General features: G+C 29.6%; 6 protein-coding genes and 1 pseudogene across 6 annotated transcripts; 5 read left to right on the plus strand and 2 right to left on the minus strand.

Annotated features, from left to right (window-relative positions):
• Positions 1–17716: 17716 nt before the first annotated feature.
• On the plus strand, positions 17717–21294 carry LOC124826326 (uncharacterized). The gene is made up of 6 exons (XM_088096738.1): positions 17717–18184; positions 19640–20221; positions 20304–20360; positions 20517–20666; positions 20882–21015; positions 21102–21294. Exons 1-6 carry the CDS (start codon positions 17868–17870, stop codon positions 21200–21202), a joined length of 1341 nt encoding a protein of 446 aa, XP_087952864.1. The 5' UTR covers positions 17717–17867; the 3' UTR covers positions 21203–21294.
• A 1157-nt stretch (positions 21295–22451) lies between these two features.
• LOC148194666 (epoxide hydrolase 2 pseudogene) lies at positions 22452–22757 on the plus strand (annotated as a pseudogene).
• LOC148194665 (epoxide hydrolase 1-like) lies at positions 22452–23734 on the plus strand. Its single transcript, XM_088096740.1, has 3 exons — positions 22452–22916; positions 23028–23272; positions 23380–23734. The coding sequence occupies exons 1-3, from the start codon at positions 22785–22787 to the stop codon at positions 23642–23644; spliced, it is 642 nt and encodes a 213-aa protein (XP_087952866.1). The 5' UTR covers positions 22452–22784; the 3' UTR covers positions 23645–23734.
• A 3622-nt stretch (positions 23735–27356) lies between these two features.
• LOC148194667 (uncharacterized) lies at positions 27357–37156 on the plus strand. Its single transcript, XM_088096737.1, has 16 exons — positions 27357–27829; positions 28030–28205; positions 29584–29749; positions 29933–29985; positions 30102–30245; positions 30370–30474; positions 30573–30698; positions 30902–31102; positions 31531–31637; positions 31740–31902; positions 32048–32113; positions 33421–33514; positions 33990–34102; positions 34485–34555; positions 35931–36081; positions 36381–37156. The coding sequence occupies exons 1-16, from the start codon at positions 27517–27519 to the stop codon at positions 36813–36815; spliced, it is 2484 nt and encodes an 827-aa protein (XP_087952863.1). The 5' UTR covers positions 27357–27516; the 3' UTR covers positions 36816–37156.
• Positions 37157–39537: 2381 nt separating this feature from the next.
• LOC124835225 (uncharacterized) lies at positions 39538–41804 on the minus strand. Its single transcript, XM_047310130.2, has 6 exons — positions 41469–41804; positions 41142–41169; positions 40496–40726; positions 40267–40330; positions 40132–40191; positions 39538–39916 (listed from the first exon to the last, which is right to left on the minus strand). Exons 1-6 carry the CDS (start codon positions 41588–41590, stop codon positions 39861–39863), a joined length of 561 nt encoding a protein of 186 aa, XP_047166086.1. The 5' UTR covers positions 41591–41804; the 3' UTR covers positions 39538–39860.
• Positions 41805–42934: 1130 nt separating this feature from the next.
• Positions 42935–48002, minus strand: LOC124835224 (MLO-like protein 6). Its single transcript, XM_047310129.2, has 15 exons — positions 47734–48002; positions 47589–47646; positions 47299–47459; positions 47039–47161; positions 46763–46823; positions 45816–45904; positions 45570–45644; positions 45389–45483; positions 45247–45296; positions 44906–44946; positions 44639–44812; positions 44501–44536; positions 43817–43890; positions 43618–43678; positions 42935–43506 (listed from the first exon to the last, which is right to left on the minus strand). The coding sequence occupies exons 1-15, from the start codon at positions 47854–47856 to the stop codon at positions 43063–43065; spliced, it is 1665 nt and encodes a 554-aa protein (XP_047166085.2). The 5' UTR covers positions 47857–48002; the 3' UTR covers positions 42935–43062.
• A 5655-nt stretch (positions 48003–53657) lies between these two features.
• LOC148194668 (aminodeoxychorismate synthase, chloroplastic-like) lies at positions 53658–55999 on the plus strand. The gene is made up of 3 exons (XM_088096739.1): positions 53658–53801; positions 54497–55114; positions 55260–55999. The coding sequence occupies exons 1-3, from the start codon at positions 53710–53712 to the stop codon at positions 55738–55740; spliced, it is 1191 nt and encodes a 396-aa protein (XP_087952865.1). The 5' UTR covers positions 53658–53709; the 3' UTR covers positions 55741–55999.
• The last annotated feature ends 16090 nt before the right edge of the window (positions 56000–72089 follow it).

Below are 72089 nucleotides of genomic sequence, written 5' to 3' on the forward strand. Positions count from 1 at the left end.
TTTGACTGAAAAATAAGTGAGATTGTGGTCAAAATCTCTCCCAAACCATTTAGGAAAAAAAAAGCATTAAAGTTTGAAGAAAAAGGTTGAGTTTTTGTTTGATGTTTGGTGTATGTGGGTATTAAATGTGTGGATGATTGAAGAGATAATTGAGTGTGATGATTTATAGAATGTGCAATTGAGTAGTGACAGGGTTGTGGGCTTGACCATGCATACATTTGAAGTGAAATGATTGTGGAAAGAAATGATGGGAGAAGACTTTATAGTGAATGTAATGATTTAATCTGATAAAACATTTTTTGTGTCTAAAGTGAGAGGGAATGGTACTTGCAGAGGTCTGCACCTCTTGTGTTCTTGGAACACTGTTTCAAAAGCTATATACCCTTCTTTGATTGCGTGGTGGGCTAGGGTTTCAGGACCATTTCTTTTCTTTTTCCTCCTCTTCTCAACCTACATCATCTTTACCATAATTATAACATTTTTCACAATCTCACAATAATTCTTATTACATCTTAAAAAATAATTTTAACTCTAATTTTTATAAAATAAATTTATAAAGGTCAAGTTTATACTCATTCATATATTATATATTATAAATTCATGTAAAATTACAACATATCATTTCCAGATATATACATATTAAATCTGAGATATTAATAGATAATTTAATAATAATTTGATAAAATTGACATAATATGATTAATAAATACCAAATCTTATTAAGATATGAAAATGAGATCTCCACTGTTACATATTACTACGTTATTTACTTCTTCATATTCAGAAAATAAAATAAAATTTCATGTTGGGAAAATTAATTTTGAATGTGATTATATTTTTCTTTATTAATACAAGCAAAGGGAATTTTCATCTCTTATTCTACCCAATTAATTTAGTTAAATACTCTTTAAATCAATTTTGTTATTTTAAATTACTCTGATTACTTAGTTAAAACTCATTAGCAAATATAATTTTCACTTCAAACTAAATATAGTTAAAGGTGGTCTAAACTAAATTAAGTACACCTCGAATCTCAAGGCTAGAAGCTTTTTGTTTTGCTACAAAAGCTAGTTTAAAAATATCAATATAACACAAGTTGTATAGTTACATCATGTAAGTTGTGTATTAATAGAAATATTATATTTTTGTCATAAGTAACTTTAAATTGTTAAAAGTTGTAGAGATTGTTTATGGTTCATAAATTTTTATGTTAACTTTTTAAAGATAAATTAATTCAACTTCTAACATAAACTTATACCTAAACTAATTTGTAAAACTTTTTTATTAGTTCTTTAACATATAGTTTTTAATTGATGCAAAATTTAATTTTATAATTAAAAAATAGTTTTATTTTTTCTCACATAAGTATTTATAAATAAGTCTCTCCTCCAAATAAATCATATATGACTATCTTTTTTTCAGATATATTACTTAACATTTGTATATTATAGTTTGAACACTTCTTTTAATAAATACTTAAAGAAGAATAAGAAGTAGAAAAAATAAAATTCATTTTTTCATGAACTAAAATTAAAAAAATATTTACAAATGAATGTATGTATAAAGCAATTTAAATTTATGGAAAAATTAATATAGTTTTACTTTAATTTTTTTCCTCTCCTAAGTATTTGTGGGGGAGTTTGTTTAAATATGCACATAATATAATGTTAAAGAGAGGAAAGATATATGTAAATTAAATCACTTGTCAATTAAAAGTGTCATTAAAACAAAAAATAGTGAACGAGTTAAAATAGAATAAATTGTTTATAATGATGTTTAAATTTAACAAGGCACTGAAAGATCAATGGCTTTGTTAGGTAACTATGGAAAAGGTTATTTCTACCATGTCAGGTCATCTGTAGTAGGGTTTTGGAACTCTCTCCAAGACTCCAATAACTGCTTCTGCAACCAACAAGGACAATTATTATCTTAATTTAAAGTGCATGTTTGGTTATCTCAAAAAGAATACAACAGGAATAAATGAATATTCGGTTGCGTGCTTAGAAACGAAAGTTCATTTGAAAAAAAAAAAAAGAGTTTTCGTACTTTTTATATATATAAAAATGTATGTATGTGTATAAATGTATATTTATATCTGAAATGTTTAAATATATTTGAAATGTTTAAATATATTTCAATAAGTGTTGTAGAATGTTGATTATTATATAGTTGAACACGCTTTCCTAAATCATCGAAGAAAAATATTTTCGAAAACCATAAAAATATTATCAATTCTTTTGTATTTTTAGAACTTGTTTGAGAGTTGGAATATTGAAATAATCAGATAATTGTATATTATTACAATGATTATTTGTTAATAATGTCATATATCCGTTAATTAACAGTTAGTCGCAAAAGTTTATTCAGAAATTAAGACATTTATTCGTAGTTTTGTTTGTAAATATTTATTGATAAATAATTATAAGTAATTTGTTTGTCAGTAAAATGTGTGATAGATTTTTTTTTCTGTTTCATTTTTTTTTCGATAGTCCAAGTTATTTTCATTATTTGGAGCTCACCCTCTCTCTATTTATCTTCCTCCTCTTCCACTCCTTTGTTGATTTTGAACACTTATGTGTTTTTAATTAATTATTTTAACAAAGAATTGATTAAATGTAAGAATAAAAATTAAAAACATCCTTCTACATATTATTATCTAGATAATTAGGTGAATGAATTATGTTTAATTTTACTGTATGATTTCATTTAATGAATTTATATAATGAACATGTTTGAAGATTTATAGAATCAATTAAGTTACCATATGTTATCATGCATGTTTAATATTCCATCGAATAATAAACTAAATGATAGTAATGCAGAAAATATTTGTTTTCAAGTAAATATGTCTTAACTTCAAATAATTTAAATCACAAAAAGGAAAATATTTATCCTAATAAAAACGAAAAAAATTCATACATAAGTATCTTAAAAAACTGAAAGTATGAATCTTATTAAAATATTTAATAAAGTAATACTGATATTTTGATACTCAACAAATTTTTATATATACTTTACATTCATTATTTTACTCTTTATTTTCTTTCTTTCTTTACAAATACAAAAACTAGTTATTTTAATGATCAAAATACTTTTAAAAGTAAGTTGTCAAGTTATGTATCTAATATATTCTAAATAAAATTCAAACGCCCTTCACATTTACTTAAATACTAAAGATACATACATATATATTGAAAAATAAACAAATTTTATGAAACTTAACAAAAGATGGTGGATAAAAAATAATGTAGATAAATATTCCACTTGTATGTTATTATAATAGATTATAGTTAAATAATTTTAAATATTTTTATATTTTAATTACTATTATGGAAAAGATGATTTATCATATATTTTTAACCTAATCTAACTTATTATGATATAAAAACATTAAATTACAATAAAATAAAATAGCTATCATAATATGATACTTTAGTATATATATTTGTAGACTAAACTAGTCCTACTAATTAACACATATATTAAAGCAACTCATAACAGTGTTAAAATTGCTGTAAGAGACTCAAATTCCACAAATTTCCAACACATGGATTTACGTGTCAAATAGTACTACTTTAATTATCATATTTTTGTTTTGTCCAATCTAATAATCTTATCTGATTTATGGTTCATCATTATGCGACTTTCTCATAAACCTTTTTTCAATTCGACGACTATAAAACAGTAACACGTTCTGTAATCGCCAATTAACTAAATAAAATATTATAATTTTCCCTCCAATAATATAAAGATAAAGAACCAATATTTTAAGTATTTTTTCATTAGTATTTTCTGTGAAACACCAGAAAAAAAATTATAAGAAATTTAAGAGGTTTCGAATAAGTGAGTTTAAGAAGTTTTTTTAAAAGTTTTCTGCATTCTTTAAAAGAAAAAAAGATATTAGTTTTAATAATAATAAAAGTTGAGGAATTATTGGCAAAAGTCAAAGTTGATTTGTTGGTCTAAAAAGGCAAGAGGCATGACCCATGAATACAAAGCCAAATTACAAGTCATTACATGGGAAATAAAAAGCAAAACTTTTATAGGAAATGAAATAAAGTAATAAGATATGGTTGAACGATATTGATGACTTTCGTTAATTAATTAAATTAATATTACGTGAGAGATATTATTGAGTAGCTTATGTATCTCTCATAATGTGACTTGAGATTAAGATATGCACATGAATGATAAAATAAATAGATTAAAAGAAGGGGCAAATTGTTCCTTTTGATTGTGTTTTCTCCTTTATGGGGCATGGTGCTTAGTGCTTAGTCAGTTTTTTGTCCCCGCCATGTTGGATCACTATTTATCACACACTTTTCTAACTGAAACCCTATCAAAATAAATAAACAATTAATCCCCACCCTACAACTTACTATTATTTTCCCACAAAATTTTATATTCTATGATCATTTGATTAGGAATAAAATCAAATTATATTATATCAACCAGTGTAAATCTCTTTCCATCTTATGTGTAGTTGATTATGTAAAATTGTAAATTAAAGCTAATTTTTTAATATACAATTAAAATATATCCTAATGTCGGTTGGGCATATCAAAGGTTTAAACACGATTTTATTTGATTTTATTTTTAAATGATGTAAGATTTTCAACAAGTTATTTTCTCATTATCGTATTATTTATAAATATTCAGTTTCATACTCAGGTATATTAAAAATCTTATATGAATTATATATAAAATTGATAAAATTATAACATATGAATAGATATAAATTTTATTTTACAAAATTTTGTAAAATATAATTAGATTTACGATCAACTACCTAATAATAACATTATCATAAAATATTCTTTTATTTTATTCTTTTAATTCCAAAATTGTAAATACATTGTATTACTCGTTTATTTATTTACAAACCATTTAAAACTGAAATAGTAAAATTATAAATATTTACATCATTAGTTACTATCTTAAAAATTAAAAAATACAAAGGTTTATCAACAAGTAATACTAATCAGACGAAATAAATTAATAATGTAAAGTTTGGCAAACGAATGCATTTCAGTAAGCTCTCTAAGACCTCACGATCTTTTACGATAGGATCCAAAACATCAAATGAACAAAATAAGTAATCAATGATTTTTTAATCTAAATATTAGATTAATTCTCACTGAACAACAATAAATCTCTTTATATTTAAGTTTAATTTCCATATACTTATTTTTTCTACACATACATTTAGTATGATTTTATCATTATACTGCATTAATGATATGATGTGATAACATGGTTATTCCAATTACATGTCTATAAAGTAGACTCAGATTCAATCATATTTGGACTTCACGTTTTAAAAATAGGTATCAGGTTTTTAATAATTTATGATCGATACACGTTTTACAATCTAGTTAGTATATATACTTTTATGTCTTATTAATTTACTATAGTACAACTATATATCCAATATATTGTATATAACATTTTCAATATATTAAAGATTATTTGAGTCAATCTATTAAAAAGAATTAAGGATTATTTGAGTCAATCTATTAAAAAGAATTGAGAGTCTGAAATAAGATCAATTTATAATATATAACTAAATGTAAATCTTATTTTATAACTTAATTTTTTAAGGTTAAATTAGACTTAAAATCAAATTTTTAAGATGATATCAGAATCATGAATTTAAGCTTATCATATCTAGACTTGTTATTTGGTTTATTCTATCACCCATAATTAAGATATTTAAAAGTGTACTATAAGGATGTTTTTTTTTTCTTAATTTTATATTTTGATAACAGTAAGAGGTGAGACGATGGTGACAATTTTCGGGAACAATCTGCATAGAAGAATTCAATTATGAAAAAGAAATATAGAAGTATTACAACTCAATAAAAATTAAAGGAATAATTTTTTTTTCTAAAATCATTATTTTAATATTAATATATATAGATTCTTACTCATTAATTATTAAAATTATTTATATTGAGATTTTTCTGAAAAGATGGATAAAAGAGATTTAACGCTTGTAAAGAACTATTGACTTTAAAATAGAGACTACCACCAATAAATTTTTTCTTCGATTTTTTTTAAACATTTTTTACTACAACATTATTAACACAACACTTTTGAAATAATATTTAATGTTATATCTTTCTTGTTTTTATTTAATACTTTCAATTCATATTCATAACTAACATTTTAAACTTCGTTTTAAGTAAATTAATTATATTTTAGACAAGTCAAATCTTTTAATTAGTCTTGATCTAAAAAAAATATAAGCCCTATAAGCTAAAAAAAAGGCTAAGGACTTTTTAAAAGAAAAAGTTGGACTTCATGAAAAAAAAATGTTAGAAATGTGTAGTATAGTGTGAAAGATAAAAGATGTAATTAAAGCTTTGTTGACCATAGGTGTTAGAAATCTTCCATTGAACATAATAAACAAGTGATTAAGTTTTAAAACTCTTTTATCACTCAATAGATAGTCTTATATATTCAACCATTTTTATGTTAGTTTTAATAATATACAACCGGATAAGAAAATGTCTCTTGCCATTTTTTACAAGCAGTTTAAACTTTTAAAATGTAATAACACTACAAAAACAATTATTTAAAAATAGATTGCTGATTTTTGGATTAATTATTTTTAAAAAGTTATATTTAGAATATGATAAAAAATAAATAAAATTTGAGTTCAGTGATCTCGGAAAAGACAATGAATTAAAAATACATTAACAATAAAACAAATTTTGAATGTAGATCTTCCTCATTTGGTATGCATGCGTTAGGTTTTAGGGATTAAAGGATTTTAAAACTGTACAATATGCAGCAATTTTTGAACAGAAATAGCCAAACCTGTTCAATGAATATGTTGCACTGTATGTTTATAAATACATATAGTCTCATGACTGACAAAATCTGACTTCAAAAGTGCTAGCTAGCTAGTAGAGAGCACGTTGTGTATCCTACATATTATTGGTTATAAGATCGGCTCTAAATTAATTTAATTTCAGAATTGTGGGTTCTCACATAAAACCAAAACTGATTTCAAAAAGAACATAGTGGCATTAGCCTTAGAAGTATTGAAAGGATAGGTACAGAACTAGCTTTGAAATTTTGAAAGTTACACAATTAATTAATACACTTCAACATATAGAAATTCAACCAGTAACTATACAGTTTAGTGGTAAAATATATGTAAGCTGAGCCACAGCTGTCTGTTGTGTTAAGTAATTTTTTTAATAGTGAAGGAATCATTAAGTTATATACTATAAGGGGATAGAAAGAAAGCATAGCATTATGTTTTTTTGTAGATGTAAGAACAACAGAAAAGTTAAATTCCATGGACAATATATTATTGGTAGCACAGGCCAGAGGGGAGAACATGACACTGGGGACAATAAGGAGGAGAAGAACAAGACAAACACAGAGACTCGTAAAATTTTATATGTATGTCTGAGATACTAATAATTAATTAAGTAATGAATGTGCTGATGTGCATGTTTCAGTGAAAAGTACAGATATTAAATGTAAAACACTTGGAGGATTAACAGCACCCATTTGGATCTTTGAATGCAGCAAGTAAAGGGTAAGATTTAATAATGGTGTGAGTGGTGTGTGAAGAAGAAGATGAGAGTGAAAAAGGGAAGAAGAGCAGTTAGTTGGTGTTTGGAGTGTGTGAGAATTAATGGAGTGGTTCTAGAAAAAAGGTGGGGAATTAGCTAAGGTAGGCCTGGATTTGGTATGTAGAAATTGGCAAAGGATTGAGAAGGGAAAGAGAAAAACAGGCATTAAAAATGGTAAGAGATGGGAAGGTAGATAGATAGCTAGCTTTATCGTGTAGAGTGTTGGAAGGAACAAGTGTGGGAATCCTGGTGTCAGATTTTATTGGACCCTCTTCCCTCTCTTGGTTTTGTGCACTCATCAGTACTGCCTCTGCCTCCAATTGCAGTCTTCTTTCTGTGTTCTTATGCTTCTCTTTCTCTCTCTCTCTTTCTGTTTGTATGCAAGTGTCTCTCACGGTTAGATTCTAATTCATCACACTCCTCTATATTTTCTGCAACCCCTTTTCATCATTTTATCATATCCCTTCTGTACATGAATTAATCATCATCCAAACAAACATGTCTTCTTTACTTTCAATCCACTGTTTAATCCAACCAAAGTTTTGTTAGTATTGTATTTCGTTTGAAGTACCCATGCTACAATTCTATTGTAAAGACAAATTTGAAGTTCATTATTTGTCTGCAAGTATATGTAACTCTCTCTGTCTCTCTCTATATATTATATAAGTTTGGCTCCTTTATTTATGTTAAAGAAAACTTTCTCTGCTCCAATATTTAGCTAATGCCTCGAAGAACACGCAAACACTCTCAAACACACTGCTATTGGTTTTGGTATGTGGATGGTGAGAGTACTGCAGACAAGCATGTGCTGTGACTGAGCAGGCATGTAGAGAGAGAGAAAAAAGAAATGAGTTTAACCAAGAAGAGTAGAATTTGTTTTGTTGGTGTGCGATTGGTGATTATTCTTGGATTTAACACAAGCAAACACGCATGTTATAGTAGTTATTATTGTTTGTTCCCTGCCCATAACGGCATCTATAATTAATCTGTTTTTCATTCTTGTGCTCCCCTTTTGAGGAGAAATGAAATGTTGGTTTGGTGTAACATTCCTTTATTTTTCTTTTTTCAGCAGTTTCAAAACAAAATATTCAAACACTGATAAAACATATCCTTCTGATGTGTATCATACTAGTAGGTTTTTGTTATGTGTCTCACACGTGAGAATGTTTTTTACAACATTTTTATTTGTATTTTTGTTCATTTGTCTGTCTGTGTCTGTAACATACAGCTAGCTTCTAGCTAGCTTAACAGTTGTACAAAATATAAATTTTGGAAGTTCTATTGTGGGGTATCCCTCTCCAGACTTTGCTACCAAATTATTTAAGATCTGTGTAAGAATTTGAACATGGAGAAATTCTTATATATTATATATATACATTCTTATGATGATCCCATGACATTTTTAAGGTTATTTTTATAAATTTATAAAACTTTATATTATTACCAGATGATACTAGAAATTTGGAACTTAAAAGACAAGTTTAATCATGTTTTATATTAAATAATCTCGACAGATATTATTGGAGTCTATTAATAGAATACCTTTGTTCCTGATTTTCTTACTGAATGTGACTTTATTGCATTATTAGGAAATATTAGAGGGTAGGGGTAAGTAAGTTTGAAGCTTGGCAGGTCAAATACTTCTATATATAGGCTATTGTGTTCTTTTCTTTTTGTTGATTTTTAAATTAGATTTTCTCAGAAAAAAAAAGTAATCTAGTGAGTGATTTTCTTCACTTTTGCTTACAATTTTGTACCACATGGTGTTTATAATCTACAAAGAGATTTATCTTCTTTTCTTTTATTTATTTTTTTAAAAAAAGTGTATCACCTCGTATTTTTGAGTAAAAAAAAAAGTTGATGTAACATCTCAAAAATACAGTGTAAAACCATATAGAGAATAATCACATTTTAACGATACTATTGATCAGTTCAACGCTCAGCTAAAATGCAATCACGGCCGAACGACCTTACATAACATCAGGGAATTAAAAACTAACGCTAGCTACTACTAGACCGAACGTTTGCCAAAATAAACTAATACCGCACGGTCTTTACAAAAGATAAAGCCAATACCAGACCGAACGCTCTCAAGGTTCGGCCTTCACTTCCGTTGCGTCTTCCAATACTTCTTCCAACAGCTCTTCTCCTTCTGCTCACATCCACACGGATGATCATTACAACAGGACAACGACAGAACGCACAACACAGACAAAAAGATAAACAGGGTAAGCTTATGTAATTTAATTTATTCAATCACAACATACAATATTCATAACAAAACCAACAATGACCACATCATAATTCATACGTCCATGCATGCAAATAACGACCACATAACTCTGACTGTCCGGACTGTATGAATCCTGTGTAGCTACGACGTTCGTGCACCCGGGTGATGTAGTAACTGGGATACCATCAACAACTGCCACCCAAGGTTGATCCGTTCCGTCCAAGTTAACCTTATGGACTAGGACCTCCTGCCATTCCCACACGTGACTTACTCCTCTCTACATGAGAACGAGTAATCATGGAATATCAAGATGAACTGTCAACTTAGCGTGCCCACATTCATACTTTACCATTTCAATATTTATTCATTAGATATTCCTCCTCGGAACACTCTTTCATATTCATACTCATTTCATCTACATCATATTCCATCATCTTTCATTTTCAAAACCTCAAATCGAACCAATTTGAATACAGATCCCATAGGATACCAAATACCGTTAATCTTCAACCCCGAACGAGACCGAACACTTGGAGTGAGACCGAGAGGTCTCCAGTTCCAAAACAGATCAAAACCGAGAGAGTTACTATCGGGGTTGAGAAAGAGACCGATTACAATACTATTTCTCAAAGACTAATAGAATCGAATGTTATTTACAAGGTGAGCCAATTTAATGAACTAACTCATGAGAGTTTAGACCGAACGCCAATAAGCTTAGGCCGAGTACTAAGACTCTAGGCCAAACACCATAGAAATTGATACTGTAGGACATCGAATAATAATAAGTGATGGAATTATATGAAGAAACCGAACGCTATAAATACTTAGCTTACTTATGAGTTTAACATCAAGGAGAACGAGTGCTAGTTGAAGACCGAGCACTGTAGAGACCAAACGCTATTGGTTTTGGCCGAATGCTCTTATTTAAAAATTAAATTACAGAATCAAGGTCGAGCGCTTGGTTTAAGACCAAGCACCACTTAGTACGAGCACTTGGTGTAAGACCGAGCACTACTTAGTACGAGCGCTTGGTGTAAGACTGAGCACTACTAAACTTATAGAATAAAGGCTTGATAAATATACGATACCATTTAACTAGTGTTCAAGAATGAACGAAATATACAAATACATATAGATATACTGAAGTTTATATAACCAAAATGAAAACGCTCGGTCCTCAATTGGAATTCTCTCCAAATGACAGAATCCACTTCCAACCGAGTCCACAAGAAAACCGAACGGTCAATGACCTTCAGTGACGAACATCAATTTTCACATAGAAATACAAACTTAGAATTCATACTCTTATTAATACATTCCTCAGCATTTATCTTCATACATTCATACAGCCAAAACATAGTAACAATCATACTTCATATTTCATCCAACAATCAAACAAGCATGCCAGCATTCAAAAACGAGAATAAAAATCAAATTATATAAGCTTCTCTTATCTCTAAGCGTGATCGAACGTTCACAATTTGAACCGAATGGCTCACCACCAATTTCTTAGAAGACTACGATCACGATTTACGAAACTAACCAAATGAAAGACCAGAAAGGCGTTCAGAAATGGGTTATGGAACACATGTAACTGGAAACTGAGTTTGCATGTACAGAAAAACCACTCGGCTGAGAGAGATGAACTTACCAGTCCAGAATCCAAAACTGATCGGTTCAAACGAACGCCCTCGACGCCGGGAGTGTTCAAACGGTGCCTGAGAGGTGATCGAAAGAAGAAATGGTTAAGATTTCTTAGAGAGAAGAATGAAATTTTAGAGAGAAGGAGGAGAAAAGAGTTTTCAGCAGGATAGGGAAGAAGAAAGGCATGCGGAGAAGTGGCACGACATTTGAAATTTTGCCTTAAATACTGTCGTCGCCCAAAACGAACGGTTACTTCCTTGCAACCACATGTTCTCCACTAATTGAGACGCTCACTCACTTCTTGGCACATGGATCCCACTACTTGGGGTTTTGAGTGCGTTTTTAATGGGATATGACAGTTTATGCATATTTTTATTTTTTATGAATATAATTAAATTCAATTTTAATCCTTAAAAAAATTCTGTTCTTGAAATCATAAATTTTAGTGTATATTTTTTAAAAGAATATTTTAAAAGAAATATATTTGAGGCATGTCATGTTAGCAATCATGAAAGAGAAAATTTATCCGTTATCATATATAAATATTGTGATGTGATTTTATAGTTTGATTTTGAGTTAAATGTAACCCTAAATGTGAACTCTTAGAATAAAGATTCATATTTTATAAATTATAAATAAAAGATGAGGTTGAACTTCCATTTGTTTATTTTGCTATTTTTTTTCCTACATGTTCTCATAATAATCAACTACAAAAAAAATGTTTTACTTTTACCTGAACAAACAATTATCTGGGAATTCAAAACTTGCAACACTAGATTGACTTTCTGTGTACAAAATTGTGATTTATACCAAAAATAACAAATGAAATTGAAAGAATGTAAATGATATGGGAGGGTGTGCAAGAAATGGATGGTGAAATAAATAGGTTAGCTAAATGAAGGATACACAGCATGCAAGCAAATCCAATGGACAAGGTAGACAACATTAAAGTGGAAATGTGGTTACAACTTAGAAATAGAAACATGACATTGGCAATTAAGTGCATGTTTGGATGTAAATTTGTTAAAAAAAGGTAGATTTGAAAAGCAGTTCTAAACATGCCTTAAGTGGGATGTGTGTGGAAAAAATGAAAGTTGTAAGAAGCAGTTGTGTAATGACAGAAGTCAAAGAAAAAAACAGAAGATTTTGGAGTGGTGGGAGCAACTATAAACTTTTTCATTTCATTCAAAACTCCACCCAAATGTGGAGAGGCCCAAGCACAGGAAAAAAAAGAGACATAATCATAACGACGAGAGGGTTACTCTCTACACTACCACACTTTGCTCCCTGCACCACTACATTTTTTTTAAATTTCAAAACTATCCTTTATATTTTAAAATATCCTACACCATCACCTCTTTTCTTCAACGATGTTAACATTTGTTGACGAAAAAATTCTTCAACGGAAATGCCACATCCGTTTAATAGATTTTTATAGAGTATTTTATTTATTATTTAAATAATATTATATAAATTAAATTAATAATAATTATTTTATTAAATAAAATAAAAATTAATTTATAAATAATTAAGTAATAATTTAAAAAAAATAATATTTATATATTAATTATTATTAAATTATTACTTTTAATTAATCAATTTGGGACTTAAATGACAATAAATGACACTCCTTACCCCAATCAGATAAAACAAGAAGAGAGTTTAAAAGATAGAAAACCATATTTTCTATAATACAACTTAAGAAGAATAAAAAATAAATAAAAAAACATAACCTTAATCCTGATGACTAGAAAATTAAGTAACTAAGGAAGGGAAGAGAATAAGAGATCTTAACTTATAGTCTTCTTCCTCTCCAACAAAATTTAGGTGAAAACGTTAGCCTATTTATGAAATACGAACTTAAATTTAACTAAAAGAAATATTCATTTGCTATTGCATATATACATAGATTACAAAAGAGAGAGAAGGAAAGAGTAAAACAAATATGGTCATGTTTATCCTTACATTAAAGTGTTGACCTCATAAATAATAATAATAAAAATAATAATAATATTAATAATAATGATAAAAAAGGAGTAAGAAAAAATTGTCTCTATGACTTAATGTTTTGAGAGATGAATTTGTATTGAGTTGAGTGTAGTCAATTGCAGTGTTCAGAGAGAAAAGAGACGAGTTTGTTGGTATACAAAGTGATGTGTGGTGGACATAGACTGAGGCATCATCCATCATGCGTCATGCATGATGTATCATCCATCATGCGTCATGCATGATGCATCATCCATCATCCATCATCCATGGAAGTAGCATTGGCATATGGTGGTCTGCGAATGGGGGGCCAATGCCTGCCATTAACGTTTCTTCTTGCAATGATGCATCTACTTTGGTGGATAATGCATTGATATTCATATTATCTGTATCAAACACCTTGCATACAAAACTCACACTATAATATTATCTTCACAGTGTAAATGTAATAATATTCCTTTCACATTCTTCAATCATTGTTGTGTTGAGGACCAAAACAAACTCTCTGAACAACGTCACATATATGTATGTAAGAATGTCTGAACCAACTTTATCTTATACCTCTTCTTTTCCATCCAAATTCTCGTTCATACATATATGTCGGTTTTTCTGTCCTTATGTATCTGTATCCTGCTACACGGATGTTAACTACTCCTTTAGAAATTCTTTCGCATAATAATTTACCAAAAATTAATAATTAAGTATAATGTATCATACGTGTCTCAAAATAATGTATTAGTGCAAAATAATAATAATAAATATATAAACAAAACGTATATTTACCTTTAATTTTTTTAAGGAATTAAAGTATTGAATAAAAATAACAAGGAATATTTCACTTTCAATCTTGCTCATTTTATCAACAATAGCAGCTATAGTTAGATTCTTTAATTATGGCGTTGAAATTTAGTATTTAACATGCATGGAGAAAGACTTTATAGAAAACACCAATTTTTATTATTTATAATATATATATGTTCCTTTATAAATTACTCTAAAATATAATTGTTTTATCTATATATGACACAAATGGTTACTCTTTTTATAAGTTTTTCAATCGATTTTTATTGTTTTATATTTTTTTTATCAAATAAACAGAAAATAATAATTTAAATTATATTTTAAGAAACTCATTTCTTTTATAATCTTTTAATTCTAATATATAATAATAATTCAAGTTATTTTAAAAAAATAAAAAGTGAATAATACATCTGTTTTCACCAGTATTTTTAAAGAGAATAGTTTTATCGTAGAAGAAATTTTACGGTAAAAGTAATTAAAATAGGTTTGAGTAATGGAACTGATAAATTTGAAAGACAAACATTTCTCCTCCTCGAGAATAATTTCTTATGTTGAATCAATTTTCCATATTTTGTACTACTTTATTACAGGGTTATCGTTTTGTTGTTTTTTCTTCTATCTTTCATTAATTATGAATTAATACACTTTTTGGGATGTGAAAATACATTTGAGAAAGTCTACTCCAAAATAAATGAAACATGTGAAAAGTAATTACGAGGTGTAGAAAGTTGGAACTAATACGAGTTTCTTTAAAATAAAACAGATATCAAAACTTACATTTTTCTTTTCTTTACTATTATAAAATTGTTGAACATATTTTATTTAGTCTGAAATGGACTTTTCCAAATATAAAAGTACATTCCTGGAAGTCCATTTGAAAATGAATACAGGTTATTTAAGAATTTTATTTTATGATGTTTAAAGAAAGTTACCCTTAAACTTATATAGTCAGGCCCAATTTAAACTCTTCATAGAGATTCTACATGTGACACCTCTTTTTCTCTCTTGGCACTCCCCTTCCAGATTTTTTTTTCACCAGAATTACTCTTCATCAAAAGACTATTCCCTTAATACAGTTCAGCAAAAACTCCAAAAAACAATGGAAGATAAAAATCAGGTGTAGGAAATGACGATGGAGGAGATTAAAGTTGCTTTACATCAGCTGTTGCTCAACTCTTCCAACACTCATGGAACAGTTTTTGATTGTCCAATGGCAAAATTGTTCAAATTGCAACAGACTGGGTCTGTATCAGACTACTATATGAAATTCACTTCGTTGGCAAATAGGTCTGAAGGATTGAATGAAGAGGCTATTCTAAATTGTTTTATTATTGGGTTACTGCTTTTAGAACCCATCAAGGTGGTATGAATGGCTCGTAATTCCATTTGGCTTATCAAATGCGCCAGCCACCTTCCAGTGCTCAATGATTCAGATTTTTAATGGTTTTTGAGGAAATTTGTGTTAGTTTTTTTTATGACATTAGTGTAAAGCACTAATTGGAAGGACCATTTGCATCACTTGGAGATAGTTCTGAATATCTTAAAAATGAATCAGCTGTTTACTAAATTCTCAAAATGCACTTTTGGGGTTCACCAATTATGTTATTTGGGCCATACATTGTAAGCAAATGGAGTGGCAATGGACACTGAAAAATTAGAAGCAGTCACCAAGTCGTCTAACTCAACTCCACAAAATCAGTTTTAGGCTGAAGTTTGCACCCACTTATAAACTAAAAATTGGTTTTATCTCTAGTCGATGTGGAACTTCCAACAATAAGTATCTCTCTCCATACACCATGATCCTCCTTACCTAGTCTCCATTTCCATTTAATTAAAAGGCTTTGTTAAAGTTTTTAATATCTCTTATGTCCAACTCCTTTCCTTCTTTGATTTACACATATCCTAACCTAAGCTATATTGTTATCCTCATATCTCCATTCCCAAAGAAAGTTCCTTCTTATTGTTTAATTTCAGCCTAAGTTAAAATCATAAGAAAGTCAAATGTATAATGCTATTATAAGTTTTATAACCTTTTTTTAAGATATTTTGTATAATAATTTTAAGAGTTATTATTATTTGAAACATGATTTCAAATAACAGTATTACAATATAAATTATTTATTATAAATTTCAAATTCAATTTGAAGGTTTAAATTGATTATTTGTTATAAAATTAATATAAAATGCTTCATACAATATGTATTTTTAAATATTAAAATTAAACTTAATACCATTTTTTTTTTATTTTGTTTAATGTGAGACTCAATTTTTTTAGTGGTTAATGTGGTTCTAATTTTCGTAATTTATGTTTAATTTGGTCATTTTTATGACGTCATCTAAATAACTAAGGAGAGATGAATATTATGAGTGACATGTTACTTTGTGATTTTTTAAAATTTAAAAAAATGTTATTTATTAGTTTTTTTAGTTTTTTTCTTAATTTAAAAAAGTTATCCACGTGTCAAGATAATGAATGTTAATGTCAAGTCAGTATCAATATCATGTGTCAATGTTAGTGCCACGTGTCAGTATTTTGTATTCAATTTAGTCCCAATTTTGTTAGTTTTGTTAATTTTATTCAAATTAATCCCAATTTGATAAAATTTGAGCTAATATACAATGAGTCATATAAATAAATGCATATGGTGGTGAAGGTATATGAATATTTCTCATATAAAAAGGCATGACTTTAGTTCCTCTAAAGTGATATATTCTTTAACTATGTCTAGGAAATTAACAAAAATCTCAAACGAAAAGGAAAAACTTATTTTAATTTATGAATGTGAACCATATCATGCTCAGATCTCAGATACCATTTTATTGGGAACCAAAAATCAATAAATTCACTACCGGAAACATATTAAAACCTAAATAGTCTAGTGGACACAAAACTATACCATACGAGGAAACGTAGAGAAATTAAAAGAAATAAAGATAATTATATATAAACGTTAACACATATAAGAACGAACATACTAACTATAGAAACATAATACTCACTCAAACATGAAAGAAAGAACTAATACATACCTTCATAAACTAATCTTATAATTAGAATCTAATTTCTTAAAAAGATATATATCCATTTATATATTTATTATCACCAATATTTTGAACACATAAATAAAGTGCACATCACATCATGATAAGTCAAACTTCAAGTAATTAATTAAAAATAAGAATAATTATGATAATCAATTCGATAAAAAAAATATAAAGATGCATCCATAATGATTTTTTAATTTAAAATATCCCTGGCTTTTTTTAATAAAAGTGAAGTTACAGTAACATGCATGCAGTTGACAACTACACCAAGATGTGTTATTGTTCCTTGTATTATACTTAACCAAAACTATTCCTTCATTGAAACGAAAAGTGCCACAACCATATAATACCAACATGACCCTCCTTCTTTCATCGTATCATCTTCATCTCACTCTCTCTTCACCGAAGATGCAGATCTCAACACGTGCTCATTTGCTTCTCTTCTTCTTCTTCTTCTTGAACTCTCTTGTTCACTCATCACCCTCTGTTCAAGGTCATATGACGTGACGTGTCAATGCATATGTTTAATTCTCGTCTTCTCAACCCTAAATTCCAAGCTCTCATTCATGTTTTGTGTTTCCACTATTTTAGATTTCCAGCCACTACCACCACCACCCACCTCTGGCGGTGATTACGATTACGAGCCTCACCTATCGCCACCGGCGCTTCCGCCTGTGCCTGCTGCTGCTGGTGATAGCGATCCTCTCTCCGGCGAGTCCGTTCCCACGTCGCCGGCGGTGATTGGGAAGCGGCATCATGGATCTCCAGAAGCTCCGGTGAAGGACAACGGCGGCGTGTGGTGGTGTTCGGTGAGGGAGGAAGTGGAGGAGTGTAGATTCTTTGTGAGTGTGATTAACCAACTAACGGGCTACTCATGGAAATGGTTAACTCTCACAAAAACTATATTCTCTTTACTTGTGGATTTAATTTTCTTGCTCACTACTGTTAAAAGGTTTTTAAATTGTGGACTAAAATTAAAATTCAAGTTATGTATTGTTTTTAAAGTAATTAGTATAAGACTTAACAAATTTCTTATATATATAGTAATCTCTAATTAGTTGGTTGATATTGTAAAAATTCTTTACGATACATTTAAATTATGTTTTCTTTTTATTAACTAATAAATACAGATATAATTAGAAAGTAGTTTAAGAGGATAAGATTTCCATTAGTTTACAATGTAGATTTCTTTCGTGGTATGTAAAAAAATGAAAATAGTTTATGCTATACTATATATGTGTCCTTTTAAGTAAAGATTACAAATTATAAATTAAAAAATAGAATGAGAGAAAAAAAAAGTTTTAAATTGTAAACGTGTGTAATTAGATAAACATGTAGATTTTTACAAGTAAAATAATAAATTCATATAAAATTAAAATAAAAAATAATCTAAACTATATATGAGAAATGACGTTTGAGCCAACAACTATCCTATATCTCGTTTTTATCTGGTCACCAAAACATAAAGATAGGATCTTTTTGTAGTTAATTTGTACAAGTCAGTCATAGAAGAAAAATACTAATATATAAGTGCAATAGAGCTTCTTATTATGATACTTATTAATATATTATTATTAATTATTTTAAATGTGTGTATATATTAAAAGAGTTGTAAGAGAATATTATTAACTTTTGTTATAAAAATTCTGAAGAGGCAAGACTTTTTAATCCTTATTCAGAAAGACATTATCTTTCTACCGTAATTTTTCTCTAACTTATTTTCAAAGACTAGGTGTGTAACTAATCCAACCTGTAAGTAAAAACAGTATCAAGTTAAATTTTATATCTTACACGCGCTGATTTTGTGAATTTTATAAATGAATTTTTATTATTTCTTATTTTCATGATATTTTTAATTAATATTTCCATTTATTTGATTCGTAATTTTGACTATTTTATATTTCACTAGTGGATGTTTTATTATTAATATTTTTTTATTTCTTTCTCTTTATTTCATTAGATAATATAATTTTTATTAACCAGTTTTAGATGGATACATTACAGTGTCAAAAACATTGAGTATCTACCCATCACAGAACATAATAAACTTAGAAACCTTTTTTTCATAGTTTATACTTTAAAAGAAAAATAATTTTTGATCTTCACCTAGCAAAATTGACTGTTATTGACAATTTTCCTTTTTAAAAATTTAGCTGATTTTTACTACAATTTTAGTTGCAAGTGCTTATTTTCTTCGATGGAAACTTGAAGTTGATGGGTACACTCAAAAAAGACTTTTAGTTTGGTCCTACGTCGGATTCTAGCAAATGGATAATTGAAAAAGGAATATGCAACATTTCCAGTGATACGACTCTTATTTCTTATATGTCCTCCTTAGTGTCCAAAGAGAAAAAGCCCAAGAGTGCATGGTTTCGATTCAGAAAGGAGAAGCAGATTTGGTGAACTTAGAAGCAGGGCTTGCTTATACTGCATTCATCAACCACTCAATGAAAGCCATAGCCAGTGAGATGTACTGTGACCATTCCAAAACCTATGAAGCAGTAGTAGTAGTAAACAGAAGGGCATGTGAGAGCAAAGAAAAGATCAGTTTAATGGATTTCAAAGGCCACAAGTCTTGTCATGGAGGTTACTCCACAGCAGTTGGATGGAACTACCCCATCAATTACATTAAAAATTTAATTAACAGTGCAGAACAAGATGGCAGGAAAATTGTAACTAATTTTTTCTCTGCTATCTGTGCTCCATCAGAGGTTGAAGGTCTTGATATATGCAGTGCATGCAGCAAAGAGAATGAAACCTGCTCTGAAAGGGGTAAATACTCTGGTCATTCAGGAGCTTTTAGGTGCCTAGTAGAGGAATTGGGAGACATTGCTTTTGTCAAGAGTGATACTGTATTGCTCTATTCAATGGAGGGGCCTCATACCCAATTATGGTCAACAAAGTCTGTTAGGGACTTCATGTAAGTATCTTCCCATATGCATGTTTTACATTATACGTGACAGAGAAAATGTGTGTCAAAACATTCGATTGATTAACTGCAGGTATCTTTGTCCGCAAGGAGGGTGCAGAGAAATCAATGGCTATCCTGGAGATTGTTCGTAAGTTATTAACACTCGGTTCATGAGTTGCCTATAAATCCTTGCTTTGATAATGTCAACTTTAGTTTTACCTGCATATTCTATGAGAAAATATGGATTCCAGATAAAGCTTCAAGATACACTATACTCAAGTGAGTTTTCCTGATTCATAACCAGATTTGGAGCCGTTCCTGCAGATGTGATAATGGCTCATAACTCGATGCCCAACAAGAAGAGAGAGCATATTTTGGAAACATTAACGAATACTAGTTTGGCGGATGCTCTTCATGCCCCCAACAATGTTCGCGGCCACTTATTTAGTCCAAGGTAAAATAGAATATCTTGTCATAAGAACTTCTTTTGCTGGATGATTAGTACTGTGGTCCCAGCAGGTTTTAGTATTACAGTGTTATACCATGTGAGTTAAACTTGACTTAAAAGTGAAATCCCAAAAGGTTCCTATATGTAGATATCTGGATGAAAACAGTACCTAAGTACAATGATAAAAGGACTGTCTCAAAAATTCAACCCTTTCTATGCAGTACCCAAGGACTAGCCATGATTGAAAAGATCACAAGGCTATATCTGGGGAAATCAGCTTCAATCTCACAGAGCATACAAAAATTGAATTCCCCAGAAACCGGAGCCAACTCATATGAAGCAGATAACGGTTCTGGTAAAGTCTAATTTCAGAATCCATTTGGAGTAATAAATCCTAGATCTATTGCTGCACTAACTTTATTCCAACATATGCCTTAACAGAAGAATCTTCTTCGTCTTCTTACATTTGCTGTTCACAAGTAATGACTATGCTCGTACTCCTGATGTCACTGCTGATACTTGGAATACTCACTCCAAAATAGAACAAAAATTGGTATTATTCTATTCATATGCATTACAAATTACTGCAGGTACTATTTTTTTTTTTTGTGGTAACATTGACAAAAAACTAGCATGACGAGCTCCGAAAAAACAAAAAAGACATGGTTTTATATTTAATTCCTTTACTGTATCTGTAGGTTTCAATAACGAAAAGTAGTACTGTTCACTGAATTCTTACCTTGATATTGGAATTGAGAAAATTTGCCAATTTCAAATGAAAACTATTAACTTTTTCCCATTTAAGTTTATCACCTTGTTCATCGCCAACCCATATGTACAGATATTTGAAAGCATACTGTGGTCTGAAAACCTCAGAATCAATCTAAACCAGTTTTTTACAGTTTAATCAATCTAATGAAGCTTTATACACGAGGTACATAGCAATATATACATATATACGAAAAGTATGAGTAAGAGGAATGTCACCAGTGCTCCATAATTGAGAAAAATGCCCAGGTCCTACAGACAATGTCAGACATGAGCATTGAATTAATAGGACTATATAAATCATAATGCTTAATCATTTTTCTGATTCGCCACTTCTGCAAGTGTGAAATTAATGAGAGCAGATGCTTGTGCGTCTGTTCTGTCCCTGAAAGCAATGGAGATCGAAGATGGAGAGTTCTTAAATTCAATAGAGTAATATGTAAGATAATTTCAACTGTCACTGCCGATAAAAAAATAAAAAATCTCAACAGTCACTACCTTCCCGGAGTTGTATTTCAATTCTCGAGGAAGTGTCCATGCAGTTCTTTACAAAGCAGGGAAATACTTGAATGTAAGTTTGTGGACTTGTTTGAAGAGCCAAATCACCAATAATCCTGTCAGGAAAATATCCACCTCCTGAAATGGTACAACTGACTAACATCATGAACAACTACTTCTTGATTTGTGATGTCTGAGACAAGCTTCACAGAATTATGGAAATCACAAGAAAAGAACAAAGCAAAAGTATATTCACAGCAGCCAGCATTAATCTAAGAAGTTGAAGAGGCTCGCGTCAACTAATTGAATCGTTTGTCAGTAATGAAATATTATTATAAACTCATCAAATATTTAGAAACCAAATTATTGTAGCTAGCAAAGACTGATCCACCGATTGTACTGAATTCAAACTTAAATTGATTACTTCTTTCTAATAAAATAAAGAAGCAAACAGTAACCAGCATTACCATATATACATACATATAGATCATATTGGTAGAAGACAAAAAACATTTTGAAATTAGGATGGAAGAGATAGAACACAGAACAGTGGAAGTGAATGGCATAAAAATGCATGTAGCAGAGAAAGGAGAAGGTCCTGTGGTGTTGTTCATCCATGGCTTCCCTGAACTTTGGTACTCATGGCGCCACCAGATTCTGTCTCTCAGCGCCAAAGGATACCACGCTGTAGCACCAGACCTCCGTGGCTACGGTGACACCGAGGCACCAGCTTCAATCAGCAGCTACACATGCTTTCACGTAGTGGGTGATTTGGTTGCGCTTATAGACCTTCTGGGTTTCGACCAAGTCTTCCTTGTGGCTCATGACTAGGGAGCCATCGTAGGTTGGTACCTCTGCATGTTTCGCCCCGATAGAGTCAAGGCCTATGTCTGCCTCAGTGTTCCTTTACTCCACAGAGATCCCAACGTCAGAACCGTCGATGCCATGCGTGCCATGTACGGAGACGACTACTACATCTGCAGATTTCAGGTTATATATTATTTTCCTTAGGATTTGTCAGATTTTCCTGAAATTTTGGAAGGTTCATGAAAAATATTTGTTTATGTGAAATAAAGGAATGATTTTGTTCGATGGTGACAGAAACCAGGCGAAATGGAGGCTCAGATGGCTGAAGTTGGCACTGAGTATGTTCTGAAAAACAACCTTACAAATCGTACACCTGGTCCTCCAATCTTTCCCAAGGGAGAGTTTGGTACCGGATTCAATCCAGATATGCCTGATACCTTGCCCTCCTGGCTCACACAAGATGATCTTGATTACTTTGTCTCCAAATTCAACAAAACGGGTTTCACTGGAAGCTTGAACTACTACAGAAATTTTGACACGTAAATTCTTGATTTTCCGGCTTGCCAAGGATATTGTTTTCCACTGCTATAAATAATGTTTATTTATCGGGAAACTCGGTCAAAAAGTTGTATGTATATTTTTGCAGAAACTGGGAGCTGACGTCACCATGGACTGGAGCGCAAATCAAGGTTCCGGTAAAATTCATCACCGGAGATTTGGACTCTGTATACACGTCGCTGAACATGGAGGAGTATATCCACGGTGGAGGTTTCAAACAACATGTGCCAAATTTAGAAGAAGTGATTGTGTTGAGAGGAGTATCTCATTTCAATAATCAAGAAGCTGCCGAGGAAGTCAATGATCACATATACCATTTTATCAACAAGCACGCACATGCAAAAACAACCTGAAACACTGTCGCAGATTCATAGAGCCAAAAGGTCTTCGTAGTTAAGGTTCATGCATTGTATTTCGATATAAACCCACATCCAGTAACCGTTTATGTCCCTTTGTAATACTAAATAAAATTTTCAAGTTTGTCTCTTCAAAAGTAACATGGTACTTTATTTGTTATTTACAGATCACTTAAAATTTACGGGGTATACGAAGTCTTGATGAATGATTGAAAATAGAAAGTGAGAAAAAAAAAGCTGAAACGTTGCATAAATAACGTACGAGGGAAAAAAAAAAGTCAGATTTTCAAGGAGTTAATTCCGTTTAAGCCAATGAATTAATTACTTTTATTAATTGTTATTTATTTCTCAATTTAGTATTTAATAAATATTTTATTAGTAGACTATAGCATGTAAATAAGAAGATTGTTTGATATATATAGTTTGCTTCTTTCAATGGGTACATTTTACTGTGTACCAGTTTTAGTATACAAAAATATCCTCGTATATTATGGATTCTAAGTTTTAAGGTAGGGATTTGAATAATTTTAATTTCAACGAAAAAAAAAAAACTTCAAACCCTTGCTCACATCATCATTTTCTAAACCCTTTCTCTCACTCCAACATTTTTCTCTATGATCCCTACTCTAGTCTCAACTAAAAAAATCAAAAACACTCACGACACCGCATTTGTTGCTCTGGTTCTGTTCATTCATTGCTTTTCACTTTAATAACAAAATAATTGATGATGTGATGTTGATTTTTGATTCGAGGGTTGTGTTATATCTTTTCCCTTCCGATTGTTATTAAATTTCGTTTTAAAATTTAGAAGAAAGATTTGATATTTTGACTAAGTTGTCCGAAAATATTTTCCAGAAGAGAAAAACTGTTATGTGAAAAGGGGATTTCAGAATGAGTAAATTATTGTCAGAAAATGGATTGGATTTCTAAAGTCAGCTCTTAAAAATAATCCTAAAAACATATTTTTCACTGAAAACAATATTTTGAAATATACTTATTTTGAAATATACTTTTCATCTTAGTGCATATAACCAACTGCATATAACCAACGTTAAAACAACAAAAAATGAAGCTCTTGCACAATTTAATAAATGATTTAACACGAAGAAATTATTGAAGAGAGTTAAAGTGAAAACAAATGAACGAATAGAACAAAACAACAAATTGTGGTGACGCGGGTTGTTGTGTGGGTGAGAGAGAATATGGAGATGACGAAAAATAAATTGGATAAGTGAGGAAGGTGGATTAGGATTAGGCGAATGTTTCTGATTTTTTTAGTTGGACTACACAGAGAAAAGTTGGAGTGAGAGAGATGAAAAAAAAAATTGAAAGGAGGGATGAGTAAAGGTTTAGGAGTTTCTTGTTTTTTTAGTTTTGAGAACGAAAATTATTCAAATATCTTTACACATTGCTAAAATGTACCAACTAAAAAAAGAGTGTTACGCAAGGTAACTAACTCTATATATAATATAATTAAAATATTATAAGCTATTATATTATCATAATATACAAATAAAAATATAGATACGAGGCGTTCTTTTATATATAATTGAAGTAATATAATCGAGAAACTTTTTTATGGAAATATTAATGACATAAAGTTTGGCGAATGTATAAATAGTGACTGAACATAAGATATTGAAAAAGAAGGAGAGCGATGAATGGGCCACACTTTTTCTTGATTCGATCATCCATCATCTACCAAAGTTAAGCCAATCACACATTTCTACTTTCAATCAGGTTTTATATTCACAAGAGTATTTTGGTCTTCCAATAAATATATTATTGTTGCTCTTTTAATAGCCAAAACATAATACACAATAACAACTAATTGTACAACTTAGACAAAATAATTAAGAAGAAATACGGAAGTAATGCATCAAAAAATAAAATACTTCCATAATGATATTTTATGATAACAAATCTTTCATTATAAAAAAAATATATTTCATGGACAATCAAAACATATAGATATTTGATTTTACAAAATCTAAGAAGATAATTGAGAAAGCAGAAAATATTTGAAATGGTACAAACTTAATTTAAAGAAGATAATGTTAGAATTAAATGAAGAGTATGGAGCGCACACTTATTTTAAAGATGAAAAGAAATTTGTTTGCATTTGAACTTTTCAACACCTATAAAAAATGTGTGACATATGAGTACATTATCAAAACCTCGTATTATTTTTATTTGTTACTTTATTCATTTACTTTGATAAAGAAGTTAGCGAGATGATGCATCATATATTTGAATTTTTCAACACCTATAAAAAATGTGACATAAAAGTGTATTATCAAAAACTTATATTATTTTTATTTATTGCTTTATTTATTTATCTTGATAAAGAAATTAGCAAGATAATGCATCATATAAGTGAGTTTTAGAAAACAATAGAATTTGTGTTTAAGAAAGAAAAAACATTTCTTTGTGAACTTTTTATGTACGTCCTTCATGTTTCATAATTTATAAATACCATATTAATCACTTGTAATTAGTTACGCTGCTGACATTTATAAAACTAATCACAATCAATCACTTTAATCATAATAACACAGTCATCCAAACAAATAACAGTACAGAATTATAAAATCAAAATGTCTTAAAGATGTGTATTTATTTACATTATTTTTTGCTCAAGATTCATTTTTTGTTTTTTCATTTTTTGTCTATAATATTATCCGTCCATGCTTACTTTTTTTTGTCTTTTTCTTTTATTTTTCATACAATTTAAAGAGCTGCGAAAGAGAAATAACTATTAGAAAAATGTTTTTTTAATAATTTCTTTTGATAATTTTTTACTTGATTAATTCGTTCAAATATACATATCTATAAAATAGTGACATATCGTAAAAAGGTTAAAAAAAATTGTTAACGTGTGATGATCTAACTATCCTAACTATTATTTCTCTCTTTTGTTGGTTGACCTTCTTTTAGTTGTTTTCCACGTGAAGTCTAGCGGTGGAACTTTGGCCACTGTCCCCTGCTCTCTGAAAAAACTAACAAATATTAAATATTATATGTATATCATGGGATAAACTTTTTTATAATTAACTTTGCTAAAATATCAATTGAGTATATAATAAACGTATTTATAAAACAAAATTTTAAGGTTTAATGTTAGTAAGTAACTCAATTTTATTATTTTTAATTCAATATGAAAATTTTTAACTAATATTTATATTGTTGGTAAATTTTACATTCTTTAAAAAGTAATTATTATTTTTCCTTTCAAAAGTAATAGTAAACATTCAATGATTTATAATATATATATGCAAGTTATTTATTTTTTGTAATAATAATAATTAATCACTTTAGATTGAGTCAACATATTTGGAAATTGATTAGATGTATGAATAGGAATGAGTAATCAATAGTATGATGTGCGAAAATGAAAATAAGTAAGATTTTCTGGTTAGATAGAAGAATAGTTGAAAAGATAATGTTTTTAAAATAAGTGAAACACGCTTTGTTTTTTATTTTATTTTCCAGGTATCTCTGTTATGTTTTCTAGCTTGTTCCTCCCAATTTTTTCTTGTTTTTTAATCACACACGTTTTACTTTTATTTTATTTTTATCAATCTATTTCGATCAGAATATATATGTAAATAAAATAAATATCTACTTATAAAAAAATTATTTGAGGCGAAGAGGAAAACGTTAATGCATTTGATTTTAAGTTAGTCGATGATGTGTGTTATTCGTGATCATCATGGTCTATCATATCGCAACTTTACCTCATAGCCACATAAACACGGCCACACAAGCAACGCCACTGCTGTTTCACTCACCGAGTCACAGCAATCACCACACAACACAAATGCACATTAATTTCAACTTCACTGCCGCCGTTTAGCCCTCTTCCGTCCATGCTGACGGTGCTAGCGCCTCCGCCGCCGTCTCTCTCCATTCGCGCCTCCTTGCCCAGGCGCCCGCAGAGCAAGAAGCACCAGCAGCAAGAAAAGCGAGCATGGGGGGACTTCAGCCACTTCGCTCAGGTGGTTCGCAAGGACGTGGAATTCCTCAAGAGAGGAATCGACAACGGCGTTGCCTGGGCCAACCACACCTTCCGCATTCCACAGGTTGCGAAGAAAATCGACGACGTCGTTTGGCTCCGCCATCTCGAAGATCCTCACTCTCCTCCCTATCCTTCTCCTTCTTGGCCTCAACCTTGGTACCCAGGTTTGCGTCCACATCCCTAATTCCATCTGAATTTCGCGCTTCTGACTCATCGAGTTACTATATTGACGTCTTCAATGACATGACAAGAAAATTCCTATCGCAATCATGTTAATTAAATTAAGTGAAGAGTGTTGTTCTTGGTAATCAGAAATGCAGTTTGTTTGTTTACTGCGTTGATTTGGTCTCTGGTTGTGTTGCAGGACTAACTGCAGTGGACTTGTTCATGTATGATCTCAAGGCTTTGGAAGCGTATGCTTCTTACTTCTATTATCTCTCTAAGGTTTGGTCCAAGCCGCTTCCTGAAGTTTATGATCCTCAGGATGTTGCTCAGTATTTCAGTGTTAGGCCACATGTGGTGACCTTTCGTGTTCTTGAGGTACTGTTTTTTCTTTTTTCTACAGTTTGAATAATTATCGGATTAAGTTATGAAAACTTACTTGCCTTTTAATGTCCCATAATGTTTGTTTTATCGTGTAATAACAGCATTTGTTTGAAGATAATTGCTTGCTTCCTATAAAGTGGTATACTATGATTAGTGAACATGTACTTGCCTAAAGCCTAGAGACCGATTATCTAGTGCAAGTAATAGTTGTCCATTTGCTTTTTTAGTTTCATAAGAATTATACAATATCTAGGATTTGGTACCATTTAACTCTTGCCTTGACTGTTAGTTTTTATTCGGTTTTTTTATCTGAATTGATGTAACATTTGATAATTATTCACTTATTTGATTGAACTCCTATCTGTAAGAAATTATCTTTTAATGATAGGGATATAAGTTTTTAATTTAAAATTTACAATTTGTCATCATTATGTCAAGGATATATGATCATTGCTGAAGATGTGCCATCGGATATCAATTGATTATATAGACAAAGTACAGTTTATAGTGACTTTGGCAGTACACCTTTCTTGAGGAACTTTAAATTAGGTATATTCCATTGAGTTCTTATGACATGAAGAGTATACTCCTAGTATTCCATTCTCAATTCTAATGTCATCAGAGTCTATTCTAGTTATTACGCTGGTCACCTGGGGATGCTGAACACTACAAGTGTCATGGTCCAAATATCTAGTTCTGGGTGTGAAGTTGGTTTGTTAAAATCTGGCATTGGTTGTGTATATAGGCAAAATACCCCTTGTGATGACTGTGAAAATCCTTCCCCAGTAAACTAGCTTTTAGGATTAAGTTGAACTTAATATGATTTCAATTCTATTTTCATAAATGAACTTTACAGTAGTAGACACATGAATCAATTAACATCGGTGAGTTACATCCGTCCATGCATCAATGCACAATATATAACTTTAAGTGAAATGTGTTTTTTATTGATTAAATCTTGAAAGTATAAATATATATTACATATTTATTTTTTTCAAATCTTGTAAAGAAAACAATAGAAAAAAGTGAGAACATAGTTCCTTATTTCATATATTTTAAAAGTATGTATTATATTATGTCAATTTTGATATACATGAGTTAGATATGAAATAATTTTGGATTCACGTAAAATTTTGTAGATATGATCCATATGATAGAAACTTCTAACTCAGTAGTGGTTTTTTTTTAATATATTCAGTAAAGAATTATTAAATGGTGCAACTGTGTGTAAGTGTTTGACACACTTTGGTGTAAGAAGTTCCTCCTAAATACGCACATGCACATATTCCAATGGGTTTGAAATTGGTTTCGTGTTGCAGTCTTCACTTTTTCTTGAAGTGTTTCCTTATTGACTTATATCTCATTTTGGAAGGTGCTTTTCTCGTTTGCAACTGCTATGATCAGTATTCGAACTTCAGGGTTTAAAAAGTTCCTCCGTCTAGTTCCTGATGAGGATTTGGATGATACATCATCTCAGTATAATTTTGGGATGGTATTGAAGGAAACATTACTTAATCTTGGTCCTACCTTTATAAAAGGTGAGGAGTTTGATCTATAATATGATCATTATATTAAATTCTTGTCATACTTCCATTATTGGGCTTTATATGGATTTTGTATTTCGTATTGCTTTAAATTTTTTGGTGTTGGGGCTTTCACTTCTCTCATGCAGTCACAAGATTATCAATATCCTTGTTACATTCATTTGATTGCTGATGCAGTTGGTCAGTCCCTTTCCACAAGGCCAGATATCATTGGTGTTGAGATGTCCAAGGTTAGATCACAACTGTGTCTGTATTGCCATTCTATCACATTGGTGCTACTGCTAACATTTTGAATGATTGGATTGACAATATGTGTATATATTTTTCAATTGTGTTCTTGTTGCAGGCATTGTCAGAATTGCATGATCAAATTCCTCCTTTTCCTAGGAATGTTGCAATGAAGATTATGGAGGAAGAATTTGGTTGTCCTCTGGAAACATTCTTTAGTTACATTTCTGAGGAGCCTATAGCTGCTGCATCATTTGGTCAGGTACTTTTTCCTATGATAGGGGAGTGCCATTTATGATTAAATGTTACTTATGAGAGTTTAGTTATGTTTTACTTTGAAGTGAGATGATATGTCTTCCTGATTTATTCATTTTTTTACTCTCTAGGTTTACTTTGCCCGTACTACTGATGGCAATAATGTTGCTCTAAAAGTTCAGCGTCCTAATCTGCATCATGTGGTGGTGCGGGATATCTATATCCTTCGCCTTGGGGTTTGTATTTACTATGAATCTCTAGTGTCATTTTAAGTTTCACTTTTATTTATCTATTTATTAAATTCTTATATGAGTGTTTATATTATCCATTTTAGTTGGGGCTGCTGCAAAAGATTGCCAAGAGAAAGAGTGACCCTCGCCTTTATGCTGATGAACTAGGGAAAGGTTTTGTTGGTGAACTTGATTACAAATTAGAGGCTGCGAATGCTTCAAAGTTTCAGGTAATAAATAAAAGACATATCCACTGGAGCTTTGTAATGTTCACATATTAATGAATTCTAGCACTGGTCAATTTAGAGCATTGATGAAATTTTATCAGGTTTTAACTTTTAAAATGTAGGTCGGTTTAATCGGTTTGACAAAAATCACTAAACAGTGATCAATGTTTTTGTTCTTTGAATTGACATGGTCTTGCTAAATGCAGGAAGTGCACTCGTCCTTTACTTTCATGTATGTGCCAAAAGTATTTCCACATTTAACTCGAAAGAGAGTTTTGACCATGGAGTGGATGGTTGGTGAAAGTCCAACAGATTTGCTCTCTGTGACTGCTGGAAACACTGTTGGAAATGTCTCTGAATATTCAGAAAGGCAGAAATTAGATGCAAAAAGGCGTCTTCTTGATCTGGTATGTAAACAAAAATGCAATTATCCATTATTTGTCTTCACATTGTGCAAAAGTATTGTATATCTTGGATGTTAAGTAATGTTGATTTGACACTGTTGGCTTTTGGTAGAAACTTAGTGAACTACTGAAGATAATCAATATTTTTCTAATAGAATTACAAGTATGAGTAAAAATGAAACTCTTGGCCTCAAGATACTTTATAGATTCAATTACAAAATAAACAAGGCTTGGGATTGAGGCAGTGGTAAAATTTCTTTATCAATCCTTCGTTAACTTATTTGACCAGTATTACTCATCGGACATTTTTTCATCCATTATAAATGACCGATTCTATGCAAACCTTGCTGTTTGATCTCTGAGACTCTGTGTGTTTACTATATTGAAATTGTCACATTCCGTTATTTTTTAATTTTTCATATTGGTTACAGGTCAGCAAAGGCGTTGAGGCAACATTGGTGCAACTTCTTGAGACAGGCTTATTACATGCTGATCCACATCCTGGTAACTTGCGTTATACTTCATCAGGACAAATAGGGTATTTATTTTTCCTTGCCTATCCAATAGCTTCTGAATAAATTATTATCTACCTTCACAACAAAAGTCTAAAAGGATCTTTTAACTTCTTTGTACGTGATAGTTTTCTGGATTTCGGTTTGCTCTGTCAAATGGAGAAAAGGCATCAATTTGCTATGCTGGCTTCCATAATTCATATAGTAAATGGTGACTGGGAAGCCCTTGTCCGAGCTTTGATTGATATGGATGTTGTTAGGCCGGGGACTAATATCCGACTTGTTACCTTGGTATATCACTTGTATCTCAGGCTTTAGTAATTATATTGCCATTGAATATTTAAACCAAATAAGAACAGCATTCTCATACCCAGTTTTTGGTTATTCTGAAACTTATGCTTACACAATGGCTTCTGAATTTATATTTTATTTTCAGGAATTGGAACACGCATTGGGAGAAGTAGAATTTAAAGAAGGAATTCCTGATGTGAAGTTCAGCAGGGTGAGAGTCATATTTAAGAGGAATAGTAATTGAATTATGTTTGTCTGGTGACTGCATAAACCAAACCACGGTCTGTGACTGTCAAGAAATATGAAAATAATTTTACTATTTTTTGAACTTTAAGGCTGAGTTAACCTTACAAAAACTAACTTACAGGGTTAGGTTTACATTTCTTTATATATTATGATTCAGTTATATCTCTAGTTGACATGATCTTCAACATCTCCTCTTATCAAGAAATGAGTATCTCGAACGTGGGACTAGGAAGAACCCAATAGCGGGTGACATGTTAAGCTCGACAAACTGGACTATGATGTGTTCTTAATGGCTCTGATCCCACTTTATGAAAGTGAAATTTAAACCTAACTCAACCACAAAAATTTAGCTTCTAAGGCGATATATGCACTTATATATTATAATTTGACAATATCTCTAGTTAGTATCTCTAGCAGGGTTAACCTTGACTAAAATAGAATGCATCATCCCCTATTTGAAGCTAACCATAACTGAAGAAAATTACACTTCCAAAACTAAATCAATTGAGTAATATCCATTATCAGAAGCAAACATGTATAGGACATGGGTATACATAAAACTAATCATGTTTTATCATCTATAATGATAATTCAATGGATGGTTTACATTGCAAGCGATTTATTTCAACAGAAATTATGTTATGTGAAATTCAAATCAAATAAACTTGAGTACAATTAATTATTTTGTGCTCTTTACATTGAGAACCACAAGTTCTAAATCTAATTCCAACTTAGGTATAAATACAATCTATGATAGGACTTCCAAGAAATCTTTCAATCTAGCACCATCGAATTGCATAGATATTATAGGGGGTGTCTATAGTTTATAGTGTATTGTTTAAAATAGTTTAAAACTTATAATTTTCTTGCTTTAAACTGTCAAATAATTTAAGCTACAGTTTGCAGCTGTTTGATTAAAATTTAAGCCTTCCTTTCTTGGTTTCACGTCTGGATTTGATACGAAAGATATCAATTGTATATGGCATCAAATATAACTGGTTTATGCCTGATTGCCTTTCCTGCTCTGTTAGAATTAGAAAATGGCTTTAGTAATCTTTTCTGGTTGTTAGTATTGAATATCGTTATATGAAATTCATGCAAAGCACTTCTTACTGCATTTACATTTAAAATCTGGATTTGTCTAAATTTATATCCAGCCAAAGTAATAGTATCCATCTAATTGAACATGTGTATAGTTGGTCTTCTATTCTCATTTTTGCTTTTGCTTGTAAACTTCTCAACTTACTGAATTTTCAATCAATTTTCCTCAAGGTTCTGGGAAAGATTTGGACTGTAGCACTCAAATATCATTTTCGTATGCCACCATATTATACACTTGTCTTGCGATCACTAGCTTCCTTGGAAGGTACACTATCAATACGACAACAAATTTCTTTTTGTCTTTCTTATTTAGAGTCTTGCTTAGAAGTTCTGCTTCTATTCATTATGAATCATCAATTCTAGTAATTCAGAATATTGTTTTGTCTTGAACCAACAATCTCAAAAGCTCAAGTTATTAGGTTAAGGTGCATGAATGTATTTATACTTTATTTCTAACACCCTCTCCCGCAAGAGCCTTTTGGTTCCAAGTGTGGATAATGCACAAGTTCACCTACCATGTGCTAAAATTCAACTTTAAAGGATGAGAGCAACAAGGAATAAAAACTCTAAGCCAATTGATCAAAGGCTTTGATACAGTATTATGAACCATTATGACCAAAATATTATGTAAAGAGTAAAGACACATGAATGGTTCGCCACTATAATGCTGGTTATGTTAAATTTCTATTATTCACTCTACATTATCTTTTAACTCATCATTTTCTTTGAAACAATCTCAGGTTTGGCTATAGCCGCAGATAAAAATTTCAAGACTTTTGAAGCTGCATATCCTTATGTTGTTCGAAAACTTCTCACAGAAAACTCTGCTGCGACAAGGAAAATATTGCATTCGGTAATATAAAAACCTTGAACAGTTAGTTTTGCGTCAATAATCCAAAGAAGTGAATTGTAAACCAAGTCATCGCTTGTTTGTTTTTATTTACTGGCATTAACGCATAGAGAATACATTCTAAGCACTTATCTTGGAAAAAGAATGTAAAGAAATTTAAGATATTTTTATACATAAATCCTGTTCAAACTTTAGCCCCACATGATGTCTTTTTATGTCTCGTCAAACCAGTCATCATAGTTTTGCATATGCAATTATGTGAGCTACTAGGCAGCATCTCTGTCATTCTAATGGCCATTACAATTGTGTACTAAATAAAGTTTCTTCGTAATATATCCTAGACATTATTCATTGGTTTTCCTAAACTCATTTTCCTCCTGTTAAGGTGCTTCTAAACCGAAGGAAGGAGTTCCAGTGGCAAAGGCTTTTCATGTTCTTGAGGGTTGGGGCAACTAGGTATGTCAAAATTCATGCTAGTGTATGCTCTCTGGGAAGTTTTGTATTTTATATATACTTTTTTTAGCTTAGTTTCCAACCTAATATTTATCTTATTTCTAGGATCTGTTGACTTTGTATTTTCAGTTTCATCTACAAACTACGTAGTAAACAGCAAGGCCCTCTTTGATTGAAAAGATTAAACTAAAAATGCCTGTAGTTGTCTAATTCAAATTAAACAGTTGGTGCTATGCAACTGCCGCTCTTTTGTGATCCTTCTTCGAAATTTAGCTGCTTGATGCTGTTAGTGATTTTGCTCTAATGTTCTTCTTTCTATTCCTTTATGCCATTATATATTATGCAAAATAACCACTCCAATTGATTACTTTTCCGTGATGGTAAATAATTTTAACATGAGTTTCATATATGGAATTATCCCAAAGTTTCATATTTTTTGGCAGTCCAACACCCTCAAATTACAAAGTTCTTCTTTACCCTCTAGTTTCTGTGCTGGGTTTTATTTTTTAACACTACACCGTGTGAATGCCATTTGGGTAACGCATATTGGTCAAGGAAACATTTTCTTTAAACCAAGTTAGTTGTAGGAATAGGAGTAAGTAACATAAGCCTAAGCCTTTTGACATAGTTGCCTCAGTATTTGGCTTTATTTTTTTATTTTGGAGCTCATTGGCTCATTGTAATTTTCTAGAAATAGGTAAACTTCTAGGTACAGTAGTTTAGGGATATCGGTTTGGTTGGTGATCACTGAACTAGGAAAGGCCTCAATTCAATACTTGTTTTGATATTGCTACTCATCTCAAAGGGATCTTCTGTAATTTGCTATAATGTTGAACTTCACTCACAAACATATGCTAAGAATCAAATTTCTATTATCCCATATTACACTAAAAGATCTACATTACCACTTTTGTACACTTATTATTTTATCGTGAGAGCTCCCATGGATGTCATCTTACACATATTCGTTTCCGATACTTTATAATCTATACTTATCAATAAAGTATCTAATTTATAAATTAATAATACTTTTATAATGGTAATAATTTATAATTTTTATGTTTGACAATACATGTTATTTTAATTTGGATTTACACTAGCAATTACATATTTATCATGATTTTAAGAAATTTGGTATATTTTTCAATATTTATATATTATGGATAGTATCCTATAATTTTCAAATTAAACGTATTGTCGTATTTGATACATCTATCATATTCGTGCATCAGATAACTTTTTATTCCCTTTTGTCATGCACTCAAGCTGATCTTCATAAAGAGATATTAGACTGGCCAGTTTTAGTTAATCTATTACTCAATAATTGTTAATTTTTCTCTGCTATGGATGTAGTGTCTCATACCTGTTACTTTGTCAGGAAAGCCTTGCGACTAGTAGCGTCAAATAGTGAGACGCCCCTTGATCATTTATCAAATAAGGCCACTGACACAATTGATGTTGCGTATTTGGTTTTGAGGCTTTTACCATCCAAAGATGGTGTTGCTATCAGAAGACTTCTCATGACTGCTGTGAGTTCTTATAAGCTTTTCTATCTCAGTTGTTCCAGTTTATTGTCATTGTACCCAGCTCACCAGGTTGCCCAAGCTTCTGGTGAATTCATTGTCAAAAACATTTTGTTGTGCCAAAGGAAACATTTTACTATGACTATATTTTTTATACCGAGTCTTGCGTTATTAGTTTGAGCGTTTGATTACTGCAGTATATTATTGGTGAGCAGGAAAACTGAATATGCTTGTTTGGAAGATTTTCTTTGGTTGGCTGAAATAGTTATTTAATGTATGAAACTTACTTTCCATGGAATGGACAGGATGGAGCTTCACTAATCAAAGCAGTGGTCTCGAAGGAGGGAAAGTATTTTCGCCAAGAATTGTGCAAGATCATGGTTGACGTCGTTTACCAATGGATGATTAAATTATTTGGAGAAGGAATTACAGTTACTCAGTATTCCCAGTTGATATTGGCTAATGGACCTAGCAACAAAGAATCAGGTCTATCCCCTAGATCTTTGCCTACAGATGATTACAATTTCATCTTTAGAGACCGACGACTCCGAGTGATATTCTATAATATTCTAAAATCTGCAAGTAGGGATAAAATATTGATGTTGCGGTTCTTCTGGGCTTCCCTTCTAATAATGGTAACAGCTTCAACTTTGGCCTGCCACCGGCTTGTGGTGTCTCTTTCTGAAGCTTACTTGGCCAAAATATTTGATGCTCCTAAGAGATACGCAGTCAGTGCATGAAATTTTCTTAAAATATCTAGTTTTCTCAGCAGAGAGAGATCATTCTAACTACGTATCCAACAATTTTCCAAGAAAAAAAAAGGTTTATTTCTACGGATGACAGCAAAAGCAATTGTCTTTGTAGCTTTAGTTGGGTATTCTAGATTTGGAGCAAATTTGGTGTCAGGCAGGCCAAATATAGGCATACGATTGCAATGTCTTTTAATTACAGTTTATACACGGGAAACTCTGTACTCTGTACTGATGCTGTTATCAATATCTAGATACCCTACATGTATGTAAAGTTTTTCTTGTAAAGTGTTACGATTTTTCAGAAAATGAAAAATTATTTCAGCTACTAATTTTCTGTGTCACTCCTCTGTACTTATTTTAGTTATATCACGAGTGAAAAGTTATCGGATTAATGATAGTGTGAGAAGGGAGATGCATCGAGTCATTTAAAGTGCTCCTATAGATGTTAATTTAGAAGCTACTGGAAAAATTAAATGCATATAGCATATGTATCTACGGTAATAAATAATTTTAGAATTAAATATATTTTTATCTTTTAGTTTTTTAAAAGTTAGAATTAGTCATTTTTAAAATTTTGACTTAATTTAATCTCTCCAATTTTAGAAATGTATATATTTAATTTATTTTAACTAAATTTTATTATATCTATTTGACATGTTTTTTAATTAATATTAAAACAAAAATATGTTAAGCAGCATAAATTTAAAATTTATTATAAAACATGTTTAAAATGTTAAATAAGTTTAATGAAATTTGATTAAAATAATAAATTTATGTAATTTTAAAATTAAAAAACTAAATTAGATTAAAATTTTAAAGAGAATTAATTTAAATTTTCATAAAAAAAAACATATTTAACATATAATTTTACTTAGCCTCTCAATACTTTGGAAAATTGCCTTTTTTTTTTCTCTGGTGGAGTGGACAACTGTATTTGTTATCCACGGTTTTTGTTTATAAAAGCTAAAGTTTGAAAGATTGGATATTTTAGAAGATCAATATATGCATTTTATATTGAAACGTTGATTTATGAATGCAAATTTGCTTTTGTTTTAGCATGCTATAACATGGACGAACACCAATATGGCTATCAACTTGGTTGCTAGATAGTGGGTTAATTACAATTTAATTATTAGTTTCGTACACGTAAAAGAGTTTTTTTGGGAGTAACTAACTATATTTTGCATTCCAAAAAATATTATTCAGAGGAAATGTGGAGGTGGTGAGATCAAATGTAACCTTGAATTTTTATGGAAGACGTGTATGTGTGTGAGATGTATTACTATAAGCATGTGTTCGGTAAAATCCTTTTTAGAGGAAATAACTTTTATCCTTTAAGAACATTTTCTTCAATTAGTTTAATAAAGGATATGTAACACATTTAATAGTAGTAAAAAAAAATTTTACTATTTTTTATTTTTTTTTTTGTGTCAAAAGAAGTTATAAGAAAAAATTGTTTAATTTTACATAACGAAACATTAGCATTGAAAGACAAAAAAAACTACAATGGATTGCTCAGCGGTAAATGATTCTGCTTAAAGAAATTAAAAAAAGTTGTTGACAAATGACCTTTTGTTTTGTTTTCTTCTTTAATTTGGGTTTTATTAGATAAACTAATAGCAATTCCTTTCTTGAACGAAGCAATTACATTCCTTTAAACAACTCACCGTTGTAAGTGTTCTTTTCTTGCAGAGAAAGATATGATGCAGAAAATGCGTGATTTCATGGTTTTCTGTAATGAGTGAATTTTTCACAGGTGTGGTACATTAATGAGAAAGCTTTTACGTGTCTTCAAGGAAGAATTTGATGTGCATTTTGTCTTTAGATCATGATCCATATGAAACATCGTTGAACTATGTACCTAACCGTGAATTGAATCTAAACTTGGTCATTTAATTTCATGAAACATTGTCGACCTAAATCTTTGATGTAAAGATCTAGCTGTCTCGGTTTATTATTTTGAAGATTTGTTATTCAAATAGTAATTTCAATAACATAAAACTTAATTAACTGTCGTTTTGGACATGACATGTACCTAATTAACAGTCACTTTCCCGACCAAGGTACATTCAAAATGGGACGTATTGACCATTTAGCCAGCTTGGCTGTTTCCAGAAACTCTTTAAAACTCAATTATGGAACTAAATATCGTCCTCCTTAGTCCTTAATAAATTTCTTAATTTAGGTGCACTGCAAACATTTTTTTTTTCATGAGTATTTTGTAGTATATTCGATCAAAGTAGTTTTTCTTGTTACTAGGTTAAGGAAATAAAAGTAAAAAACATTACAAAACAAAGTTTTTATTATGCTAAAAGTATAAAAAAATATTAATATGTATGAGGAAATTTCTCAGTTTTAAATGATATGCGGTCTAAGAATATGCTCTGATCAAAATAGCATTATCAGTATAATCATACATAAAAGAAAATTATTGCATTGATTATTGTGACGAATTACTTCTTAATTATTAGATGGAATATTAATATTGCAGTAGTGGATTTAAAAAGAAAAGCTGCTTATAGAAGATTGAAAGTTTTCAACAAAAGTGCACTTGAGGAAGTCATTCCATAGTGCTGCAGCAGTGGATTTAAGGGATTATTCCAAATATCATAGGATGTCAATTTTTTACTCAATCAAATAAGAGTTATAAGCTTTACATTTATTTCAATCAAATGAGTAAATTTTGAAGCTCTTAGAACATTATGTCCAGTAATCCAAATAGATGAACCCCTGTATCAACTTCAAGTAGATAATACGTAACATCAATATACAGTTGTAAGAATTGTACATCCAAAGAAAAAAAATATTACAAAGAAGTCAATTGGATCATGACTTTTTTGCAATGACAACTTTTACTACTTTTATACAGAATGTTATTAAAAGACTTTCAAATCACTTTGAACTCTTGTGGTTTCAGGTTACAATATCAAAGCAAAAAAAAAATGACATTCATGAAGAGCAGACTCTTTCTTCAGGCAAACATTTGCAACAATGATGTGGAAACTAACTGATCTTGCTTTGGAATTGTATTAATCAGCTTTCAAGAGCTTCTCCGGAAAAATACTGTTTGTGAACCATTCTCCGGTAATCTGCAAGATGCACAGCCCCAATTAAAATATGCATTCTAAAAAAATCTCCATAACTTTAAGTTAAGAAAAATCCAACAACCTTTGTCTAGGAATACAGAAATTGAAGTGCAAATCAAATGAAAAAACGGGGGAGCGAAACAAATAAACGTAGGCAGTGTAAATCATTACAAATTTATAACAGAAACAATGTTGTTAGCTTAAAAAATAGTTTTAACCTTCCTTATCATTCCATAGTGCTGCAGCATAGCTGTTCAGAGGACTCTCCAAGTTAGGCTCTGTTATTAGAAAGTAAATTACTCAGACAAGCACACAAAGGTGAATGTAAAGCTCAAAATATATCAAGACCAGACCTTCCAATAAACTTTGAATAGACAGAAGAATAGTTCTGCAATCATAAGCTGAAGACCACTTGTCCTATGGAAACACACAAGTAGGAGAGTTATTAGCCCCAAGATAATGTGTGATGGATGGAACACTTGGGGCAGATTGATGCAATGAAAATCAGAATTCATCTATAGATATACTTGTCGTTCATATTAATGGTAGAGCCAAACACACCTAAACACAAATAATGAATACCTGAAGGATGTCCAAACAAATGTTGCCAAACTGGTCAACATTTGGATGAAAACACATTGTCTCAAACTTCACTTGTGGGGGCTTAAAAGGGTAGTCCAGGGGAAAACGTAAAGAGAGTTTATAAGATAAACCCTCATACAGAGTTCCTTTTCCACCTTCAACTGTACCAATCCATGTAAAAATACTCTCACCATCAGGGAAAGCCGATACTCCAAGATCTCCTCCACTCATCTGCAGGAAAATTCATTTTCAGCATTTTATAGTGTTAGTGGCTGTGACAGCAAAATAACAACTACGATAACTGGAAAAGGAAAGCATATGTTACACCTTTGTTTCTTAAAAATCAGCTGATATCCCAATAGAATTAATTTACACAATTTGCCACCCTAATATAGATGCTCATATAAAAGAGTACATGTAAAAAATTTCAATTCTTCAAAATAAACCACCATGCTTTCTTCGATTCATTAAATAAAACTGTTCCATTAAACCGTCACCTGGACCAAAAATAGAATGAAAACGATCACGATTTTCTAGATGCTCCTTGCGAATTCAACTTTCTATTTCAGAATTTATTCTACAATCATAGAAAGGTCCATAACAATAATAACAACAACAATCATAATTAGAGTAAAAAGAGATATACCATGAGAGCCATTAATTCCTTCTGGAGTCTGCAATTACATGAAAACAAAACCATTAATACAATTCCAAGTATCAAAATTTAAAAAGAAATATCTAAAAACTGAATAATTAACCGGGCATCGTATTTAAGATCAAATTTTCCGAACTCAAATTCGCTTGCCATGAAGAAACCAAATTCTGGTAACGCAAAAAAGAATCGAAATTCGAAAACAAAATTTCATTTTTCACTTTTATTCCCTACATGGGAGTAGGAAAAAGGGTCGAATTTTCGAAAGATTCCATTTAACGAATCAAACAGAAAAGAAGAAAGATTTCAAATTTTACTCACCTCTGAGAAACGGCGGAGGTATCGACGGAGTGAGGAGACGGAAGCTGTTGCTTCGAGGGAACAGCGGGCGGTCGCCGGTGGTCGAAGGAGTTGCCGGCGGCAGGGTTGGGACGGACCTCCATGAGTGGTGATCAAGATGAAGAAGGAGGCCCAATCTGATGAACGTCTCTGAGATTTATGAATGAACGGAAGAGAAAGAAAAGAAAAGCACAGAGAAAGAAAAACAATTTTGCGGGAAAACGAAGTGTGTAAGGAACAAAAATGGATGGAACTGCTTAATGCTATGCTATTTGCTTCTAACTACTGTTTCATTATCTTTCCCATTTTCACAATTATTTATCACTCTACTTTTTATGTGCTCAGCCTTTACACCAATCAACATCTTAAATCGCATTCTTAAAAAATTAGGCACTATAATAATTATTAAGATAAAATTTATTTTTTCATAAAAAGAAATAAAAAATTCTAAGTCTTTCTATACAAAATCTGTCACAAACTCAATACAACATTTTTATAGTATTTAGAGATTTGTTCATATTTTCAATCAAATAATTTTGTATAATTATAAAAAATTTTACCTCAAAAAACTATTTATTTTATAATAAATAATTTTTTAAGGATTCTAAAAGAATCATTTCATTGATACTGTAAAATGACAACTAAAATAAATCATATTCTTACTAAAACTTTTCATTCTCCTTTAGAGGAAATTAGGTTATTACTCATTTGAGTAACGCCTAATTATGGTTATATAAACAAAATTACTTGAAAAAAAAACGTTACTTACACATCATAGAGAGAGGAAAAGAGAGAAAAGAAGTATGAGATGTAATTATCACATCATAATTGAGAAAAGAAATATTATTTAAAAGAAATTTGAAATTCTTGATACCTGAGGATGGTAAAATATTATGGACTGAGTACTTGATTGAAAAATGCTCTTTCAACTTTTTTCTCTTTTTTTCTGTGTTTTTTTCTTTTTTGGATTACATGGGACTAAATTAAAATCCCTCGACCAATAATTTGGTCAGTTAGCTTGTTAATAAATTTTTTAATATATAAATGATCAATTTACATTAGATTTATTATTCAAATTGCATTTTTAATACCTTTTTTAAAGTTTAAATTAAAGTAATATTCGATATTTTTATCATATAAAAAATGATTATATGAGTTAAGTTTGACATATAATATTATATTTTAAGTATGTAAACATTTATTATTAGATAACCTATTTACAAAAAGTTAAATCATATTAAATTTGATTTATATATTATAATTAAAATAAAGTAATGAGACTCCATTGTTAGATTGATTAAATTTACATCATGAACAAAAGTGATTGAAGGTTTCCAAATATATGTGTATACATTGAGCTTTGGCCAGTTTTTCAAACTGATCACCTCACACATTTCTTCGAATTTGATCAACAATATTAATCATCTTAGAGATAGGGAAAAAGCATGTTACACAGTGAAAGTGAAAGTCCATCTTATACAAGAAATGTAATCAAGTAACAAATCATGTTGTCCGAAGAAAATTTACTTGATCAGTTTCACTTCAATCTTCAAAGCTATAATACAAGGAGATGTTTCTAATATTCATCTGATCTACTAGGGTTGCGTCCCCTCCCAAATGAAAATTCAGATAAAGCAATGTTGATTTCATGTTGAGTTCGAACAGGATTGGGTCCAGTAGGAGGCAATTCTGCTGCTGGAGGCTGCATCATCATGGTCTCTTCATGGTCAACATCTCTTGCATGGTGGCTTGGGGAATGTGACCCTTCAACATCCCATTGACCATTTTCATAATTGGATGCTCTTGGAGAAACCAGTGGACTATCACTGTGTCTAGGGTGCATGTGAAGCAAGTGCACCGGAGACATGCCATGAGTTGGAGTTCCTGGTCTACTTGAGAATGGGGTGTTAGAAGTCGAATCCTTGTTGTGTTTTAGATGCTTTTTAGCAGTGTGATGCCAGTTCTTTAGTGCTGATGCCACGTTATCTTTGAAAATGGTGGGTTTCATCGTAGAACCCATCTATATAATGCCACCAAAACACAAAAGGAAATAAGTGCTACCATTATTATGGTGTTTATTGGTAATACATTGGTAAACAAAGACCGAATTTAATATGTTTCTGTATCTTACCTGTGTGACTAGAGCATAAAGAGGCAAAGTCACGTAGCTGCATAGAACTTGGGTGAGAACCCTGCAAAATTTCACTTTCTTATTAGGTTACACACACAAGTATATAACCCTGCAAAATAGAGTGTGTTGAATTATCTCCAATACAAGTCAAATGTACTAGTTTTTTTCAATGCAGTTTTGGAAAATGAAGTGAACTTACCCCATTGTAAGTCTGATCACGATATCTTCAGTAGTTCGGTGAAAGCAATTGTTTATTTTGAACTTGTTGTCGTACTGTAACAAAAATATGATACAAAGTTAGAAATTCTTTACTTCTTTTAGGCTAAATGCTGCATAATAGTCGCAATTCTCTTGACACGAAGGTATTAGTTTTTTTAGGCTATTGGGTTTGCTTTATTCATTAGTTAGAACGGTTAGGATAAATTTAATTGAATTATTTATTTTTAAGATTTTTGTCAGTTTAAGAATACAAGGATTAGTTTAATGTAGTGGTTATTTTATTAGACAATAATAAGAAATAATTGTATCTTAATGGTAGAGTTTATGATTTTGGAGATAAAAAACCAAGATGTAAATCTATAAATTGCAAGTGTCTGACAAAGCAAATACACCAGAAGTATATTCATTGAATGTCATATTTCCTATCAAGAACTATTCTTAGTTTTTTTCCCCTAACTATTTGAGGTTCCGAAAGGTTGTTCTTGATTCCTAGTACTGATAGATTTTCTTTTTTATTTATTGTAAGAAAAATATTTTACGGTGTAGATTCAACAAGAAAGCATGGTCTAAGCAATCCTGCAATTTGTCTTCAATGTTGTATAGAAAAATAACAGGGTCCAATGCAGCAAAGTTTTAGTAAAGTTGATCAAGATGAAATACTTACTGTGCTCCAAGCAAAAAACGCCAATTGAAATGCATTCTGCAGCACAGAACAAAGCACGACTATTTTCAGTACACAAGAATTGGAATATTTCATTTTGACAGTTAGTTTAATCATAAGAAAATAAGTGATTAAATTCACCTGAAATAGAACGAGATGAATCAGAAAGAGAACGAGGCGAGGGCGACTGAACCAGAACAATTCATCTCCTGGCTCAACCACTGGTGCACCCTTGACCACTTCCCCCCTATCTTGAATCCTTAGTGCCATATCTGTTATGATCATTTGTAGCTTTGTTCCCACCAACAAGATTATCTGCATGATTCACATTAAACGTTATTATGACCAGTTCAATTGAATAAAATGTAGACCGACAACATAAGCAGAATGAGTGGTTCTTTTGCTTACAATTAGTGGGATAAATGGTAGCCACAAATAAGAATACCATCCTGTCCATATAGAACAAAAATTATCATTAACAAAACAAACTACCTTATAAAAAGCAAGTAATGTTGTTTCTAGTCCAGTAAATAATCAAGTTTTAGGTGGACCAGAGCATTCCAATTTGAACACTGTACGAAAATATGCAGCTGTGTAATCTTGTATCGATTGAATTCTACAAATATAGTGCATGAAAATGGTGCAAATAATTCACGATCTGACCCATATTGATTCAACTTTTAGCAACATCAGTTATGCACGACTTCATGTCATATTAAAACTGGTTTCGATGTTTGAACAGGGCTTACCATTAGTATTTGTGAGCAGAATTAGCACTGCAAAGAACCAAATAGTTGGACTGCAAGAACAAAAAAACATGGTTCAGCTTAAATTGGTAAGGTAAGAAACCAGAGGTAGAAAGGAGAGCAAAACACAGGATGATATTTGTACCTTATTCCCACAACAACTGCAAAATCCTCATCAAGTGTTCTCTTGATATAGTTCTGGAAGTCAAATTTCGTCTCACTTGCTGGAGTCAAATGTGCCTATTACATAGCTTAGTTGAATTATGATATCCTCTTGAGCAAAAAATATCAAACTACAGAGCATATTTTTGTGAAAACAAACTCACCACTATGAATCCATGTCGTAATGCCATATAGTCAACCTTATTAACTGATCCATAGAATTGTCTGCAGAAGCTAACCTGATTGGAGCAAAATACAAAGGTCTCGTGAAATTTGTGTCACAAATAACAAACCGTGTGCTTGAAATTCAGAATGTATCTAATGGCCCAGTTTCATCATCCTCTTGGAACAACAATGTAAGAAATTTATGAGTCTATTCATGCATGTATGTATCATGATTGTGTACTCACTATCCATAATAAAATTGGTGATTTACTCCATGAGTTCAAGTGCCTTCGTCCAAACGTTGTATCCCTAGCAAACCTGAACCTCTCAGGATCTGCAATTCAATTAAAAAGAGTTTCAAAAACATGGCTAACATTTCTTATTATAGATATATTGATGAAAGTTAGTAATAAATCCTTTTCTGCCACATGGTATGCACATTTTAGAAAATGAGTTAAGGAAGCAAAGATAAAGAATATTTATTTTAAAGAAATTATTATATTAAAAAATCATTTATTATAGAGTACTTTTACAGTTGAATCTTTTTTAATCCTTGTAAAGATATTTTTTTCATCAATCCCCTAAATAAAGAAAGCATTTATGATTTAAATATATTAATCATTCAACATTTTGTATAAATTATTAAGAATACTTTTGTGCGTAAAATTCATACATAATCCCTTCATAAATTAAATCAAAATGACCCAATTATCGTAAATGAGTAGAGTAATAAGAACCACTTTTGAGTTTTAGGCAAGGGAAGTTATTGTCACAAACAGATAAACTAATTAACATTTCTTAGAAGGTTTTTCAGTTTACAATAGCAATCAATTTTTATATTGCGACATACCTTTTTATTTAAAATTAATTTCAATCACGTTTAACAATTGAAAAAAAAATCAATTTTACAGGTTAAAATGAAATCTACAAGAATTCAAAACAAACAGTGTAATTGGGAAAAAAAAGTTTAAATAGGCCTTAATTTATTTTGTCGGTAATACCCACAGAGGGCCCTGTTACCAAATAGGCAGGTAAGTCAACCTCCATGCAATTAAGATTTTGAAGACATTTATTTACGATGTGACGTGTGTTGCCTAGTACATGTCACACTTAAAGCCGTAGATACAAACTATAATGTTTTTAATTCATTGAGATATTTTGTTTCAGATTTTAACTCTACGTGGAGTCTTACCATGGTAGAACTGATGTTCAAGACTCTTCGTTTCGTCTTCCCACTTCCTCCATATTGACATCTGCATACCACAAAAAGCAAAACCATTCAGACACGCAAAACAATTTGTTTTGAAACTGCTAATGTCATGTTTTACCCATTTCTATTATTTTTAGTTAAAATAAAGGTAAATTGTGCATTATCTGTTTCGTGAGTATGAAAGTCAAACGTTATTTTTAGGTAAAAATAACAATACAAACATTATAAAAAAAATGGTAGGAAATAAGACGAGAGTACCTTAGTTCTACCCAAAGTCAGTGTCATGATGCACTGTAGGATGTGAAAGATAGCAAGCACAAAGACGAATATATGGAGCTGGTGAATCCCATATTCAGAGATAAAAGCAACTTTTCCTTTATCCTGCAAAACACGAAAACAAAATCAAACTTTGTAGAAAGAAAACAGTATCTGATCCCTCATCTTTTCATGCAATGAAAGTCAATTAATTACCATTAAAGTTAATAAAAAAAAGATCAGCGTGTATTAATTGTGCTTACTTTCTGTGCGCATTTGTCAATATATCCTTCTGGACCTTTACTCTTATAATCAGGATCGCAAGGATTCCAAGTGGAAGCAAGACTTTCTGAGATGCAGATAGAGGTAATTCGATCTTCAAACACCACTAGGAGCAAGGATATGAATCCCAGCAGCATAAGCTCTAAACACAAACAATTTATATAGCTTTTCAATTAGACTAAGCAAGAGGATCTTGGAATTTAAACTAGCTTTTGTATAATGATAATAATAATATACAGAAGAAGTGAATTAATCATTAATTAATTAGTACCTCCTTTAACCTTTTCCAGCGCTTCATGAAGAGCCTTTTTGTGTTTCTTTTTCAACCACTGCAATTTCAATAATAACACAGCAAGAGATCAGGGATAACAGCGTGTATAACATGCAGAAGTTATTGCTTTCTGATACGGTTGTACCTTTCCAAGTTCTTCAATAATATGTTCAATGAGGATTGAAATAGCGAGCATGACAAAGCACACAATTGCAACAGCCCATGTAGGAGTTGTCTCCAACTTCCTCTGTAAAACTTCTTCTCCCATGTTTTAGTCTCTGCACTGGTATATACAAATTTCTATGCAAGAAGCAAGTTTTGTTTTGTTCAAAGAGAAGAGTATGTGTGGTTCAAAACCAATTTTTTTGGAGACTCTAGATTGGTGATGATAGGGTTGGGAATTGCTTGTACTATAGCGCTTATATATATATATAGATATAGAGATAGATAGAAGCATGCAAGATGAAAGAGCGTGTTGAAGCATCATTTTCAAAGAAAGGAAGACTTTGACAAGTTCAAAACAGTTATCGGTCAAAAAAAAGATAAGAGGAACAGTCTTTATTAAACCCTTTTTATATTCAGAAAATTCATTGAAAAATTAGGAAAAGTTTTTATCTTACTTTGTACCAAGTATTTGAGTGTACTAAGTATTACAATCATGGACTTTTCACTCAATCGGTCCTACTTTTTGTTATATTCGCATACATTATTATATTAAATTTTATTGTTAAATTATTCACGCATGCCATATTTTATTATTTTAAATTCATAAATATTTTAAAAAATAAGTAGCTTTCAAATTAATTTCAATTTATATATTTGTAGGATCACAGTGTTTCAAAATGTGCTAAATCAAGTTAGTTTGAAGTTTTCGATCAATTTATTTTTTATTAAGGTATGTTATCTCTTGTAAATATATTTCAAATATGTGTTTTATTCTTCCTAAATATGTAATATGATGGTACATTGACAAAATGCGTGGAGTTTCTCCTTGCAAAATATCATTAAAAAACTCTTATTGGTTTAAAAAGTTAAGGTCGTTATTTATATTTGCAACGTCAAAATATGCACTTCAATTTACAATTTTTTTTAAATAATTATCTTAAGACTAATCGTGAAATTTACAATTACCACCTCGCGCAAATTGACCATATTAGGTTATAGAAGAAGAAAAATCATTCTCCACACATTTAATCAATTGAATCTATCATACATAAAATAAAAATATATATAGAAAAAAAAACTATTTCTCAATAATTATTCATGATTTTATTTTTTGTCTTAATATACTATTAGTAAAAAAACACATATATTCCTTTTTCATGATTTTATTTTTTTCTCAATAATTTATGATAAGTATAAAAGAAATATGACAACTTTTTTATATATAAATCTCTTTGATAATTTAAATTTTTATGAATGTAATTTATAGTTTTAACATTTTTTTTTTGATAATCGATTACAACAACATTGTACACTTTTATTCGAATTTCAACACTGGTAATCGATTATAATAGTGGTGTAATCAATTATCAGTGAAATCATGGTTCTCCTACATGACTTTAATACTGTGTAATTGATTACAGGTGTTCTTAATCGATTATAGATGCTCGTAATCGATTACCCGTGCTTGAAAATGTGTAAGGAGTGCATGACTTCACCTTTTTATTGTGACAATATAAAATTTATTGAAGTTGTACATCTTTGCATGACTTTTTAATTTAAAGTCGTGGAGATTATTCGATCTATATATGTAAATAAAAAAAGTTACATAAATCAGTAATAAGGAACTAATATTTGCCTTACAAACATAAAAAAAAACAATGATTGTCCTTTACTTTGTTTTTATATTCGTGTAGAGACAAATCAAACATGCATGCACTTAGTTAAAGAAGAACACAGTTGAAGTTAAATAATATATAACTGTATTTGGATTTATCTATATTCAAAGTACGTTCAAGATGAAAGAAATATAAAATGCATGCACTGCCTCTATATAGATATATATAGTATTTGTATTTTTGTATGATATTGATCATGGAAGAATAGAAAAATTATGAACAGATATATCTATCTGGAACATGTAGATCTAACAACAGGAAATGCTACTGAGGCTGTGGAACGAAATGGGAAGAAATTGTATATATGAGCCATTTCCAGATGCATTAACAGATACACGGTCATCAATTCTATACACAGCCTTTTTCTGACTTGGGTACTATATTACATCACCAAACTCATGTTTTTTTCAAAAGTAACAAGTTCATCTCCTAAATCTGAATCATCTTGGTCATATATGTAATGGATTGCTTGAAGAGAGGCTCCAATTTTAGGGTAACCTGTATATATAAAAGTGTAAATCAAACTGGTGATTGTGGAAGCATAGTTATATATTTGAAAAAGGTCAAATTTGATTTAGTTATATTTTTCAATCATTAGATTTTTAAGTTAATTTTTTTTAATTCAATAGTATATTCATGAGGGAAGTATTCCGTGGTATTAAGAAAAATATTTGTCCAATAGACTGCCATGAAAATAGAATATACAGTAAAATGTAAATAATTATCATATTTTGAAGGTGGAGGGTGAAATTCTTGGTTTTATCTTAGCTGCATTGATTCAAGATAAGAGAGGCTTTATGACTTTTATAGAAGTGAAATAGTATTGGTGCATAATTTGAAGGTTTATTTAATTAGAAAAATTTAACTTGGCATACGAATGGTTATTTAAAAATATACTTGGATCTTTTGAGATTTGAAGTTTTGCCGAAATTATTGACTAATTCAAATTAAATTACATATCAATGTTGTAGTGGTAACCCATATTGCATTTTAAAATGACAAGAACCCGAGTCAATGTAAATTCAAAGAGATGTTTTCCACCAAAAAAGTAAATAAAATTAAAAGAGGTCTTTTGACATTATAAATCACTCATCCAAGATCGATTCCTCTCACTTCTAATCCTCTTACTAAATACTAGAATTAATTATTTTTTTCTTTCAAAAATTAAGTCTCTAATTATGTTAGTCCAATAAAATGACTAAATTATAATTATTTACATAGTTAATATGTTTTATATGTTCTTCACATTTTCTAGTCGAGTAAAGTAACTATTTTTTATTTATTTATTTTGGTTTATGTATATTTTTACTTTTACAAAATATAAAATTGTTATTTTTAGTCTTTGTAAAATTATTAGGCTATATTAATGAATTATTCGATCTTTAAATATATAAAATTAATGAATTATTTTGATTAGTATTATAACCTTACGAAAAAATGACATATTATTTGGACTCAACTTGATTATTAATATAATTTTAATGACAAAAGAATCTTAAGATTTAACATAAAGACGTGATTATAGTAAATTAACTATGTTTCACACGTTCAAAATCAAATTAAAAACTATTTATTTATTTTCACTCTCTCTGTGTTTATAATAATAAAATAAAATTATTATTCTAAAGTTCTTAGTATAACCTTAATTTAGATAAATATCACATGTTAATACTTTTTTAAAATACATTTTTTGTTTTTTTAAGTTTCTAAACAAAAATTAATTCGGATTTAATTTTTTTTATTTTTACGTAAATGGATAAGTTTTGTAATCTCACATGACTTTAAATGAAGAAGTCGTGTAAGAGAGCATAACGTGTATACTATCACAACATAAAAATTGATGAAGTCGTTCATATTTTTATGTTTTTAAACATTGATAATCAATTACGGATCGATTATATAGTGTTAAAATTATACAATGTATCACGACTTCACTAATAATCAATTACACTACTATTATAATTAATTATTAGTTTTGAAATTTGAATAAAAGAGTCTAATAATTGATTATAGTGTTACTGTAATAAATTATTAGAAAAAAAAACTTAAAATTAAGTTAAAATATGAACTACGTGTAAATTCGAATTACCAAGTTTCTTTGAATTGTTTCATACTTACAATTTCGTTAATTGATTCCTTAAAATCATGTTCCACATAAAACAACATCAATTTTTGTGGACCAGCTACTTTGTTGTTTTTTGGCTACTAACCACTCCTTTAGTGGGTGTACTATTTTCTACATCAATATAGGATTAGAACTTAAAAACTATATTAGAAATTAACTCATTTATTTAGTGATTCAAGATTTTTATTGGTGCGGATTCTTTGCCACCAATGTCAAATATATAGAAAAAATGTGAAAGCTGTTTGAGGATTTTTAATGAAATGTAATAAATGAGTTTGAAAAAAAAAGAAAAAAAAAAAATATATATATATATATATATATATATATATATATATATATATATATATATATATATATATATATATATATATATATATATATATATATATATATATATATATGGCCTGGGAGGTAATGACAAAATATACAGATAAATGGGCAATTCTATAAAATTTTGCAGAGAAAAAAAATAATTTAACAAATATTTGAAGTAGATATTAAATAGATGTAGATTTATTTATTAGAAAGTTGACAATTTCATATGACTTTTAACTTAAAAACAAACATAAAATAAAAGAAGATGAAAAGTAAAGTGGTCGAAGATAAAATTGCTCTAAAATAGAAATGGTTAAGGAAACTAACTATTTAATGAGCATGTCTTTGACTTCCCACCAAAATAAAATATTTTTTATTATATAAAAAATTGAAAAAATAAAGTGAAATTGTTGAGTGAGGATAGTATCGAGGCAACAAGTTGTATTGTAGGGTCCACAAGGGCATGTTTCTTACAAGCGTAACACGTTACGTTGACATCACAAATTTCTATTCTAGTTTTAGGCTTATGTCTTTTTCTTATTGAATAATTAGTATTCATTATTGGAAAAAGTCGGAACCACACATAATAACGTAAATTTAATAAATTAGAAGAAGTCTTATTCTTTTAATTCATTTACGTCCAACTCTTCTTTCGCTGTGTGCTATGTCAATAAAAAATTACAAATTAAAATGTAGAAAGTTTCCAGAAGTTAAAGACAAAATTAGAAATAAATGATACTTTAAATATATTTTTATTAGTTTTATATCAACATTGAATAGTAAATAAAGACTAATTTGATTACGTGATGAGTTCAAGTTTCTTAAGTAATCAGTCAAACATCCATTGGAAACCTTAATTTTTTATATGGAAGAAAAGAGAGTTGACCAGAGAATGTCTTTTGATTAATTAATTAAGTAATTAATTTCCCAATCATAAGTTTAATTAAATTTATAGATACAAGATTATTGGAATACCGGATCCGATAGGGCGTGGACCTTTGTCCACCCTACAACGCTGAAATGATAAAGTCTAATATAGATATTACCGCTTCCAATCAATAATTAGATGGCATATTTGATAAAATGACTTAATTTTAGAAAATTAAAAATAAAGTTATAATTAAAAATTTACAAGAACTGAAATTACACTTTCACAAAATGATATGGACTAAAAGTGGGTTTCAGTCTAGTAATTATAAAGTTTTATATGTGAATTACAGACCTAATTTTAAAATAAATTAGAAAATTATTTGGTAATAAAATATTTTGTGATATTTAATTGTGATGTTACAAGTGTTCGTGTTATTTAACTCGGACTCTAGAGATTTTATTGAGAATTTACCTAAATATAGTGGTGTTATAGATTTTGACAAGTAATACATAATTTATTAACGGAGATTAAGAATTTAAGTTGAGTTTGTGCAAGTTATTGTGTTTNTCTCTTATGATTTTTTAATCCAAATGATTTATTCTAAACAGAACACATGCTAATAAAGCAAATATTCAGATAATACAAAAAAGATTCTTATTCTCCCTTCTCTGGTCATCTAGACCAATGCAATGCCATTTATCGCTTTGAGTGATTTATGCTTTGACTAGAGATGAAATTAAGAAAGGAAAGAGGGTGGGGTAGGATTCAGGATGACGTAAACAGGGTTAAGATAAAAAAAAGGTCGATTTGTTTGTTATCATTTGTATATTTTCTTGGTCCATATTTAAATGATTTACCAACTACTTGATCTTCCCAATCATGATAGACCTCATATTCATTTCTCTAACAGTATATTCAATTTTTTCCCTTTTCTATTCCTTTCTACCACATAAAAATGTTGCCTTTATAATGTTGCAGGAGCTTTTATCATATCGTTATGATAAAAATGAATATGAAGGCCTACCATTTGACTTTCACGGTGGATATGTTGGTTACATTGGGTAGGTGGGAATGATAAGCAATTATATTTCTAAATTGAATAAACCTAAACGCTTAAGCATATGTCTAACAATTTCTCCTAATTGTATCTTTATATGATGCTATTACTTCTGCTTTGTTGGTATTATAGCTACTCTTTCTTGTCCTGCTTCGTTTCTCTGATTTTATGTTCTTAGTTTGAATCTTATGTTAAGTTAGGTAATTATCTCTTATTGTCATAATATGACAACCCACCATTTATAGAGTTTGAAATATTATGGATTATCATTCTGGTATTTTGGATGTTACGGTTTCTCTCGCTAAGTATGTTTACTTGCACGATATTGTTATGTAAATTTATGCTAGAACATATGAGAAATATCTGACATTATATCGATTGTATCAATCAATCTACCTTCAGAATAATTTAGGTATATAGATCACCTCTCAGAATTAGTTTTAATATTTCTTTATTGTCTTTTGATTTGTATCTTTATGTAATCAGGACTATAGTTTAGTATCAATATAAATAAGGGCAAGTACTTCATGTTTTGTATCATGTGTAACACTGACGCATCATTTCTTAATATGTGTGTTACAGCAAAATATACTTAAGAAGGGAAGTTATTTCTGTTTTGACCATCTAAAAGTCTGTAATTCCAACGTGATCTCTTCAATGAACCAATACTAGACAAATAATCGGTTTCTTGTGTTGCAGGTATGACCTCAAAGTAGAATGTGGTGTCAAATCTAACCTTCACAAATCTAAAACTCCAGATGCATGTTTTTTCTTTGCTGATAATCTTGTGGTCATTGACCACAAAAATGACGATGTTTACATATTGGCTATACACGAAGAAAGTTCAAGTGTTACACAGTGGTTGGACGACACAGAGGAGAAACTTCTGAGCTTAGACGGCTCTGTGAAAATGGCTTTGGGAAAACAGAACTCTCATTATTTAACACTTTCCTCAAACAAGGCTGGTTTTGCTGCTGAAAAATCTAGAGAGCAGTACATTGAGGATGTTAAGAAGTGTCTAAACTACATTAAAGATGGAGAAAGCTATGAGTTATGCCTCACAACTCAGATGAAGAAGCCAATTAAGGAATTAAATTCTCTTGGGCTGTATCTGCATTTGAGAGAAAGGAATCCAGCACCATATGCTGCTTGGCTTAATTTTTCAAAGGAGGACCTGTGTATTTGCTGTTCTTCTCCCGAGAGGTTCCTGCAGTTGGATAGGAAGAATACACTAGAAGCTAAGCCCATCAAGGGTACAATAGGTCGTGGTGCTACCAAAAAGGAAGATGAACAGCTGAAATTAAAATTACAGTTCAGGTGACCTATATTTAGTTCTACACATCACTATCTTAACAAATGTTTCTACAGCTTCATTTTGAATTTTGGAATTACTTGACATTGTCTTTAATGCTTTCTTTCAATTGGGTGAATCTATTGTGAACTAAGTTGCTTTCTCTTTCAGCGAAAAGGATCAGGCTGAAAACTTGATGATTGTCGACCTTCTAAGGAATGACCTTGGTCGTGTATGTGATCCTGGTTCTGTTCATGTGCCGCGTCTCATGGATGTGGAATCATATGCAACCGTTCACACAATGGTGAGTACAATTCGTGGGAAGAAGCGGTCAGATGTCAGTGCTGTAGACTGTGTCAAAGCTGCATTTCCCGGTGGTTCAATGACAGGTGCACCCAAGTTAAGATCAATGGAAATTCTTGATTCTATTGAGAGTTGTTCACGAGGTATCTACTCAGGCTGTATTGGATTTTTCTCATACAATCAGACATTTGATCTCAATATTGTCATAAGAACTGTCATTCTACATGAGAGTGAAGCCTCAATAGGGGCTGGAGGGGCGATTATTGCTCTCTCAAACCCTGAAGACGAGTATGAAGAGATGCTCTTGAAAACAAGAGCCCCATCAAGGGCTGTGATGCATTTTGACTAGAGCTCAATAGGTCAAACAATAGCCTTTTCTTTGTTGGTCAAAGGTCAGAGACAATAAGATTCATTTCATCCTACTAATCGTTATATATTTTCATAAAATTGTAAAGAATGTTGTAATATAGCAAGGTTTATTTGTAATTTTGGTTAGAAATCCATTGGTTTTCTTTTCAAACAGGAGGGTTCCTTTTCAGTTTTTATGCATTGTTGTAGCAATATTTGTGCATAGATGAAATGGCCACAATTTAGGCTGCTTGTTTGTACTTGAGGTTTTTTCGGTTTTTTTTTATCAGGCAATTTTGTTTTCAAAATGTAATTCGAGTTGAATGAATTGCCGGAGATTTATTGTATTTCAATCATTTGCGTGTGAAGTTGGTGGCCTATTGTTCGTTGATATCGTTTTCGCATGGTTCTGCTATTATGTTACTGCACAATAGAGGTATCTATTTTTTTAGACGGTAGTTTGTATTTGAAATGAAAATGTTACTGTCATCGCTTTGGAAGTATTTAATTATTTATTTTTTATCTTTCCTTTTTCTAAAAGTATTTATAGGGAAGTTTGTTAAAAAAATTCAAAAGAGAGTTTTTTCTAATGCTTTATAATCCACAATTTAAAAGTCATAAGCGAAGAGAAAATTTGGAACAACATAGAAGGCAATTCATGAGCATGATAAAATGTATAAAACATATGTTATGCTCAAAGTGAATTAATATATTGTTCAATTAATTAAGAGCCAGTATTAGTGGCTATATAAGAATTTGTTTGATTCAGTCTTAAACATGGCTTATTAACGAAGAAGTGTATGTCTACATCCAATAAAGCATGGCACTGATGACAAAAAATACACATGTTGTTTAAGCATGATAATCAATCATTTATCTCAAGCTGTGTGTATAGAAAAGACTACGGGAGAGAGATGTTTTATTTTAATGATTTTTTAGGGATTTGTTTCTTATTGTTATTTGCGTTTATAATTTTTGTTTTCAAGTTTTATTTTATAATTTTATTATTGCATACTGGTAAAAGCAATTTTAGTCTTTATAAATATTTCATCTGAAATTTTTATTTCATTTTACTTCTAGGAAAAATTAAAGAAAAATAAAGTCTTATAAATTTGTGAGACTAATTTGGATATTTGAAATTAAAAGATTCCAATTTTCATCTTAAAAGAAGAATTTATTTATTTTCTAAATTTTGTGTCTATTCTTTTTACATTCTTTCTTAAGCTTGGTTACAATCGGATATTATTGTTTGGGTTGAGGTTGGGATATATACAACATCATTTTTCAGGATTTATTTTAACATAAATTGATCATGATTATTTTTTGGTGGTGGTCACTAATGTTACTCATTTTGTTAATACAAGTCAATAATATCTTTTAGCTAATGATAATCAAAATTTCATTATTATTTAGTTGTGTTTTTTTTATTGTTGTCAAATATAATATTTTTTATTGATAAGATTATTTTTAATTGATACAAGTTGGAAATTTTATTAACTAGAGTCAATCACAATCAGGACATAGAATATCTCTTTACTAACCGTAATGAAGGTTGTCTCAATCAATATTGATAAGGTGTTTCATCCTACACCTCTAACATCTCACCCTACATCTTCAAAAATATCATTTTTAACTTTCTAACATCTCATTCTGCACCTCCAACTTTTTCAAAAGTTTCGTTTTTAACTTTAATAAATATCTTTTTTTTTCATTTTCTTCTCTTTATTATTAAAAACACTCTGCACCACCTTAATAATAACTTAATTTAATTTAAAATGCAAATTTTATTTAATATAATTTTATATTTTAATAATTATTAAAATAGGATTTATATTATAATAATAGTTATATTAAAAATATAAAAATAAAATAATTAAAATTAAAATAAAATTTAAAAATTTAATAAAAATAAGAATAATAAATTTGATTTAATATATTCAAATATATTAAATTTTATTAAAATATTAAAATAAATTAAATAATTATTAAATTTTAAATAAAAACCAAAATTTTAAAAAATTTGTTTATTCCATGATCAGTGAAATATGCTAACTTGCTTTTTATTTAAAATTTAATAAATATTTAATTTAATTTAATTTAAAATTATAATATCATTTATTATATTTTTTATTAAAATATAATTTATATTTTTATAATAGTTTTATTAAAAAAATTAAAATAATAATAACTAAAATAAAAATAGTAATAATAAAAATAAAAATAATATTTAAAATTATATTTAATATATTTAAATATATTAAATTATATTAAAATATTAAATTAAATTCAATAATTATTAAAATCTAAAGAAAACATAATTTGAAAAGATTTCTTAATCGGATATAGAAATCCGATAACTTACCTTACGGATATGGATATCCGATAAGTAATTATTTTTAAAATTTTATTTTTTATTTAAATTTTAATAATTATTTAATTTAATTTAATATTTTAATATAATTTAATATATTTAAATATATTCAATATTTTATTTAATATAATTTTATTTTTATTGTTATTATTTTTATTTTAATTATTTATTTTTATATTTTTAATATAATTATTATTATAATATAAATCATATTTTAATAATTATTAAAATATTAAATTATATTAAATATTATTTGAATTTTAAATTAAATTATTATTAAGGTGGTGTAGAGTGTTCTAAATAAAAAGAAAACAAAATGATAAATATTTATTAAAATTAAATTGAAATTTTTGAAAAAGTTAGAAACGTAAGATGAGAATGAGATGTTAAAAGGTTAAAACTGGAATTTTTGGAGTTTCAGGATGAACTCTTGAAGGTATAAGATGAAACACCCATATTGATAATACTATTGATGACAATTATAGATATTAGTGAAAATATTCTTCAACTTATATAAGTTAAGATTTTTTTTACTTGTTGACGTTACTAAAGTTACTTACACATCGATATATAAGCCATTTTTTTTTGTTGTTGTTTGATATTTGTTAGATTTTCTCGATTAATAATTAATGTTGATAAAACTATTTTATGGTCAATAACAACTAAGAATCTTTTAGTTAAAGTCTATTCTGATTACTTTTAATTTTTTTATCATCATAACTAGTGTTATTAATTTTGTATTTAGTGATGATTTTAATACTCCATTCAAACAAAAGAAATCAATAAATTCAATTTGTCTTGTCAAGAAAAACAATTAAAAAAATTACTGAAATCGAAAGGACAAACAATTAAATTCAATATTTTGATATTTTTCAAAAAATATAAAATCCACAACCAAATTTATATTAAATGATATGAAATTCTCTCATATATTTTGAAAGGACAGTAGACAATTATTTTATTCATTGTGAAAAATGAATAAGTTTGCAAATGCAAATACCTATTTAACTGGCGTGATTAGCTCCTCAGTTTGCTACGCTATATATATAAGGGTCAATTTTAGTCATTCATGACCTCAACCCTATGTCTGCTGCAAAATGTGATTTGAACATACATATATTTCCACCAAGACTGGAAAATGCACATGATTCATTGCATAATTATATTTCAATACATGTGCAAGTTTTGTATTATGATATTTAATTTTGTCTTTACCTTGCTATTTCCTTAACATGGTTGTGGAACTTTTGAAATTTTATACTCTAACTAAAATGTTTGAACATGTGGGTTACTTATTTTTACTATATTTAATTATTCAAGGACTATTGGGTATTGGGTTACTCTGCATTATAAAATGATTTAAACTTTGAATTTAAAAAATAAATTAGATTTTAATTTTAATTTTTTTTATTTACATTGATTGCTTCTTCCCTATTTTTGTACATAAAAATTTATCTTGCTTTTTTTTCCATATATTTTGTTTTGTTGAACCTGTTAAAAGCTATTGTTATTTTCCCTCTATTCCTTTACATTCTTTTTTTAGAAGTTTGATATTTTTGTTTGTTCTAAAACACTTATTTTAAATCTTCTCTTTGAATTAACAAAAATTCTAAAATAGTTTTTTTTTAATATACACTTCTGTTTGGAGTTATTTACTTAATGTTGGATTTGATTTGACCATTCATAGACTAATGGGCATATATTTAAGGATAAAACATGATTTATTGGTATTCCAAATATTCTCTTGAACTTAATGCATTATTTTGTTAAAATTTAAGAAATTTGAATTTATCAATAGAATTTAAATATTATTGTAAGTTGATTTTAACATAAAATTCAAATTGAGATATGTGTGAATATAAAAGAATGTAATTTTGACATGTATAAAATACTTCATGCTAAATTTTTGTTACACACCACCTGTGATAAAATACTGTCTATTTGAGTTATTGAACGCGACAATTGTCATATGTTGCAAAAATCCATTATAAGAGAATAATATTTATTATTTGTTAAGTATGACAACATATATAATTGGAGTACTATGTCTTATCCAGTGGTGTATGATAAAAATATTTATTTCAAATTGATATTTTCTTATCTAAAACATATTTTTTGAGTTCTTATTTGTTTGTCTAAATTAGAGTGACTTCTTATTCATTTATTTCACACACAAAAATAACAAAAATATTAAAGATAAAACAAACTTAAAATAACTAAAATAAAAAATAATACAAATCAAACTAAATTTAAGAATAGGTATAAACTATCACAACATCATATTATAAAAAGTTCAAGACTATAAATATCAAATTAGGAGAAGAAAAATGAACAGAAACATATAGTTAAAATTGAAACTATTATTAATGATCCAACATAATCAATAAACGTTAACTAAAGCATAATTTGAATAATAAAAGTTCCAAATTCAACCTTTTTTTATCCTCCATTTACGGAGATCCTGTGTTGTGGGCCTCACAAGAGAAAAGATTTGTCATTCATTATTCAAAAAATCTTTGGGAGGAACAAGAAAGGTTGAAAATCTTGGTGGTCCTATAAAATGCATTTCTATGTAGTCATCATCATTTCAAAAAAAACAATCCAATCTAACTAGATTTACAACTACACTCAGGGAATAGTCTTTAAGCAACTGTATACCTTTTTATAAATTAGGTTTAAAGTCAACATAATATATGTATGTATAATTGATCAAACAATAGTATCATATTACTTTAAAGATATATTTTTAATATATAATGTCGGCATAACTGATTTTTTTTTTACTGAAATAAAGCACGTTTGTATTCATTGTATTTTTCTTGTAAGAGAGTCAACATTTTCTATGGGCAAAGTTGGTTTGGAATTAAGATTTATTTAATTTAATTTTAAACTATACTTTACAATAAATTTTAAATAATTATAAATATATCTACTTCTATGTTATAAACTGGGATACCAATTCCATGTGTTCACCTCACTTAATTAAACATTGTAATATATTTGTTCTAAGTGGAAAACTAATTTAAAACATTTTAATAAAATGTAATACAACTACAATGATACACTTTTTTTTTAACTAGATAATAAAATTTAACCCATTAAATCTGATAAAACATTTTAACTGTTGGAATTGTACATTTTGTTTCATTTTTAAAGTTATAACATGTAGACTATAGATAAGAACATCATTAAAAATATTTCAAAAAGATAATTTATAAACTTTTAGCAATAAATTAAAAAGTAACACTACATTGCATGCGCATCCATGTAAGAAAAAAAAAAGTACTATAATAAAATGAAAAATTGAATGAATATTTTGGTTCCTGTTAACTCTTTTTTTGTCTGAAATTGCTGCATGCTTTTTTCATACTTTACACTATACAAAGTATAGTGTTTCTGTTATATATGAAGTTTTCCACATCAATATCCCTGAAAAGATGAGACAACATATTCAAACATTAATCTTGTTTACATGAGAGGTAATTTGAATTTGAATTGCTAACTATTCGGCACCTTGAATATATGCATGTCTGCTACGAAAAATCTGATACCATTCGTATCTCAGCTTTTGTTTCCATTAAACATCATGGTCAACAAGTTTTGTATAGATTATTGTAAACAATCACATCAACCACTGTTGTAGATTCTATCTATTTGACAAACCTACTCTATTCTATTCAATTATAACACACCTAATCCTACATATATGATTCTTCGTAACATACTCATCATAAATGTCTGGTTAACTAACTTAATTTTATATTTAACCTATACCTATTAATTATAACTTATAATAAAATTTTAAAATCTTAGTGAATTTAGGGCAACAAATAATCACATTTTTTTCATATCCGATATGAAATTAGGTTTGCTGGAAAATACTAGGCCAAACTTGTTCTCTCTTTCTTTAGAATTTCGTTGGATCCAAAACACAACAGCAACATTCATATCTTTTGCTTTATAGTAAAGTAGATAAATAAATAATATATATACGAAACAGAAATATACTGGAATGCAGTGCATGCAACTAAAAGACGAATAATTGTATTAAAAGATAAACATAAGCTGGTGATGACAACTAAGAGTGAAGTGACACTTGCCTATAAGGGTTCCCTTCTGCATCAGTTCCATGTCTCTTCCTAAAACAAGACAAAGAACATATAGCCCAGACACCATAATTTCACAATATATATAACAAAAGTTAAGAAATTAGGAAAATATATTAAAAGTTAGCTTCTATGTAGTCGCCATCCATATGAAAATAGTATTTTCACTATCGAGAAATTATTTTAATATAATAGCTTTACATTTCTTTACCATTATAAAGGAAACACGAAGTAAAATGTGTTACAAAAATATAAAAGAGAAGATAGGCATGTGAAAATAGTTACCCCATATAATAAATACAGTTTTAACTACTTTCTTCAACATAAAAGAGAGGACTCAATGAAATGATGAATTCATAGTTTCATGCTATATTTGAAATTTAAATATATAGTATGTAATAGAATTGTATTGTAAATGTAAAGTTATAATGCTTTTATAGGAATCTTATGTACATTAGCAGAAGAAATGTTAAGACCATACAGTTAAATAGGTAAAAATATAAAGAAGTAAAGTTAAAAATGATATTGCTTTTATTATTGTAATAAATATTTTTACATGTATGAACTCAGTTTATATAGATGGAAATACCATGTTTCTTTCAGTTATCCAAAATAATAACATGTTCACAGAACTAGGAGTCTATCATATTTGTAGAGATGTAAAGAAAGGAATCACACTGAAAAGGAAGCAAGTGAGTATTGTCTAACACGAAGTTTTTATCAAATATAAATATTTCTTAAGACATTTAGAAACATATTTTATAGTATAAGGTTTTTGAAATAAATTAATTAGCAGACACTATTAGTTTATGAATATGTTATTTATGTAAGTTAATGCACTTAAACCTTTAAGCAATCAAAAGCTAATAAATACATCTAACTTTAAGACCCAACAGTAAGAAATAAATACCACTACAATAAACAAAATATAGTTATATCTGTTTAAACACAGTTTAAAGGGTTTTCAAACGTTGAAAATCTATTTTTAATTATAAAGCATTATGGTAGTTTGTTTGATTCTGACATAATGAAAGACTTTTAGTTTTTACAATTGATGTATTTCCATACTGATCTCGTGTTATGAACAAGATATAATAAAAGCGAATAACAATAGACATGTATAACATTGAAACTATATTTGTGGGATGAATCGTTGCAACCTTAGAGTCTGTAAATGTGCTGTTAGTTTTGTCCATTTGATGTGTTTGCTTGAAAAAAGAAAAGAAAGAATGTGGAAGAGTGTTATACCATTTAGCTAGCAACATAATGATACTCTTACACAACAAGACAGGAGGCCAGACACTGCAGTTTGCATATAGCAGTGAAGAATCTTACAAAATTTTCCATATCTGGAGACTTTTTAGCATCACGCATGACGCAAATGCATTTTCTAGTAGAAAAATTTACAGAAACTCTTTTTCTGCACAATCACACCCGTTTTAAAGGACAACTTAAGTTTAGTACAAAGCTAGTTAACTTCTGCAAACTTTTCTTAATTACACATGCTTAATTTTCTGGTGTATGAAACAACTCTTCATAAATTGACTAGTTGTGTGCTGAGGTTCGTAATAATCATTTGCGTTAGAGTGATGAATAAATACTAACAAAAATTTATAAAATTCAGCTTAAGGGTAGGAAAAAAACCAAGAAGAATCAAAGGGAGAGATGTAAAGTGAAATTCATTATTCATCCTTAGATGTAAAAAAAGCAAATGATATTCCCATGGCGAAAGTGAGACAGGAATAGTATAGAATCTACTTTCTCAGACTGAAGAGTACAATTAATCTGCCAGCAGAGGCATCAAACACTGAGGAAGGGGGCCAAGCCAGCATCTTACATCATATGATTACTCTAATAATTTTATTCTCTCTCCATCTCTTTCTTTCTCCAATGTAACCACAGGTTACATTACAGTTGCAACCTTAAGTTTCTCTAATATTGTATAATGATCAAACCCATGATGGCATTATTAAGGTTCAAACGATTCAATCTGTGTTATTTCAAAGGGTTAAGAAATTGTAGTTACAATTAGCAGATTGTTAACTTGGCTGTATGAAAAATTAAGTGGTGTTTTAGTTTTGAAGATGAGGATGGTTATGGTAATAAAAGAAAGATTTTTCAGAGAAGTGCAGTGAAATGTTGAGGGGAGAAGAAAAACACAAAATCCTAGAATTGATTTCCCCAGGAGGTGTTAGGATGTGGGTGGTCCCACAATAGCCTGACCAATAATGTCCTATTGTAAGCTTTTGACCTGCTTTGACCGTATACCATATTCCCTGCAAACCAATTGAAAGTAGAGAGAGAGAGTGGTCCATTCCTTTTTGTATGAGATTCCCCAGTGGCTATAATGATAATCCTCCAGCTGCTACAATCATGCTTTTACTTTTCCCAGGATCCTTGCCTTTTTTACTTTCTTCAAGCCCTGGCCAGACATGCGTGTGTATCACAGACACCTACCTAAGCTCAAAGAGTGAAACTCAGTTAAGTGTGAATCATTACTGAGCTGAGGAACACTGGTAGGAGAACCTACCCATTGCCAACCTCAATGCCTCTTATACCTGCTGCACTTTCAGAGACCATACACCTTCCATTTCACATTACACATACAAGGCTAAGCAACCAGAATAACAATAATAACCATCGTACCATTCATTTTACCTCCTTCTTCTAACTGCTTCCCATTTCCTACTTCCTATTTCATTCATACACACAATTTGCTGTTACCACTAACACATTCATTCATGCTTCTTCATTTACATATCTTAACTCAGATATATATTTAAATAATTGTGTTTTCTTTTCTTCAAGTTCAGCAACAGTGTTAATAAATTATAAAAAAGGGTTGTCAATTCATTAGCACATTTGATTTTCAATATTCAGATTCTACCCTCGTGTATAAGGAGCCTTCTCATCACTTTAAAGGGTATCCTTAATTTGGTGACCCATGTTTGAGGCGGTAAAAAGTATCAAAGAACATAAAGAAATAAATTACTGTCACGAAGTAATATTGATCACGCAACTTATTATAACCTTAGAACGATCTCGTTTCACAGACTGTGACAGACAAGCTGCAACTCCACTTGTATATCAAGTAGTAACCAATGTTTGAACGGGTTAAACGTGGCTAAGGACAAAAGAAATAAATAGACTACTGTTGCAAAAGTGTAACAGTTTTGTTTCTGCTCCAAAGAGTTCATCCATTGGTATTCAATCTTTGAGCCAGGCAAAATGTATTTAATGACAAAATTACTGTTAAAAATAACATAGACCATGCAAAGGAAATGACCAATTAACAGCAAAAATATTTGTGACATTCTAGTAATGAGCATATTGATTTTGTTACTTAAGTTTATAATACAATGTGATAAGAGTGAAACTCTCAACAAAACCACTGATTCTATTTTGGATTAATTTCATTAAATCTACATTAAAATCTTAATGGGCCCTTATTAATGTAAAATGAAATCATGGAATTTATCCTGAAGAAAGTAGAATGAATTAAAAATTGTTATTAAAGAGAATGAGGATGTTATGATATGAGCACTGCTTATTTTAAGTCCTTGTTAATGTAATCATATTTTTAAAACAAAAATCCCATGAAAATAACTTGTAACATTATATATATATATATATATATATATATATATATATATATATATATATATATATATGCAATTAATTAATAACATATATAAGGAAATAAAAAAATTAAATCTAAGTGGAACAATCATTATCTAGGAAAAAAAACTGCAGAGATTATGCAGCTAGCAATTTTGTTCCATATATAAATATATTTAATGGCTAAGGAGTATTAAATAAAATAATAAGAATAGATGGCTGTATGTAACTGTATGCTATATGACACAGTGTTGCTTCTTTTGAGGCTATTGTTGGTATAATCAGAGGTCATATGAAATGTCCATTAGACAGACAAGCATGGTAACAAGAAGGGTGAGCAAGTAAATTTTTTATAACTTCCATGTTAATTGTCAGGAATAGTTCTAATTTACGGTAACTTGGGGTTCTTGCTGTTTTCCCATGCCCAGTGAAAAATGATTATCAAATTGAAGCTAAACAACAGAGAAAAAAAAATACGCATCCACATGTGAGCCTCCAGCTGGTAAATGATGGAATATGTTTCCCCATTTAATAGTCTGCAGATCGCATATGCATCACTCGCAAGAACCCTAGAAAAATCTGTTCGATTCAAGGTTTTGCAATGATGTAAAAGGAAGATAAAAAAGATGTACCTTTGTTCAGTCCTGAGGAAGCACAACCTGTGCCTTTGAAAATGACAATGCCGTGCTTTTCTTGAATAATTGGCCTATATGTATATATAGACTGTATATATGACCTCCAACAGTGGTACAATTCATCATTAATATAACAAACCAAAGAAAAACCAACTATAAAACAAAAATAACTCAACCTTGTATTATTATTATCCATTCTCTTTTACCCCTTGAAATTAAAACTACACACGATCGCGATCCCCTCCATGTATGTACATGGAATATGCTTGGCTCCTCATACGCCATCCACGGAGGTCATTGAGGCTTCGATGAGCTCTGCAAATGGCATACAGGGAGCCAGGCACATACACATATGTATGCATGATGATGAATGAAGGAATTAATTAAGAAGATGCACGATGGTAACGAAAGATGAAGGTTTTGGTGAAATTAAGAGAAAGTAAGGAATGAAAAGAGGATAAGTATGATGCATGAATATAGAAAAGTGGTGAGATGATGATGATGATGAATGAGGAGAGAAAGGGAGAGGTAGGAGAAGGGGGTGAGAGTAGTAGAGAGTAAGAGTGAAGGGGATGGAGGTAGTATATAAGGAGGATGAAAGTAAGTGATAATGAAATGGGATGAAAGCCCCACAAAAACCCTAGTGAATTGGCATAAAAGAAGGAAAGCAGTGGGCTAAAGGTAGGGGGATTAAGGTGTGGCTAATAATAGTGGGGTTTGTGTGTGGTTTTGAGAGGGAAAGAAGAAGGATGTGGGGTTGTGGTTGCACCCTGAAGCGAAGGTCTCCCACTAAATATAGAGAGGAACAGAAGGAGCAAAAGTAGCAGCTAGGTAGGGGTAAGAGAAAGAGTAAGAGTAGTAGAAGTAGTAGGAGAGAGAGAAATAGAATAGGGTTACTAACCACGCAATTTCCTAAGCTAGACTTATGTTGTTTGAAATCTCCTTTTCTGGGTCGTAAAGCTAAGTGTGCTTTTGCTCTTCTCTGAAACTCGTTTTGTCTGGGAGTGCTTGGAGGACATGGATTCCTCATCACTCAACTTTCTTTAAATAAAAATAAAGCTAAAGAAAGATAAAGGAGGGGAAGTATTACCAAAATGTGCCTTCTTTTTCCTTTTCCTTTTCCCCCATCACTTCTATGTTTCTTTATCTACTTTTTTTATTTTTTATTTTTTTTATTTTTCCACTTTGCTTTATATGCAATCATATTTTATTACCAATTGATTATAATACTACTTCCTTCCAGGGACAGCTTTGCACTAACCCTTTTTTGTTTACATTTTAGAATAATCCTTCCTAGGCCCCCAACCCTGTCACCTAATTCCACCTCTTTTATTACCCTCTACTCCACTCTTATATTATTAACCCTGTTTTTCCTTTTTTGCTCTAACATGCTACATTTGTTTACACCATCACTCTTTTCCTGTTCCAAAACTTCTTCTCTTCATTCATAAATCAAATGGGTTTTTGTTTTCTATTACATATAAATATATTACTAAAAATATTTGGATCAATTTTCCCCTTAGTCATTATTTACCAATATATGTCAAAATACAATTATTAGAGTTAAATATCAGAAAAAACTTTCCTCACAAAGATACAAATACAGAAACTTCAAGTAATCAGTTATATTAAAAGGAAAAAAAAATTTAATGGGGATTCCTTTTTTTTTTCTAAATTGTAAAGAAAAATTAATGGCTAAAATTAATGCAATTGTATTTTGAAGCAAATAATCAGGGCTTGGAGACATGCACAATAAGTTCTGTCTTAAATGTTGCTTTAAAGACAATTAATTATTTAGCTTTAATTTTAATAAAATATTTATTTGAGGGAAATTGAAATTTAAAAGTAGAGTTATGACTTAAGAGAAAGGAAAGGAGGAATGGGGAGACAGAAGGACTTGATGATTTGATTTAAAAAAATGGATTATATATTTTGTCCATTGTAATTTTGCCAGTGCTTTATAAAAGGAATAACGTGTGTGTATAAGTTGATAGACACATTCTACAATTTTTGACAAATTATCACTTTGACTGACTTTTGTTCTGGAAAAGTAAAACATTCAACCCATGAGGGCAATCATATCACCTGCTTAGAATACGGGAAATTATATAAAATAATTATAAATAATAAAAATAATGTCGGGTTAGACCCTACCCTAATTTTTAGTGGCACAGTTAATAACAACAAAAATTACGGTAAAAAGCATAGAAAGTCACACCAAATCAATAAATGATACAATGTTACATGTACTTTATAAACAGAGATAAAACAGTGAAAATGTTTTTTCTATTTTTATTTGCATTAGAAAAATGTGTTTTATCATGCATTCTTTTCATTAATTATTCACCATAATCATTCATGGCAAAAGGAAAAATCTAATTTCACCACTCTACATGCAGACTCAATAAGTATAACTGTATGTACTATTTTTTTTCATATACATGCTATTAACATGATTTCCGTGGTCATTAATAAATTAGAGGTAATATAGATTAAAAAAAGGTAAACTTTTTGACAGTGATGAAACATCTAATCAAATTTGTTGTTAGTTATGTAATATATAAAAGGTTGAAAATGACTTTTAATATAGAATATTTATTATAAAAAAATATAACACAAAATATATATATATATATATATATATATATATATATATATATATATATATATATATATATATATATATATATATATTTTTTTTAAGGAGATAAAATGATTTAATCGATATTGTTATATTTTGTGAACATAAAATGTACAATTTATGGTGTATTTTAAAATAGAAATATAAGTATAAAAATATCTTATAATTAATATAGTAGTGAGGTGTTAAAAGATATTTTAATCATAATTTTTTGAATAAAGTAAATACCATATGTTTGTATTTGTTAAAGGAGAAGTACAAGGAATACATGATTTACTACTTGTGCTTATAACAGAAGGACCTAAATTGTATTTTGGAAATAGTATTTAAAAAAATTGCATACACTTGTGCTTATCATATAATAGTAGTGTAAAAGTATTTTGATAGTAGTATTTAAAATATATATATATATATATATATATATATATATATATATATATATATATATATATATATATATATATATATATATATATATATATATATATATATATATATATAAAGGAGATACTATATCAACTTGTAATACTCTCATACTTTGAAAGAAAAGACTTAAAAAAAACAAAAGAAAAATATGAATGCATTCCAAAGTTTATGTTCTATGAATGAAAAAAAAAATATAAAAAGTAATAGAAACTTGCATTATGTGAATCTAACTTGGACAACTAATTGTTATAACCTAATCTTTTTTCACCAAAATGTATTCTGTTGTCATTTTTATATAGTATAAATATAATATTAACTTTCCACTAAAAAATAGTTTAGAGTGTAAAAAATAGTATTAACCATCATTAAGTCACAATAATATAACAAGAGTCAAATAGTAGACATTTTCATTCATTCTAATTAAGTTAGTTATTTTAATTGCAATAAACTAATTATAGTCTTAAAATCTACCTAATACATACTAACCACAAAATTCTATGATCTTTTTTTTTTCCTTTACATCGTCCAATGTTTCTTTTTGAGTAGAAAATGGAAATTATAAAAAATGTTGCATGAATCAGTTTAACAAAATAATATATAGTGTTAATGCAAGAACAATGTTAACATACAACATAATCCTTTGAAAAAAAAAAAATTACCGTGTGTGATTGATCTACGGATTGTCTATATCTTTAAGAGAATCTTTGCCTGTCAAAATATGGCCACCAATAGAATGTTAGGGTTGACAACGAAAACAACAGGTGTCAGGTTCATCTTCCATTTTCAACCTTTTTGTTTACTTCTCACACTTTACACAGCTGTGAATTATTTCCTACTTCTACACAAATTACAACACAACATAAAACAACCTCATCATAATAACATATTTTCAATTTTCTTTTTAAGATTTTGATTTCGATTTCAACTTAGCTGTAACCAGATAAACAAATGGGGTTTTATTTTATTTTATTATTTATTTTAAAAAATAAAATAAAGGATGTGACATTTATGAGATTAGATTGAGAATCCCAAACTACTTATATCTGCTTTCCTTGTCTTCCCTCTCTGTCTTTGTATATATTCTCTGTCTTTAACTGCCATGCCACCATATGATATAAATTTGAAATCACTTTCAAATTCAAAGACACCTAGCACACCTTTTCAAACAAGTACAATTTGTTGCAATTGTATCTAAACTCAAAGTCTTCAACAATGCAAACCAATAAAGCTGATCTAGTTTTTCTTGGTCATGAATAATAAATCATTTTTAATTACTTCCTTGGTAAGCATATGATACCTTTGTTTCCAATAACAGACTAGTAATCAAGTATTAATTAATTAAATTATTACATAATTTAGTGCAGAAGTTTCTGGTAAAGGAAGAATGATAGTTAACAGCTTTAAGGATATTTTTGAATAATTAAAACGTTGAACACCTATTTAATGTTAAAATTTAATTAAGATTTGAAACGTGAAAGTAGAGCACATTAGGAGCATGTGAGAATGTTAGACAGAAGACATGCACGGATTGTAAGCAGAGATGTACCCTAACTCTCATATACATACATATAGAAGTATAAATACAAAAATAAATAAATAAAAGTAAGAAAAAGGTGAAAAAGACAAAACAAAGGGGATTTAAAACAAAAAAATATGAAAGGAAGAAAAGTATTGTAAAGTTAATTCCTTTTTATCTTTCTCAGTAAAATATTTAATAAAATCTGAAAGAGGAGTGAATGTGAAAGTCATCTATATATACACACTCCATAAACCTTTGGGGGACAAACTTTTTGAAGAAAAGAAAGGCTATATATTTTTCAAACCTATCTTTCTTCTTTACTTAGTCCTTTCCCTGATTTATGTCTTTCTTTTATAAATAAATATGATTATTCTTATAAAAGTTTTCCAGTGTCAAGCCTAAAGATGTCTTTTTCATTTTCTAATGCTTTCTTCTCTCTTTTTTTTAACATGATGACACTTGTTAAACTATGTGACTATGAACATTTTATTGAGTACCTGTAGTAGCTTCTACTTTATTTTTTTTCTTTTAAAAAAAACAATAAGATAGTCTTTCTTTTTCTTTTTAAAAATTCACACACACGTAATTAATGAAATGCTTTTGAAAATTGAGTGTTTTATATATGTATTGCAAATAGAAAATACAATTAGGCTTGTTTTGGATTAAAATAGAAAATAAAGAGAATGAAGGGTAAGGACATTAAGGACTAGGTTTATGAGTAGGAATTTATCGTTTTATTTGTATTACAGAAATAGCTTCAAACTTTTCTTCATTCTTCTTCTTAAACTCATTATTTTTCTTCTTTTTCTAAGCTGAAAATCACAACTTCTCTTTATTTGCATAGTAGATTTTAATTTTACATTCCAGTGAATGGTAGATTTGAGTTTACATTCCATTGAAGATAAAGTTTATAACATTTCTTTGTAAATGTTTTCTTCAATCATCTTTCTTTTTCTGCAATTTTTATCTTTTCTCATTTTTTTTCTTTCATCCACCCTTGGGGCTTGATAAGGAGAGATAGAATTTTGTGAAAT

The sequence above is a fragment of the Vigna umbellata genome, chromosome 8, assembly GCF_029865625.1.
Source record: "Vigna umbellata cultivar VRB3 chromosome 8, Vumbellata_1.0, whole genome shotgun sequence".
NCBI classification, from domain to species: Eukaryota; Viridiplantae; Streptophyta; class Magnoliopsida; order Fabales; family Fabaceae; genus Vigna; species Vigna umbellata.

Bases quoted from the DNA above. Each gene is read 5' to 3' on its own strand.
- LOC124826326 (XM_088096738.1), top strand. From the start codon at position 17,868: ATGTTTTGTGTTTCCACTATTTTAGATTTCCAGCCACTACCACCACCA. The intron at 18,185-19,639 runs GTTAACTCTCAC...TGTCCTCCTTAG, and splicing joins ACGGGCTACTCATGGAAATG to TGTCCAAAGAGAAAAAGCCC. The intron at 21,016-21,101 runs GTAAAGTCTAAT...ATGCCTTAACAG, and splicing joins TGAAGCAGATAACGGTTCTG to AAGAATCTTCTTCGTCTTCT.
- LOC148194665 (XM_088096740.1), top strand. From the start codon at position 22,785: ATGTTTCGCCCCGATAGAGTCAAGGCCTATGTCTGCCTCAGTGTTCCT. The intron at 22,917-23,027 runs GTTATATATTAT...CGATGGTGACAG, and splicing joins ACTACATCTGCAGATTTCAG to AAACCAGGCGAAATGGAGGC. The intron at 23,273-23,379 runs GTAAATTCTTGA...ATATTTTTGCAG, and splicing joins TACTACAGAAATTTTGACAC to AAACTGGGAGCTGACGTCAC.
- LOC148194667 (XM_088096737.1), top strand. From the start codon at position 27,517: ATGCTGACGGTGCTAGCGCCTCCGCCGCCGTCTCTCTCCATTCGCGCC. The intron at 30,246-30,369 runs GTACTTTTTCCT...TTTACTCTCTAG, and splicing joins CTGCTGCATCATTTGGTCAG to GTTTACTTTGCCCGTACTAC. The intron at 31,638-31,739 runs GTATTTATTTTT...TGTACGTGATAG, and splicing joins ACTTCATCAGGACAAATAGG to TTTTCTGGATTTCGGTTTGC.
- LOC124835225 (XM_047310130.2), bottom strand. From the start codon at position 41,590: ATGGAGGTCCGTCCCAACCCTGCCGCCGGCAACTCCTTCGACCACCGG. The intron at 41,170-41,468 runs GTGAGTAAAATT...ATGTAATTGCAG, and splicing joins ACCTCCGCCGTTTCTCAGAG to ACTCCAGAAGGAATTAATGG. The intron at 40,331-40,495 runs GTATTCATTATT...GTGTTTCCATAG, and splicing joins TTTGTTTGGACATCCTTCAG to GACAAGTGGTCTTCAGCTTA.
- LOC124835224 (XM_047310129.2), bottom strand. From the start codon at position 47,856: ATGGGAGAAGAAGTTTTACAGAGGAAGTTGGAGACAACTCCTACATGG. The intron at 46,824-47,038 runs GTACTCTCGTCT...TGTGGTATGCAG, and splicing joins TGACTTTGGGTAGAACTAAG to ATGTCAATATGGAGGAAGTG. The intron at 43,507-43,617 runs GTAAGATACAGA...GGCATTATATAG, and splicing joins TTTATGCTCTAGTCACACAG to ATGGGTTCTACGATGAAACC.
- LOC148194668 (XM_088096739.1), top strand. From the start codon at position 53,710: ATGTTGCAGGAGCTTTTATCATATCGTTATGATAAAAATGAATATGAA. The intron at 53,802-54,496 runs GTAGGTGGGAAT...CTTGTGTTGCAG, and splicing joins GGATATGTTGGTTACATTGG to GTATGACCTCAAAGTAGAAT. The intron at 55,115-55,259 runs GTGACCTATATT...TTTCTCTTTCAG, and splicing joins AAATTAAAATTACAGTTCAG to CGAAAAGGATCAGGCTGAAA.